Here is a 58862-nt window from a genome sequence, read left to right as displayed (position 1 = left end):
CAACTTCACTAAGTCTTAACCCTAAAAAAAGACTTGTAAAGTCGCAGGGACCATCCAAATTTGTCCTCACAGCCAACTACAGACATGCACACACAGAGAGACACAAGGGACCAACCAACCTGACCGAATGTGTCCAACATTCAGGAGAGCAGAGAACCCTGTTATCTGTGGGGAAATCCACGCAGACACATGCAAGCTCCACACAGAAAGGTCCCAGATTGGGAATCGAACCCAACACCTTCTTGGAACCCCACCGCACCTACCGCCTATATACATACATACATACAGACACTGTACTGACTCATGGATGCTCTCGCTGCTTACCCAGCTAACAGCTTTTGGTTGCCAGAACGTTCCCCACAGGTTCCCCTGTGGTTGCTATGGAAAGTTTACCTAACATTCCCCTAATGTTAGTTTTTGGTTGCACATTTGGTTCCTACTTTGTCACAACCTTCATACAACCTTCAGAGAACGTTCTTTTAAGGTTTCTAGAACATCCCAGTAACCACTTTTGTCACAACCTTTATCGAACGTTCTCTTTTGGTTCCCCTAATGTTACTTTTATACAACCTTTCTAACACCTTTAGAGAACGTTCCCCTAACGTTATTTTGTCACAACCTTCATACAACCTTTATAGAACTTTCTCTAAAGGTTCCCAGAAAATTACTTTGTCAGAACCTTCATATAACCTTTAGAGAACGTTTTGTAAAGACAGCATTAGTGCTAGACAATGAATGAATGACCTATTTGTCTATTTGTTTTCTATTACCACTTTTATAATTATCATCATAATTATTATTACTATCATTAGTAGTAGTAGTCATAGTATGGACAAAACAAGGACATATACTATATCATTTTGTCCTAAATTGTAGATGTTACCATGTACCTTTATATTCTGACATTTTAAATAACTAAAGTGATGGAAACATTTGCATGTCTAGCATTTTTATTCCCTTGTCCCTCTTTCCCAAGCCCAGTCTTCTAGTTTTTCAACCTGCCATAACACTGGCTGTGGCCTGAAGGCAGGCTTTGTTGGCCAGACATCGTGAGAGCATCGTGTCTTCCGTGTAATATAATCACTTTCAGTGAATGCAGTGCCTCATGCATTAGGACCTGGTGACACTCATTTAGTCCACTTAAGTGCCTGCATGTCTCAGACTTTAGAACTTGAACAGAAAGAGCCGAGAGAGAGAGAGAGAGAGAGTGACAGTCGTCTAAACAGCATCTCTTCCCGGTGTGACGGGGGAATTACATTTTTTTAAATTTTTCACACTGAAGGATTCATGAGCGCAAATCTATTTCTCCGAAGCTGTCAGAGCCTTTAAAGAAGACCTCTAATCCGGGCTCAAGGCTTCCTCCGAATCATTTGCTGTCTTTTTGACAAAATAGATTTAGCCTTGAATCATCACACTCTTGCGTTTAAAATGCAAGTAAACAGAAGAGTCAGTCGCTGTAATCATTTATTAATAACCAAATACAGACTTTTCTCTGATAATGACACATTGATTGCGCTCTCACAGCATGCGCGGCGCCCAGAGGCCTTTGAAGAATCTCGGCACGCTGTGATGATTCTGAAAATGAGCAGCACTCACACTCGACAGAGGAGAAGAGAGTTCTTCTTCAGATCTCACTTCTTCTGACGTAAAAGAAACTAAGAGTAAACGGTAAACTCGGTGCAGCAGGTGGTCAAAAATGATACACACACTGTCTATTATGGATGCTTAATGATCACGACCTTCCAGGTATTTTCTTTTTCAAATTATTATTATTATTATTATCAGGGGCTCTGTTGGCCCTGATCTTTCCAGACAGAGATGTCAGCACTTTAACTTGATAAATGAATTATGTGAAAAGTACATTAGTCAATTTAAACAATTAAATGTAGCGCATGTTCACCAGCAAAGTACATATAAACACATAATGTAATAATATGGTATGAAACATGTACAACAAAGTACATCATCACAAAATAACACGACTGAAAGTCGCCTCTAAAATGAACGTAAGACTCTAGGATTGTGTAGTAAACACAGGACGGGCGCAGATCAGCTCAGCCTTCAAAATAAAGCGTTGGAGAATAAACTGAATGGATATTCTGGTTTTAAATGAATACATGTTTCACTGTTCACGGTCTCAACCCCATTTGGATGCAGAGTAAGGAAACGCATTGGAACATGGGAAGAATGCAGAGGTGGAAAGTAATGAATTACATTTACTCACGTAACTGTAACTGAGTAGGTTTTTTGTGTACTTCTACTTCAATTTTTAAAATTTATAATTTTACTTTGACTTAAGTATGTTTTTTTACATCCACTACTGAGTAAAAAAAAGATGTTGGCTGGAATTTAAGGAAACCGGCAGTGAATGAAGAGGACAGGTGAATGATGACAACAGGTGAATGTTGAGGACAGGTGAATGATGAAGACAGGTGTGGAAATGCTACATGAAAGAAATGGGATGGTGAACTGGAGGACAGTGAATGATGCTTAACAGGGCAGAATTATACAGGGTGGAATTATGTTATTGTGAATCTTTTATATAAAGTGTTCATTGTACCAGTGAATGTTGAGGACAGGAATGATGAAGACAGGTGAATGTTAAGGACAGGTGAATGATGAGGACAGGTGAATGAAGAGGACAGGTGAATGATGAAGACAGGTGGAATGTTATGGACAGTTGAATGCGATGAGAACAGGTGAATGATGAAGACAGGTGAATGATGAGGACAGGTGAATGTTAAGGACAGATGACTGGTAAGGACAGGTGAATTGAAGTTTATTAAGGTCCCTGAGTGAGCGAGAAATTTAAAGCATTTGTGACCTTTGACCTATTTTGACTGATACATTATGTGTTTACATATTTTATTTTGTCAGCACTTTCCTTTGTAAAGGTTTGCCTTTATTTAAAAACAATTCATGTGAGATGTATGTCCCCTTGTCCTTTTGCGTGACACGAGAAAGAAGCCCCAGTCACTTTAGTACATGAGTACATATTTAAACCAGTACTTTTACATGTACTTAAGTAAAACGTTATTAAAATAGTGGTACTTTTACTTGAGTAGAATATTTACTGGAAGTATCTAGTAAGTGACTTGTGTTGTACTTGGATACTTCCCCAGTATTGACAGTAACTCTCCTCTTGCTCTTGCAGCAGCTGTTTACACATCACAAACACCCCGTCTGTGTCCGACACCAATGTGTCTCACACTCCCATCGCTTAAATCTCAGAGTGAGCTCACTGTCAGTTCAGAGATCTGCAGATCTGCCCCCGCCAAGACCCCCGACACACACCGCTTCATGCAGCACACCTCACTCACATCTCCATCCCTTATATGGTCCACCACGTCTCCATCCATGCTATTACACAGAGGTACTGACAAGACCATCCACGATTAAGGGCTTTTCACTTCACGGTGCATTTACACGAGAAGAATTCTGAAGGCAGGAGCTTTTAAAAGAGGAAATCATGACTTAAGATTTTGAGTCGTGCCCTTTGTGGCGAATAGTTTATGCTTCTCCCGGAACAGAAATAAAAACAGAGCAGCCACTCATTTTCGACTTCGTCACCCGGTTTAATCTCAGCGGCGCTTGACTGCACGCTTCTTCCTTCCTTTTTAATTTCCTGTGTGAAAGCAACGGGGTGTGACTCAGAGAGAAGTTTTCAGCAGTAAGATGTTGGGCGCGGTGACGCGTCGCGCTCCCAAACGTGTTATTACATACAGTATATTAGCTGGCGGGAAAGTGAGGCTTCGGTGAGACTGCACAGCAAAGGACGGTGAGGGAGGGCGTCAAGTGGGCTTTCAAGGAAGGATTCAAACAGGAAACCTGGCTGCAGATATCTCGTTTTTGTAGCCAAACTATTTTTTTATTGTTTTTTAACGGCTGTCGGGACCGTGTGACGACTGATAATGTCCACAAGCAGCAATTCATTGAAGTGGGAAGACTCAAAGCAGCAAATAAATCACTAGACGCGTGAAAACAAATGAAAGATGCCACCAAGGTTATAATAGTTTGGGATTTTTCATTAGTTTTAGGTTTTATTTAATTAGTTTTTTGGTTTTTTTCAAATGCTTCGTTTTAGTATTTGCCAGGTGCAAGATGAAAAAAGTTCATTACAAGTACTGTGTGTCCTAAAAACCCAACAAAAGACGCCGTTTTAAAAATGTATTATTAGGAAACATGAACAGCTATTCCTAATTTTAGTTTTCAATATTTCTTCGACTTTAATAACCTTGGCGCTATTGTCTTTTGGTGGCAATCCACTGAAGCGGGACAACTTAAAAGCAGCAAATAAATCAATAGACACGCGAAAACAAATGAGTCCAATCAGAAACAGAAGCGTTCCGCCACCGCTGGACGACACAGGGACTGTTAGAAGACAACGGTTTAATGGTTCATTTGATATGTATCAGTATCTGAGACACGCAGCATGTGTGATACTGGCCACGCCTGCGTGATCTTCACAAATGTTTAACATCTATCTGGAATTGTGATACATCCATTTGTTTTTGTTGGACCCAATCTGAATCCACTGTACAAATGTAATCACATCTACATCATGGAACACACAGGACCAGACCACTGTGGTCTCCTCTCTCTAAAATTCATTAATTTCTGTTTTGATGCCTTATTATTTCGCTGCTAAAATGTGTCACCCCTCGGCCTTGTCGCCTCTGTGATTGCCCGTTTTCTTCTCCCTTTCTTTTTTAATTAAAAATTAATTAAAAAATTAACTCTTCACATGACAGACATGAAATACACGCGAACCATTTGAGTCGTAGAGGAAATTAAAACTCCCTCCAGAAACATCTCAGAAGGTGGACGACGTATTTTACAGCCGCAGTAAAAATCGGAATGCCATGTGTTGCACACATCGGGCAAATCGAGAGTTCTACGTTTTCAAAGGCAAATGTTATTGTCGAGTACTTTTAGAGCAGGATTTGTGCAGGTGCAGGGCATTAAACTGGGCAGTCTTTTATAGGTCCTTCATGTGATGCACTTCATTTGTTATCTAATCAAGCACCACAGGGGATAGAAAACACAGTACCTTCCAAATCTAATGAAAGACAGTAAACGGTGATGGAAAAACAAACGGTCACAAAGGGACTCCAGAGTGAGTGTTATTGATCAGTGACACTGAGACGGATCAATCTGCATTTAAATAGTGGCCACTGGCTGCTATTACAGAGCCGACTTAATCAAAAAAAAACAAAACCCATTCAAAATGACATTATAAATGAAAACTGTTTAATTTAAAAGAAAAAAGACAATTGCAGGCACATGTGAAGTATTTCCCTTTACTTTTCTGCGTTTGGTTCGAAAAGCATGGCAGAAAAAGTGCTGGTGTCACAAAGAAAAACATCACATTTCTTCCATTTGGCTCAGAGCAGAAACGTGACTATTTTGCGTCCCGCTGCATTGTCGCCTAACTCTTAGTGCTCACGTGAGCGTCCATGGTCATTTGCCGTGGGAGTAATACATGATTCATTTTATACTGCATTTTTAGTTGCGATATAAAGTAGAAATAATTGTCCAGAAGTCACTAAATAGATCGTTTTTCTTTTCATATATGAGCCGCGTGAACTTTGAACTGTGACAAATTCCATCCGATATTAAACATTATTAGTACTTTTTGCTCATGTGTGTTTATAAAGTTGGTGAATATGATTTCTTTTTTTCATCACATTGTCTAGGTTGGGCTGGGAAAAAAAAAGGATATAAAACACAAGTCTTATATCCTCTGTATAAACTGTATGTCTTAACATAGTAACGGAAAAAAGCAGCCAGAGCGCTCTGTGTTCAAAGGGTTAAACATGTTTGACTCCGTTTAGAAATAAACCTTTGAGATCATTTTCAGAGATGCTGCTTTATTACTACCAGCCACGGCGATCGGGCTGCTTTTATTCATCGTGAGTGTGTTTACCCTAAAGGATTTATTTGTTCTAAACTACACATTTGCCTGATGGTTTGGATGATTTCTGTGCTAAAAATGGTTTGCAAATGATAACTTGTTTGAGGGTTGAGCCACATCGACCTCAGGTTTGATTTCCTTTGTGCCAAAGACACCGCAGAAAATCTTCTTGTGACCATGATGAGGCAACTCAACCTTCTCTCTTTCCCAGTATTCACACCTCGCAATCATCTCTCCCCTTCCATTACCTTCCTCTTCTTCACTGTCACCTCGAATCATTTTTCAGTTTTGAGCTCACAAAACTCCACTTTTGATTCCGCTTCGCTCAGTCTCCTTTGTCCTCGCCGCTGTTCTGCAGTCCCAAGACAGTCTGCAAGCGCTTTTCCCGGATGGCGGGCAACTGCTCGTACAAATCAAAGCCAAAGTCGGCCTGTTGCTGGGGAAGATGGAAGAGCAGCATGTGGTTCTTCAGCACCTGCAAATGAATCCCAGGGGACAGAGGGAAGCGGTGAGAAGAGTGAAGTAGCAGCACAAACAAGAACTGACCGCAACAGTTCCATTGTATTAAATGACTGTGTGTCTGTATTAAGCAAAAATGATATTACTTAAAGAAAATAATACAAACAATGACATAAATAACATAAAAACACAAAGCTACTTTGGAGAGGGGAAAGAAGTCAAGCAGGCCAACTGTGATCAATAAAAACAGCAACTGACAACAGTCGAATGCTGAAAAACGGAACACTGTCCGTCACCGCCATCCACACTCGTGTTTCTCCGCTGGATCCCATGGCATTCACACGGCCGCAACACGGCTGTGTCCCTCCGCTCCAATACACCTCACTGGTACTACTTTCGAGAACGACCGCTCTTTCTTGTTGTACTGCTACGAGTGAAACAGCGAGTGGAGACAACTTCTAGCTGTAGTATCGATTTAACAGCGCAATTGTTAGTGCCACTATGTAATACTATTGTTTGTGTGTGTGTGTGTGTGTAATTACTTAATTACATTACATGTTTATATAGGTTGGGATGCATAGATGGGTCACTGGAGATTTTTTATAGTGTAGCCAAATACATTTGCAGTTTTCCTTTTCTAGCCTTTAATGCGCATTTATTCAGGAACATGCACATAAGTTGTGATTATTTATCCATATCTCTTGGCATGTTCAAAATGTTCAAAAAGTATTTGTTGTTACACAAAATGGGAAACATTTCTAGAGTAACTTTAAATGTGAGCTAATCTCCCTTTTATGCTCACAATGATCACTGCAGCGGATTACTACAAATGTCAAGGATGTTTTTTAATATGCATTTTTTTTATTTTATAATGAAACGGAATATTGAAACCATTTACTGCAGGGAGTGGATGGGTGATACGTCCAAGTGACGACAACTGAGTTAAGTGCATTTTGGAAATGATCAGTGAGAAGAGGAAGTGAGTTCAAGGATGTAGGATGAAGTATGTACCAAAGGTAAATGAATTAATCATTTCATTCAGTATTTGTACCTCCTTTATCTTGCTCTGTTCTGTTCATATTTCATTCAGAATTGGAAATGCCCCTGACATGTTCTGTTTCTTTCGTTTTATTGTTTTCCACTGAGGCCTCCACATGGGCTGGAAAAGAGCACGAGTGAGAGAGAAATAGTGAGCAAGAGACCAAGGCATATGAACACTGAAGGAGAACAAGAGAAAGAAGGTGTGTGTGTGTGTGTGTGTGTGTGTGTGTGTGTGTTTTCAGTGGCTCTGCTGCATGACTCTGTGTGTGCACAAGTGTTTCTTGAGGACAGTATAGAGGTTTGTGTGAGGAGCATGTAGAAAGCAATCAGCCTGAAGCAACCTTCGGGGGGGGATACAAGAGAGGAGGAGGAGGGAACACAGAGAGTGGATGACAGAATAAGAGATTGTGGCGAAGAGGGGTGGAGAGAAAGAGAGAGAGAGAAAAAGAAAAGGGCAAAAATACTGAAGGAACACAGCCACAGTATAGAAACACAATAGATAAAAGAGGAAAGAGGTAACAAAAAAGAGGAAGAGGAATAATAAAAAAAACCCTATGGTGAGCAGAGGTTTGTCACAGTAGTGGAATAAGAAAATGAAACAAATGAAAGGAAAATCTGTGTGGCCACGATGAAGAAGTGAGACCAACGTATTTCTTGTCTCATTTACAACCACAGTGGATGTGAGAGAAAGCCAAGGAAAAAACCCTCTGTCTTAAAGAAAACACACATTAGCACCTATACAACACAGTATTTCCTGTTTGTCTAGTCTGTTAAACAAACAGAAATGTATGGTTGTTGTGGGGCTGCAACATTTTGGCTGTTCAGAGTGACCTGTCTGTGGAGAATACTCAGAGTATGGAAAAAAAGGGTCATGTTGTCATGCGTTTGTAAAACAATAAAGAGAAAGAGACAACATGACCTTTTTTCCATAAACAAATTATGAAGCTCCTCTCTTTCTGACATGCTAGCATTGAGTAAAACCCTCATTTTTTTTTATATCAATGTTTTTAAACATCTTCCCCTGTGTCCTCTTCTGTTACGCCAACTGTCCTCATGTCCTCCTTCACAACATCCATGAACCTTCTCTGTGGTCTTCCTCCTTTTCTCCTGCCCCCAGCTGCATCTTCAACATCCTTTGTCCAGTATAATCCCTATCCCTCCTCTGCACGTGACCAAACCACCTCAGCCGTGACTCTCTTACTCTTTCTCCAAACCATGTCAACCCGAGCTGTCGCTCAAATATGCTCAGTTCCAGTCCTGTGCATCCTGGTCACTCTGAATGAAAATCTCAGCATCTTCAGCCCTGCCTCCTCCATGGTAGCAGGTCTTTCTCCCGTTTTGTAGATCCTTTTCCTTTCACTTTTGCTGCTATCCTTCTGTCACACGTCACCCCTGACACTCGTCTCCACCCATTCTAACCTGCCTATACTCACGACTTCACCTCTCTTGTGCACTGTCCATTGCTTTGGATGTTTGAACCCAGATTTTAAACTCACCCACTTAACTCCTTGCATCACTCGCTGTCATTCACACACATGTATTCTGACTTGCTCTCAAAGGTATGCACATTAAGGTTTAATATTATGTTGTTTAATAGGTTGTCAGTGTCACATTGTATGTACATTAAGGGACATTAATATTTCTGTTTTGGAGCAATAATGATGTGTTTAATATAACGTGGTTTGAATGGCTGGTTATCAATACATGTGCACATATTTCAATCTGTTTCTGCAGCCGTGTGTGACATTATGGAGTATTGTGAGGTTAGCAGCGGAGCCCTCAGTGAATGCTCAGTATTTTCTGTTCAGCCACGATCCTCTGATGCCGTCCCAGACAAGCTGTGTGACCAGAGAGGCTCCAGTGGGAATCTACCTCACACCGCTGCACACCGCAACAGCCGCCTTCATGAATAACAAGTAGCTATGAATCCAATCCAATCCAACCACCCCTCCTGCACCTCCACACACACATGCACACACGCATGCACGCACACATGCTCATGCATCTATACACAAAACACGGTGACAAAACATGCATCTGCATGTGGACACAAACATCTCCACAGACACAAGCATAGCTGCACACGTATACGGGCTCAAAGCACACATTTGTGTGCTCAGATATGACTGTCTGCATACACAAAGAGACAGGCCTGTTAAAGCACACAGATGGGGTTTGTGTCTGCCAAGTGCTATGTATGGAAAAGTGTAATGAATATGATTACATTCTAAAGACTGGCGTGTTTTATGTCACGAGCAAGACGAAAGCAGCCGGCTACATTTGGGTTTCAGCCTGTGTTCTGCATACACTTCGCATGTTTTTGTGTGCGTGTGAGATGGAATCAAATTCATTGTTTAAAATATCACTAAAATTCACATCATAAGTGTTGACTCTATGAATGAATAAAACAGACAGACAGAAAGATAGACAGGCAGGCAGATAGATAGATAGATAGATAGATAGATAGATAGATAGATAGATAGATAGATGTATTGTTAGTATCACATTCCTTGTGCAAACTTTTTTAAGGACATTGTTTGCGGGGTGCAAAAATTAACATTGATTGGTTTTTTTTAAAATGTATTTATATTTATTTTAGCATAAATTTGGAATTTGGTAAAACTGCTTTCTCCTTCTATGTTTTACATAAACTTTTTGAGGGGTTCGGATTAAGGATCTTATTGGTATGACCTGTATACATCTGCACTTTATTATCTCTCTCACTCAAATCTTTTTTTTTTACCTTCTTTTATATTCTATTGTGAGTTTTATATCTGAAATTGTCTTGTCTCTGTAACTATTTGTACTATTTGTGCTACTATGTTGACCAGGACTCCCTGGAGGAAAAGATATTGTGTTTCAATGGGACCTCCCTGGCTAAATAAAGGCTAAATCAAATAAAAACTATGTGTGCATGTATTCCTTTCTCTAGATTCTCTGTGGATTGTGTAACCAAATTTAGTCTCAAGAATTAAGTGTGTCTCTGCTCCCCCCCCCTCCCACCCCCGTACAGACAGGTGCGCGCTTCCCCTGCTCAGTCCTATGTGATTTTATATATATATATATGTATATATGTGTATAAAAATCCTATTGTAATTAAAATAAAAATCCATGACAACATAATGTATGTATTTTTTATTTCTTACATCTCACCATGAAGATATACTTGTTGAAAAGTGAATCCGCCCTTGCTGCGTGCAGTGGAATTTAAGAAAAAAAAGGTCACCTTTCATCCTCACGGAGAGAAAACTGCTTCCCCGACAACATCCATCCACGAGTGTGTTTAGTCGCTTTTCTCACCCATTGGCTGGAAGTCGCCACGATTCCACATCTGACCAATCAGCGCGCAGGTCGATGAGTTTAAAATCCCACCGACTTCAACAAAGGCAAACGTCACGTGGGTTGACGTGTCCAGCCAATGACAGGCGGTGTTGGTTGTAAACAGCCTAAACTGTCCAATAAGCGCTTTCGGAGGGTTGTTCTCTTCCTGTTGACGTCAGTCTGAGCACCGTTCTGCTGCCAGAAACTGGAGAGCAGAGAAAAAAGGAGGAAACCTGGGGGATTAAGTGACTGCTTCACATCACCGAGGATAATTTTGGATATAATCCACTGACTTTAGCTGTGGCTACAGTAACAGAAAATTGAGAAACGATGTTCGGCTAATGTCCAGAGACATAACGAGCTCGCCTGGACTCGCTCTTTGAAGTTTTGGCTGAAGAAGTTCACAACGGCTACGGCTAGCTGTTAACCTTATCACTAGGGCTGTTCTTTTCGCTGCCACAGACCTACATCACATAAAAGCAGCAGCCATGGTGTCCTGGATGATTTCCAGAAGCGTTGTGTAAGTATTATTACAATAAACATGAGTGAAATGTAACTACAAACACCTCGGGGGTTTTTTTTACCCCGTGGAGAAATGTGGCTTTGTTAGCTTGCTTGGCTAACTGTTCCCGTCCTTTCACGTAGTTCTACTATCCTTCTTCAATTTGATTTACGTGACCGTGTGAAATCTATCAACAAGGTTATGCATAATTTCTGTTAAAAATGAAACTAGGCGCCGTAAACAAACTGTATTAGATTTATTATCATACACTGGTTTAAGTGGCTAGTAGTGGCTAGTTTGGCCTTGTTTGTCGAGTCCAAAGCTAACAGGCGTGTTTACATCATGATTCATGAGCGTGTACGTTTCTGTGAGTCACCTGTGACAATATGAAACTTTTGATAAGTTGACATTTCAAGCTCTTAAACGATCTGACTGTTAAGGAGTGCCAGGTACAGCTACCATCTTGAAGATATTATTAGTCAGCCCTACCCAAAATAACCTGACAAGGCATCCATTGTTGGGAGAAGAAAGACTTTAGAATTGATTTATGTGGCTCTGTGTGTGTGTGTTTGGTTCGTGGTTGCCTAGTTGTCAATGTGTTGACGCATATATCAATTATCGTAATGCGCAAGTGAGACATTCAGGTTTTAGTACAAGAAAGAAAAAGCTCTTTCTTGACTCATGGCAAACCTTTCTGTTTCCCCTCCTTCAGGTTGCTCATGTCTTTGTGTCTGTACATTTTCTGGAACAGTTGTTACTCAACTTGCTGGAGGGGAAATGGAGGATAGGAATGTAGTGGAATTGGCAGAAGGGAGTGGTGTAGAAAAAACAGAGTTACCCTCCCTCTCTAACGCATTTTTCAAATGCAAGCCATCTATTGTGGAATAGCAGGTGGGGTCTCTTTCACTACATCGTGTCCATCTGATGCCCCACACTAGAGGATTTTCAAATCTTACTTGAATGTGGGAGACCATGGTCACAAACTTTTGTAAACCATTTTCAACATTTTAATCCTGATAAAGCACAGACTACTAGACGACCCAGTCAACACACAGGACCACACACACATGGAGGAGATTCCAGGGCGTTGAGATCTCACAAAAACTTGTGTGATTTAATATGTCTTCAGAATATAAACAGACATGGAGACGGACTGTCTAACACTAATTATGTTTCCATGCATAGTTAGGTCAACTACGCTGTTCAATTGGAATACTGCCCTTTGTCCCAGTATGTAAGCACCAGTGGGAAATTGATTTATTGAATAAAGTATTGATTCCTCCACCACACTAGCTGAGGAAATGTTAGTGTTGGGGATGAAAACTGTTGGTTTGTGGACAAATCAAAACAAGACATTTTGAGGTCTGGGAAGCACCAATCATTTTTGATTTTCTGACATCTTATGGATCACACATATGATTAATCGAGAGAAAAAAAATTGGCGGATTTAAATAATTGTTAATTGAGGCTCTTATGTCGAGTGAATTCAGTCTCTTTGTCAGTCCATCAAAGGTACAGGCCTGGATTTTGCCATTTTTTTTGCCTCAGTGTCCTGATTCTTTCCATGTTTAAGTTGAGAGGTGGGAACTTTGGTGCATGTGCAGAGCCCCCATGCCAACTTGAGTCCAACTATGGTCCAGCTGAACTTACACATACAGTCGTAATTCGACTCTCAATCGCATTTGCTCAGTGTGTTAGTTGGACATTATTGTTACTGTTTACATTTATTTATAAGTCTGGTTTTAGTTGTACTATCACAAAAAAAAAGTTTTTTTCTATGTCACATAAACATACTGATTGTTTGCAGTATACAGAGCCAATCAAAGATCACTTAGATGATGCAGTTATTAGAAATTTACATAGTGCGGTGCTTTGTTTATGAAAATATTGTGGTTATTGTTTAGTAGGTGTTGTCATTTTTTCATCTTGGTAACAAGGATGCCGATAAATATACTTTGTCATTGCTAAGACATCCTTTGAAGTAATAGATATTTCATCGTACTTCAGTATCATCTGTTTAATAGTCTTACAAAGAAAAGAAGCATTGTCTGTTGTTATTGGCTACCTGTGGAATTCTTACTTCAAAAGGGCAGAATATTGCATTAAGTTGGGGTGTTCCTCACAACTGACACGCTAACTTGCCATACCCGCATGACATTGAAGTTTATTTTGCTGTCTGATTATTTAACTGTTTGGCACATTTCTTTTCCTTTTCACACCCAGTGTGTTCGGAGAAAGAAAGAAGGAAGATGTAGTGTTGGCAGGAGCAGAGGTTGAGGAATGAAAAGGCGGGGGGTAGGGCTCACTACTGAGCTCCAATACTTTCATGGCACCGACCAGTTTGCTTAGATACTGACAAGAATGGAAAACTGCTTTGTCATGTAGCAAACCTTCACCAGAACACGCAAAAGACCGTAGCAGTAAGTACCACTGGCGTCAGTTAGAAATCGAAAAACAGAAAGTTGCTTTTTGTTGAACTTCAAAATATGCTTAGATTTTGAAATGTAAAATTTTTTTCTGCTGTTATTGATGGCCTGTCACCCTTTGGCAGACTGGGTCTGTTGACAGTGTTTGTTTGGGGATGTGTCACTGTGAGAGAATGAGAGAACACAGAGGATCTGAGTGACAGAATGTGCTTTCGAGAGTGCCACAATAAAATAAGTTCCATTGAGATTTTGAAAAAGCAAAACATAACCTTGTCACAGAACTGTGTATTTTTGACCCACACAATCTCAGTATAGTGAATGAAAGGTAACTGGACATACAAAATAAGTTTGAGATCACTTTATTGATGGTTCTAAATGAACACAGGCCATGGATATTCACAGATGAGCCATAACATTAAAGCCAATGACTGGCTTTGGTGTTGAGGCTGATTAGTGTATCTGGCTGTCATTGTATCCATTGCAATTACTATAATGTAAGCAGTTCAGGTTTTAGTCAACATATCTTTTTAAATAGCTCAGTAGTTTTTGAGGAGGAGCTGTTGGTCTCTAGAAATAAATGTTAGGAAATAATGATCTAAAGTGTGAACTTGTGACTTAACAAGTCAGTTTTCAAATCTGGGGGGATTCAGAGAACTGTGAGAGCAGTCTAAATGTTCTATGCAATTCAATTCCCTCTGAGGAAACACTCAGAGGAGGGGTCGAGCTGGACTGTAACCAGTCCCATTTGCTGTTGCAGCAGTTCTCTCAACAATCCTCCTCCTGTGTTTTTAGGGGAAAAGTCTTGTAATCAAATTCTTATTCCTAAAGCTCAAACCAGATGGTGGGAGCTCAAATCTTGGAGATCTTTAGGTTATTTTCCCCTTCCTCCTTCGCTCTTGGTGAGTTTCTGTTTTCGTTTCTCTCCCTCTCTCTTTTCCTTTGCTCTTGCCCTTGTCTTCCTGTCCTCCCCCTCCCTCCATCTGGTTGTTGGTGGTTTATGGTGTCAGGAAACCAGGGAAATTGACCTGCAGCCCAGAGTCAAGGCCCATCTAAAAGCAAGGGGCTATTTTCTCAGCTGCATGCAGAGAGAGAAGGGGAGAAGGTGTTGAAATGGGAAGAAGGGAATGAGAAGGGAAATAGAGGGATGGTAGTTTTGGAATGAAGAAGGGGCCCTGCTTTTCAATAAATTGTTTCAAGAACATTTTTGTTCATGACCAACCTCTTTTGTGTGCCTTTGTTTTATGGAAGGAATGTCTTCATCTGCCCTTTGTGAGTTGGAAAGGAAAATATGTAACTTGAAGCCCCTGGAAAATATAAAGAAGTGTCATAGATGGAGTAATTAAAAGGTCAGAGTTTGGAAGCGTGATACTTTCCTGGCAACATAGTAATTGGGTGGCTGCAGTGACTTCAGACTCAAGTCAGGTATTAATGTGCCTTTTGCTTCTGTTTCTGTCTTGATGTTTTCTACTGAACTTAACTTAACATGCTGACCAGCTAGTCACATCTCTGCCAACCTGGGTCTACCATAACCAGATGTCAAGCAAATACAACAAAAGCCGAAACAATGACCAAGGGTTGATGGAACAGAACAGCTGTCAGCAATCGTGAACCAGTTCTGTTTTATTAAATCCCACTGGGAAACTTTTTTTTTTGTCAGTTACCATTTTTATGCAGCTGATACTCAATTGTACGTTTAATTTTCACCAAATGACCCAGTGCACTACATGCTATTATTATTGCTAATTCAACTATGTCAACAATACAAACAGACTACTAGGTTTATCTTCAGGACTCCTGCCAGAAGCTCGTAAAAATGCCACCAGTAAGATAGCGAGTACAGATAAGATAGCAAGATTTATATGTAACAATGTAGTCTCAAATGTCTGACACTGTATGGATTGTGTTTGAATTTGTTACTTCCAGCTTAATTTTAGAAAATGAAACAGCATTAGTCTGGCATACACACTATTTTCAATTGAATAGATGATCAATGCTCTCATCATTCATACAAACATGCCACCGAAATGGAGCAAATGGACTTATTTTCATTAACTTTAATGTTTTGTGCTTTTTGATCTGGAGTATTGTCCTGTATGTTAATGGAAATGAAGCACAGTGAGCCGAAATGACAATGTGACAAAGAGATGTAGACATGAAGAGAGAGTTTTGGAGCTGTGGCAGCTTTGCTGTTTCTATAGCAACAGCAGGAAAATAAACCTCTGTGTTTGCTGGCGACTTGCCTGCTGCTCAGGGAACTCGGGGAGGGAGTGCATCTGTATACAAGACTATATACACTGTGTGTCTGTGTGTTTGATTGCTGTTCGTCCTCCAGACCATATAGGATTGACTTAAACTGAAGGATTCTGTGCTCCTACACAAGCACATCCATTCAATTTCCAAACACGTTCCTTCATTTCTCCCATGCAGCTGTACCAGGTTTCTTCCAACAAGACGAGCAGATGAGTTGAGACTGCAGTATCACAGAATCCTTCTCTAGCTTCTAATATCTGTGGAAACATCAGACCATTTTGGAATAAGGCTACAACAAGAATGTGAATGTTATACCTTGAACAACATGTCATTTTATTTTAGTCCGTTTGAAATAGTCACTGTGTCAAATCATACTGTTTAATAACAAGATGATTGGTATTAAACCACAGACATAACGTTCTATAAATGGAAATGATCGTAGCATCATTCATGGTCACTGAATAGAGAACATGGGCTTTTGCCCTTTTGTCAGTGGAAGGAGGGTGTATGTGGTGTTAGAAGTAAAAAATATGTGCAAACACTGAACTGTGATTCATGTTTTATGAAGTACCACAGGCAATATTTGAGATTGTACCAGGTTTGCCGAAATGAAGTACATTTTTCTAGCACACTCCCGTGTTGAGATGCTACTCTTTTTAATTTGAGTGTCTCAGATGCTGCGAGTCATTATTGGGTGGATATTGTGTGATCTGGTCCTGGGCTTGTAAAGATACCCAGATTTACTGCCAGTACGGTTACAATTGAAGGGGAATTCCACCAGTTTACACATCAAACTCTGTTTCCAGCAGTGCACTGTTTGTGCATGAAGTCTGTTGTGGCTCCGGAGGGAGCAGTGAAGAGTCATTTTAAGTTTCTTTATTCAGGGGCATGTAGACTCATTGATATCGCTGATTTGTTGGTCACATAACAGGTCTGAACTCCCTGACATTTGAACAGGACTTATCATTGCTGTCCAAGCTGCTCCCGCCTGTCAGTGATGATTCCTGGCAAACTGACAGAAAGGCCAAACGTCTCAATACAAGATAAAAATGACTGAGAGTAATATTGACAGTTGCTAAATCTGCTGCTAGATGCATGTGTCCGTGAACGTTATTCTCCCATTCCCCTTCTGACCTGTTACAGTTTTCAAAATTCCAAATCACTATGGTAACTTAGAATAGCGACGAATGCACTGTAAATGACAGGTTTTGAACCATGCAAACAGTGATACTTTTGCAACACTTTTTCGTCTTTCTTGTCTTAGTTCTGTGCTGCTGCAGATCTGAGGCATATATGGCTTTATCCCTGGTGGGGACAACCTCATCCCGACCGAGTTTGGGATTAAAATGGGATGTCATTTGACTGTTCCTCTTCTAGGCGATATGGTCTCGGGGAGATTTAGATTCTCAGATAAAGAACAAGGTTTTGTATGTTGTATTTAATTAATAATGATAATGATGATGACACTGAAGGAAGCCTAGTAATAAAGCTGACAGCAGAGCGCAAATGTATGACATGACTAACCCTTAATGAATTCACAAAATCGTTTTCCCCTCAGGTGATATTGGAGGTGTTAAGATACTGACATTTATGCTGAATATATCATTCATTGAAGCACTGAAAGAATGATGAATGAGCAGAAAGAAGTGTAAAACACTAAAGCCTGGTAATTTTATGGTCTTGTTTTTTTGCAGCTTATTCTCCGTGTTAAATGTTTGAATACGATTCGTTTAGCCTTGATTTACCCCAAAACCTTAGATTTTCCTGGTATCCTTTATTGGTGATTGTAATGTTTGTTTAAAAGGTCCACAGTAGTCCCATTAATAAACACATGATTTAGTGATGAAATGAAGTACATTATGTAACTTGTGGATTTTTACACCACTGGCTGCATTGAACTTGATTCACAGCAAACCCCCTCTAAACCTTTTTGTCATGTGCATTGGGAGTAAATGAAAATGTAGCTGCAAAAGAATATAACAGTGGGTCAAATGCCTGCATGTCGTGTGACAGTATCTATGCAGTATTTTACTTCATAACAACTTGTTGTTATGGTTGTCCGAATCGACATTCCAGGGTCCTGTACTGTGAAGCCGAATTTGTTGTTATTGAGGTAGAGACATCGCAATACTCAGCGTCTTGCAATATTCTGATAATATTGTGTCATGACCTAAATATCATTATAATATTGTATCTGAGTTTTTCTATATTTATTTTCCATAAGCGTATCCTAACCATTATTTGTCTAACCTTAACTTTAGCGGCTTGTTTATGAATATCACTCTTTTTTTCAGAGGAGATGAATTAAACATAGTTGATGTGTTATTTCTTATTTTATTTACTAGCCAGCTGTGGAGAGGTCATGTAAACCCTCCCTCTGCCCTTGCAGTGTCTGTGGTCTTTGAAACACGTTTCTTTTGTTCACGATTTCAAAGGACAGAGTATGGTTATCGATAAGGACCTTTTTTTTTATCAAGCAAAGTAACAAACATTACACGAACAGAACAGTGCAATAAGACTCTGCAGCCAAAAGACACTCTTTAAATAAGGAATACTCTCTGTATGCAAGTCAAAATGAACAAAAGAAGAGTTCAGTACACTGAATTAGTGTTAAAACCTGCAGTGAAGCAGGCATGGAACCAAAGGCCACATTACCCCCAGCTGCTTCTGCTGCTGCAGAAGATTACAGAGGAAACATTGAGTCATCGTCTTGTGTTCCAGTGGTTTTCAGACTCTGGGTCAGAACCCAGCACCCCATCATTGCACGATATAAATAAGTCCCCAGGTTGTTCTGCAGGACCAGATGATGGTTTTTAATTTCACAATTTTGTCTATAAACATCAGTTTGCATTGATTAATTATACTGAACAACCATTTTGTTTTCAATGTAAAACCTCCTTCACATGTGCATGGGGAAACAGTTGTCTCTGAAAATCAGATCATGAATGTGGGGTCATACTATGGACTTTAAACTGTATGTTCAGTTGTATTTGTCAGTGTTCCAAATTCAGATTCAGCATACACAACTTCAGCATAGACTTTTTTAGGCCTATCTTTATATAAGATTATTTTATCTTGGTCAATGTGTATTTGCGTTTTTCAGATTATATACAGTCTATTTTCATGTGGAGTGACAAAGCAGTGGTCACATTCAATCAGAATCATTCATTTAGTGCTTTTGTGTATGTTTCCAAGTATGAATAAGACGGTGGTGCTTTGATTTCATATATTGGCAATATAAATCATGGTTTTGTGTGTTCTCTCCCTCTCTGCAGGCTGGTGTTTGGGACCCTATATCCTGCATATTACTCTTACAAAGCAGTCAAGACCAAAAATGTCAAGGAATATGTAAGTGGATGAGCTTTTATGTGCATGCTTTTTTTTTTTTATTGTATAAAAGACACTAATAAGGACATTTAAGGTGTTAAAACCAACATTATGGTTACCATTCAAGCCATTGTTGCTCCTGTGTTTCACATGTGTGTAGATTAAAAGTGTTGCCTCTAATGTTGGCAAATGTTTTATCTGTTTCTTGTGAAACATGAAAACAAATGCCTCAACGCGGGTCTCAAGATACACATTGAGTCTGACATCATCAGAAGGTCTATGGTTTCGATCCTTGGCTCCTTCAATCCTCATGAGGTGTCCTTGGGCAAGACACTGAACAACAAATACCTCTGACAGTAAAGTGTGTGGATGTATAAATCACAGGGAAGCTCAGAGTATTTGACTCATAGTACGCACAGCACTTTGAGTATTTGTAAAGACTAGTAATCTAAATGCATATAATGTAACACCACAGCAACCCTACTTCCAAATAACCCAGATTTTGAGTGGGTACTAAACACGCCTCTATAGGTTTTCTCTGTGAAGTTGGGTGATGTAACTAATGCCAGTGAGAGTGAAATCACAGAGCGCTGAGTTCGGTACATTCACATAGAGGCTTACCACACCAGCACTAGACTCCGTAAGCAGTAACTCTACGCTTTGTTTCTGTTTGCCGTCTCTATGTTCCGATGCTTCCTTTGGTGTGTGGTGCAGCTGGGTTGTTAGATTTGCAATACTGTGAAAAAGCCATGGTTAGATTTGTTGTTTCAGCAAACAACATCTTGCCAATATATAAGACCAACTTGCAGTCACATCATTCCAAACCAAATGCCATTGATCCTAGAATTTGAGACACACACATGCTAGAAAGATGGTATTGCCTAGAGCCTTTTGCACAGTACTGTACATGACAGAAAGAGTAAAGAAGGAAATGGAATGGATTAAGGATGAGGATCCGTTACACCTGAAAAAGTGTAACCAAGGTGTCCACTGTGAATGCTAATGAACTACTAAGATATCACTTGGTCATTTGTATTCTTCAGACTCGGTATGTCTGGGCAGCGAACACCAAGAAGAGCCCTGCTGCTTCCAAACTTATTCCATTACACAAATGTGAGTCCACTGTTCTCCAGGGGATGCTCAAAGCTGTGGAAATGGGTTTGTAGTTTTGCCATGATATATGCCTGGCTGACGTGTACAGCGAGTTCACCGGATTTCTTGGCGGTCCTGGCATGCAGTGTGAATTGTGTGACCTTCGTATACATGGATTTACGCCTTTTAAAACCAGAAAGCGTGTAAAGGGACATTTATAAAAACACTACCTTCAGAAAACACCCATCTGATTCAGACTGCTGAAGCCTCAGATTAACTTTGCAGCATATTTTTTATTATACTCGGACCCAGGACAGCACTGTTGTTGTTCACTGGAATGAGTATGAAAAGAGAATCTCCTGATGTACAGTTAAATATAAACAGGGGGAATGATGAAGGCTGTTTTCCAATAAGGGTTCTTGATGTCTTCTGAGATGAAAATAATTCTTTAACCCAGAATGTTTAACTCATTCTGTTTAATGATAATGTGCTTTGAATCTTTTGGATGACATCATTTTGTCAACATGATTATTTGATTTGGAGCCAATCTCAGTCATCAGGGTACACCCTGGACAGGTCACCAGTCCAATGTAGCGCAAACATGGAGAGACACATTGGATTCTCTCTCTTCTCTCACATGCAAAACAACCAGTGACCTTCTCACTGTGAGGCAACATTGCTAACTGTATGGTTCTGGCCCTAGTTTAGTTTTAATTCAAACATATTGGAGTCTGAACAGGCAGAAAACTTTAGAAACAATGGTGCTGACAACCCACATTTGCTTCCTGATTGGCTCTTATCTGTCGGTAACAGTTCCAAGAAAAGAAATCCCTGCTGTCACTTTTCACCTTCCCTGTTCTATGATTATGGCAACCAAGCAACCAGTTGCAAACATACAATCTGCTTCACTGTTTAGACTGCATGCCCGCTCTACAAGAAGCAGACCCCGTGTCATCAACACAGTTGTCTCTTTGAAGTCTTCATAGAGTCTTTCATTCATTTGCACTGTGACATTATTGGTCACCTAGAGGACATTTACTGCACATTCACATGCGCTGAGATTCCGCTCAAAACATATGACTTAACTTCTAACTTCAGCCAAGCTTTTTTTTTTTTTTTCAATCTTTGGAAGGAAACCAGAGTGAAAATTCATTTGCTGGGGAACATTAAGATGAGATTTAGTGAACAAAGGCTGGATCTCACACAAACATGATCCGGGAGCATCAAATACGTCTCAAACCTTTCACTTCACAAAGCACACCCTCTGGCATGTGTAAGGTTTTTTAAATACACAGAAAATTGATTAAACAGAGTACTTTTTTCAGCACTCTGGTACTTGAGCCGAAACTGGCCTGTGGCTGCTTTTATATGATTGAGTTGCAGTACACCCTGCGAGAGGTTACATCAGTTCATCACATAGTTGGCTCTGAAAATTCATTCCAGAGCCCAGCCCTCTCATTTTGTTTTTATTGCTTTAGTGTGTTTCTATGTGAACGAATGTCCAATGCGGCTTGTGTGAGTGCACGCTGACTGACGCGTCTCTCCGTCACTGTCTCCTCAAACATTCTCACCCCCACTAAAAGTGAAACCAGTGGACGAAACGATGTCCTCTCCCTTCTTTCACACATTTATCATATTCTTCTTTCATTCCACCCCATTAACAGGAGTGGACATCACTCAGTTAGAAACAACATTGCCATGTTCTGTGCCTCCCTGCCTCTCTGCTACCTCTTCACTGCTGACACGGGAATAATGAAGTGCTGAATGAAAGCAGTCAAAACTTCTGACCCTGAGGCTACACTGTTTCAGATAAATGGGCTCCTGTGTCGAACAGTCTGGATCCCAGTCTAACTGGGAGCAGACCTGTCTGATGACCGGTGTTTTATACTGAACGTAGCTCTCAGACACTTGGGCTTAGGTAAATTGAATATATTGACTAGGATTATGATGGATAGTAATGTCATTTATACACCAAATGGTTAATTGCGTCACTTGTCAAATGATTGATCTGGAAAGGGATCTGTCAGTAGATTATTAATGATATATTATGGCTGTTTTTGTGTGACGCATTAGCATAATATTATACAATCCAACTATATAGAGGTTGTATTCATTTAAAATGAGCGTATGTATTGGCCAGTCTCCCGCTGCCACTTCCATCTGCATGTTCTGCCTAGTTGAGCTTTAACCAGTTGTCGGCCCATTGGCTGCGGAGAGCTGAGGTCAGGTGTTTTTTGTCTTTCTCTTAATGGAAGGCAGTTATTCATAGACCGGGATAGTAAATGTCTGCAATTGCCTCAGGAAGTTAAAATGGCTGCGGTATATTTCACTGAGGTCACATCTTAATGTCCTCCCTACTGATGAGATGAAGGAGGGAGGCCAAGAGAGAAAGCGCAGGGAAGGGGGGTGGTGGTGCAGAGAGCAGGGTATGAAGGGGAAGATGAAAGGGAGAGGTAGAAGAGAGACAGAGGCAGGAGGAGATTGAAACATATAAATTAGATGTCCCCTCCATCTCTCTCTCTTTTACATTTATCATTCCCCCAAGCCTGTGTTTGTGAGTGAGTGTGGAGGAAGTTCACGATGAGGTCGCCAATTAACCAGTCAAGCAGTAATGTTGTAGGCAGTGTAGTGTGTGAGTGAGTGTGTGTGAGAGCCCCTTAGTGTGTGATGGACAAACATCTAGACATCAAGTCCTTTTTTTCTGTAAACATAAGCCCACGTTGAGATCCTGCTTTATTGCTGTTAGAAAATATCACATATCACATATCACTCTCCCAGTGTGCGATTTCTAAACAGAAATCTTGTTGTTCTGTGGCGTGACGCGTTACACAACAGTGTCGATGCCTGTCCCACCATGCCCGCTCTTCCTTCTCACATCAATACCATTCTGTGACACGCTCTGCTGTCGGCGCGTAGGTGAAACCGCAGTGACTCATACCCGCCGTTTAATAGTTCTACCTTTTATATAGACCCGTGAGGTACAGCATTCCCGCCTTGAAGAGTCTGTGTATCTGGGACTGCATGCTCTTAATTCTCCACACACGCAGGCACACCAGCGTTTCACAAGGTAGAGTTGGTGTGAGTTCAGTCATGCGGCTGCAGCTGTGTCTGGCTAATACCTCAGCCTGCCATGTGACTGTCTGCCTGCCTACCACTGTGTGCTGCTGGCTTTGATATGGAAATCCAGCGAGAAGAGCCAGGAAAGCCTGTAAAGAGAGAGACGGCAGGAACGTGAGAGCAGGGAGGGCAGCAGTAAGCATGAAAGCAAACTGATATAAAATCCTAAACCTCTACTACTACTACTGGCCTGAGACAGGACAGGGGTAGATTATAAAATGGTAAAAGAAGAGAGCATGTACTGGTGGAACTCTTAGTCCACACAAGAAGCCTTTAACTCAGTTATTATTGTCCATAACCATGTTCACTTGTTGCATTCATGTGTGCTGTAGGAAAGTAATGGCTGTTTTCTGTAGCACGTCCTACCTGGTGTGATATTTCAATACCTCTAGTAATAATTAGTATACCAGTAATTAGTAGTATTAGTTATTAATGTCCAAATGTCAGTCAGTGGAGCTTTATTTTCCTCTGTTTTCTCTGTTCAGGTGCGTTGGATGATGTACTGGATTGTTTTTGCCCTCTACACTGTGGTGGAGACCATCTCTGACCTTACGTTAGCATGGTGAGTTTTCTCAAAGATACCACATAACACACAGTCTAATATGAGTCAACACACACACACACACATAAGACCAAATGTTTGTCTCATCAGAGTAGAGAGTCTTTATCCTCATGTTTTCCAGCCTTTTTAACACCGCTCCGAGTCCACTGGCTCTGTCATATGTGTTTCACTCGCAGTGGCCTCTACTGAGCCACTCGACCCTACGAGCGATTGATGTAGTGCTGCCCTGATGGTTCTAGGAAGAGTCCCGCTGGTTCCAAGCCTCTTCTGTTTCACTGTTGTTGAGGCCACTGTTCTCCGGGGAACACTCAACACTTTAGAAATGATAAAATACCTTTGTGCTGATCCGTGTCTCGCCGCAAAACTTTACAGTGCAGGTGTCCAGAGACTTTGTTGAACCATACACACATACACGTGTGTGTGTGTAATTCGCAACTCGTGTGTGAATTATTTGTAGTAGTAGTTCATTTTTCCTGGACTCCAAGTGGATTCTAGACTTGAGCGTAACTGAAGCAAACAGGAAGCACATAATCTCAACACAGCTCTGAATATACGATTAGAGATTTGTGTGGGGCAAACATGAGTAGGTTTCATGTGTTATAATGTATGCACACTTGGAATTTGTAAAAAATAAAACATGTTGGTGCCATTGTTATATTGTCAAATGACCTCATTGCATTGTAATGTATTTTTAATACATGAAATCTGTGTTTTAAATGCTGACTCTGTGTGTTCCAAACGGCCTCTTCTCCACAAATATTAACGGCTGAGACTTAACAAGTTAATCAACCCTCATTAATGTTGGGGACACTTCCTCTCTCTCTGTGCGTGTGTCCAGGTTTCCTTTGTACTATGAGCTGAAGATTGCCTTTGTGATCTGGCTACTGTCGCCCTACACCAGAGGAGCGAGTCTCATTTACAGGAAGTGCCTGCACCCACTGCTGTCCTCCAGAGAGAGGGTATGATCGACCACCAATTCCTCCACACTTATCTCCATACACAAGGAGTAATTGTGTTGCAGTCACGCTGCTTTCTATTCCAATTAAACTATCCACTAACAGATTGTTAATTGATTGTTTCCCCTCCAGGAAATAGATGAATATATTGTGCAGGCCAAAGAGAAAAGCTATGAAACCATGGTGAACTTTGGCAAGCAGGGACTGAGCATCGCAGCCACGGCTGCTGTCACCGCAGCTGTCAAGGCAAGTTTCCCTGGCAAACTTCTCCTCTGTATTCTAGTAAATATTCTTTCAAATGTGCTGTTTACTTTCATCCCTGAATTACATATCATGTCTTTTTTGTGTATTAACAACAAGTAGGAGCAGTATTATGGGTGGATCGGCGTTTACACCGTAGCTCACTTCTGTGGTATTCATCAAATTTAGACATGCCCTATAAATGCCATCGCTTCCTTTTGCCTCAGCCTCTCCCCATCATCACTTCACATGATCTGGGTTGATGAGACAAAGTGGAAGCTTGAGTTACCTTTTTTGCTTCAGATACAACAGCACCCTCCACCTGCTTCAGACAGTAGAGCAATTCAGCCCTGTGGCACAGAATGTCCTGATTCGACTTGCTAAATCACACTCGACATAACGCGGGACAGAAATAGAGCTTACAGTGTGTAAATAAATGCGTCAGTCACACCTGAATGAAATTCTGAACTCACCGAATTTAATAGATCTGTTTCGCAGCTCGTGTCAATGTATTCTTTGTGTGCCGCTGAAGTGCCATGTTGTCCTTCAGCTATCACTTACTCCTGAGTCGGTGCTAATGAGGTGTGTTTGGCTGGTTTCATCAGCATCGCGTGAATACCTGAGTGTATCAGATAATCCCCGTTGAGCTCCTGTCTCAGGCTCCACTGCTCTGAGGTAATCCCAGGCAGTGGGAATCCACCACTAAACAGAATTAATCATGTCAGCTTGTTAGATCCACATTAACAGCCCAGGCCATCGGAGAATAGAATGTTTGTAGAAGGCAGGTTTTTATTTACAGTCTACATGTGGTGAGTTAGACTAGCCGTATGAGGCACCTTCTCTCTACTGACCTTTTTTTTTTTACCAAGATGTGAGTGTCTCTGTTTCTTTTCTCAGCCTCAAAACTCATCGTCTCTTTATATCTCTATCTTTTTCTTTGTATCGTGTCTGCGCACTGTGTTCCATCACAGCAGTTGGAGGTCACAGTGCAATTACTAATCCTTTCAATTCTTTTCATGTTTTAGTTTGAAGGTGATGAGCCTTCACTTACTTCGATAGATATTTGTGAAAGCTGACACCTCAGAGAGCAGGTGATACCGGACCTGTGGGTTTGTTTTTAAAACGTGAATTATCAGCCTATTTAATGTGCGGCATCATTAAATAACCACTGATAACCAGCCGGCTTCAGTGCTGTCAATCCAATGGCAAATTCATTGTGCATGCTGCCTGCAGCTGATTGAAAGTGCATCTGTAAATCCTCCCCATCTGTGAAGAAAAATATCACAGAATCAGTTTTTTTGTATTGCTGTCTTCAGTTGTTGTTGCTGCTGCTGCTGCTGCTCTCTTGAGTGTTTACTGTAGAGACTCTCATATTGTTTGAGGACACGCCAAAAGAGTGCATGTCGATTCAGACCGGTCTGTGCCCCAGTATAAATCATCAAGTTTAAATCTAGATCAAAATATGGTTTGCCAAATTGGACTGGCGCTTTAAATCCCCAAAGTATCCTGAAATAAATGCTGTGTTTAGCAGTATCATGCAAGAAAGGACTACTCTGAAAAGTCCGTTTTGTATTTGACATGATGCAAAGTTTGTGAGTAGGCTGCCTGCCTGTGAAAAAAGTATAATTATTTGTTTTCTAATAAACCCTGAGTTATTTTCCACCCGTCTTTGAAAGGACAGTTGCTGCACAACGCTGTCAACAAAACAGGCACATACACACACACAAGGCCGTACCTTTCTCTTGAATGGTGTTGTCATTGGGGTTGTATTCGAGTTCACCGCTCATAGTTCACATCATGATTAAAACCTTATTTTAGTCTTTGGATTCTGCTGCCCGAGACTATCCTGCTTTGCCCCCTTTGGGTTTCACCGTGTATTTACCTCCGATTCTTTCATTATAGTGGGTACATAATCATTCAAACAATAACATAGCAGCTGTGTGGAGGTGTACTCTCTCTCACACACACACACACTCTCTCCTGCAGCTACACACCACCTGCCTTTCTGTAAATATGAGTAAATGGCGTTTGTTCTCGAGCGTTACGCTTTTGCTTTTTCTGGTTTCTTGGTGGAAATACCAGCTCACGTACAGTCGCATGCTCCAGCCTGCGCTTATAACAATTCCTAGTGGTGGATGACATCAGAGCCACAGGTTCTGCTGGACTTCATGTGCTCTAAGTATCTGATTTAAGAAGCCAAAACTGAACTGATAATTGTCCAGCTTTCTTTCACCTAACCTTTCTGTGACTCTGTTTCTCTCTCTCTCTCCCTCTCTTTCTCTCCCTCCCTCTGCACTGACATTCATCTTTCTTCAGGGTGTCTGTGTGTGAGCAGGCTGCTGTGGGAGGTAAAGACCAGTCAGTGTTGCAGCATGGACAGAATGTTTCCCCTGTCATTTTCATACCAACATTATTCCACCGTGTACCACATCCTCTTCTGTTCTTTTAGCAGATCTGATAGCCCAGCATACATTTCACTGAGCATTTAAGCTCAATATTTAACCCCCCGACCTTTCGTTTCATTTTTTTATTTCTCATTGGAACGTGTGGAATGTTTTCACCCCATGTTTTACCTTTTCATTTCAGTATAACACAAAATAAACCTTTGTGTTTAATTTGTATCCTGCTGTTGTTGTTGTTGTTGATGCTCATTTTGTGAACTGTGTTCATCATGGCGTCTTTATCATTGTACAGTTTTTGCCCCCGACACTACAAACACCATCAGTCCACAGACATAAACATCTACTATGACAGAACTTATAGCTTGAATTTATAACACCCTGTGGAAACTTAACCAAGAAGACTGGAACCTGTAGCTGCTGCTAAAAGAGGCTCCTACCAAGTACTTATCATTTTGTTGGCTCAGGGTTGAGTTGTATTCTGGTCAGGATTTATAGTTTATATAGTTTATATGATATTCCTTACTCAAAAAAAGAAAGCCTCCAGCCACCAGAGGGAAACAGTGAACTCCACACACTCATGTTGTTTTCCCACAGTCGTTACACACTCAATCATTCATCACTGTTGTTCACTCGCACGTCTTAAGAGCAGCCGGATAGTGACGGAATATCTTTGTCTTTTTGTGTGTGTGTGTGTGTGTGTGTGTGTGTCTGTGACAGGGTCAGGGCGCCATCACGGAGAAGCTGCGAAGCCTGAGCATGCACGACCTCACGCAGATAAGCCAGCAGGACGACAGGGGGAACCAGCTGTACCAATACAGCTCCCACGCGTCCAACCCTGCCATGAGGAGATCTCAGAGTGCTGATGTTGCAGATGGAGAAGGTAAATATACACACACACGCTTCTGTATTCAGACTGGGAACCAAATGTGGGAAATGTGGCATCTACTAAAATGAGAAACAACAGAACTAAGACCATGACAATGCATGAGGAAGTACATAGATAGTACAGTCCTACTACAACACATCTACTTTACATGTAGATTTTTGGTCTTGTGCCCTTATTTCCTTCCTTCAATCCACCCTTTCTTACTTGATGGTACCTGTAGACTGCCTGTGTATGTGTTTGAGAGAGAGAGACAGACAGACAGACAGACAGGGGGGACTTTTCAGCAGACAGAGGAGATGAGATGAGGTTTAGTAAGATGCTGGTAGAATGTCAAACACTTTCTCTCACACACACACACACACAGAGTGAGTCAGTGAGGCATGGGGGGGTGAGAGAGTAGGGGGTGGGATCGGAGCAGGAGGAGGAGAGGACAGGGATGAATGTTTAGGGGGAGAGTGGAGATGTAAGGGATGAAAAGAGGAGTGAATTAGAAGGAGAGGTGGAGGGATTGAGGGAAGGAAGGCTGCTAGACGGCATTAGCATGCTGAGAGAGGACAGAGTGTAATATGTATTCAGCTCAGCCAGCCAGCAGGGAGACTCAGAGACATGGAGGGAAAGAGAGAGAGATTTTTTTTTTCTCTTTCAAATGTTTTCTCACTGCTGTAAAAATGCTTCACAAGACACCACACTCCCTTTGGGGGCCATGTTGGAGGTTCTCTGTTCTTGGACAGATGATTGTTTTTTTTAGACATAGTGTACTCGAAAAAGACGAGGCTCATGATATTCTATATAGCGTCAAAAAAAAAATCCCACGTGTGGAGTCAAACTAGCACTGAACGTATCCTCTGAATCCCTCCGAGCCACAGAGCTCCATTGTTTCCCCAAAGCTATTAAAAACACATCTGTGAGCCCAAGTGTTGCACGAGGTGACATCGTCCCTTCATTACCATGAGAAGACACACACACACACACACTCACAGAGGTTTGCACCAGTAACCACAATTTTAAACCTCATGCCCTAATCTTAACCAGTTCTGTCTCAATAGGACCAGGTTTTGGTCTCCATGAGGACTACTAAAGATGTAACTAATACATCACACACACACATACACACTCTGCATTGTGTATTCATTCTGTCACACATGCCATCCTGCTGCCACTAATACAGAGCAGCCCCAAATGTGGATTAATCTACAGCTAAAAATAGTGTTTTACAACGGCCATGTGCTTTAGTGAGAACTTTTTATTTCTCTTTCTTTTACTGTTTCTTTTTCTTCTTCTTTGTTCTCATGTCGTACAGTCCTCTCAGGCTAAGTGAACACCCCTCTTTGATGGAGCTCTGTAATAATAACCTGCATTGTTTGAAACAATGCTTAAACCCATTTAAGCATTTAAGGTCATTCATCATTTTTATTCTCGGGTCTACTGCTTTAAAAACAAAACATGGAAAATCGACAGACGCCAAATAAACAGCAATGCTCTGTGGTCTGTAAATCAAACTGTTTGCAGATGTATCTTGTCTGTGTTTTCAAATAAAATTAGTAGCTGTTCTTAAATGACTAGATTTTTGTAGGACTTGAAAGTTTACCTTCTTCTGTGGAGAACTGTGAAAATATTAGTGTTGTGGCCACACTGAGGCTCAGGTAGTAGAACAGGTTGTCCACAAATCCCAGGGTTCGTGGTTTGATCTTTGGGGAAACTAAATGGATGTTATCAGCACCAACTTTTTTTTCATAAATTGCCTTTCCTGCCATGTTAATGTTTTTGTTCACTTCCTGTGTTAAATCTCTCCTTTTATTGTGTCTCTATGACAAGGAACACTACACTACAAATGATTCTCTGCTGCCCTCTGCTGGTTCCAGCATGTCACAAAGAGTATTACGACCACACAAAGGCGTTTTTGTTATCTGCAGAGCACAAATCATAGTCTGTGTTTCAGTGTTCCTGTTTTTTTTTCTTCCCCAGATTACTTTTATGACCAGGAGGACCGGTCAGATGAGGAGGGGGAGCCAATATTCTCCGAAGACGAGGCCGTTACTCAGAAAGGACTGAGGCGGTCGCAGAGTGTCAAGATAACACGGTCTAGGATCCGCAAAGACGTGAGGGTCTTGTTCTGTTTTGTCAGATATCAGAAATAATGCAGGTAAAACACACTTTTGTAACACATAACGTGTCTGACGTGTTATTATTTTCCCTCATGTCCTCATCAGGCTCGGTATGGATCCCTGAAGATTAAAGGCAAGAAGAGACCAGCACTGAACTCGGTGAATTATGGGGTGTGAAGAAACTACTGCTGATATATATCTATATATATATATACACACACACACACACACACTGATTGATCGGTCGATGGTATTTACAGTTCTTCTCGGTCTGAACTCTTTTTGCGTGTCTCCGATCTCGAGTCTTCTGCTGACATATTTATTCCCTCGGTGAAGGTCGATGAAGACGCTGTTTGACCTTTTGTCTTTGGGACGATTTTGCATGGACTTTTGTTTGTTTGTTTGTCATAGTGTTAAGTCATAGTGTTAAGGTGTGATGTTGTGTTTTGTTTTTTTTCTTTTAGAGTTTGAGGTCTGTCCAATTGACACTTTTTTTCACTTGTGGTACCACTTTTTAAAAAAGGCGTCGTCTGTGTACAGTTCATAAATACTAATGTTTTATCAATGAAACTAATGCTTTATTAAACTGTTAAGAAGAGCAGCGTTTGGGTTGCCAGGTTTCGGAAGATCCCATTGGCCACTAATCTAATAGAAAGGGCATTTTATTAAAAACGTTTTAACGCACAGTCCAAAAACATGCAGATTTGGGGATTAGGTAAACTGGACACTCTAAATTGACTGTAGGTGTGAGTGTGAATGGTTGTTTGTCTCTATGTGGCCTTGTGATGGACAGCTGGGATTGGCACCAGCGCCTCCCGCAACCCTCATGCGGAGGATAAAGTGGTAGAAGGTGGATGAATGGATGGAACTACAAACCCTATATCTTCATAGGAGACAGACCCATGATCTTAGTAAATAAAAAATATTGCCCAATTCAACTCAATTTTACTACAGGACAAACGTATAAAATGCTCCCTTGTTACAAATAAAGAGTTACTTACCAGAAGTAAAGCTTCATTTAGGTTTTGTACATTTATTCCTACTTTTTATGCTTTTATGACCACATCAATCATGAAAAGAAAACATTTTTAATTATTTTTACTAGATTCAGATTAAATGAAGGTGGATTTATACTAAAAAAATACATTTAAGTAACGGTATCAATAATAACCTGGCAACCCAAAGTTGTTGTTTTAATCGTTGGTTTATAAATGCTTGCAAATCATTATTCAAAGATTTGTCCTAATACAAAAAGCAACCTTTAAAACATGGCAGCGCGTCAGTGTCTGCTGCTGCTGCCTTTCAGGTATTGTTTTTCAGCGAGTAACTTGATCTGACGAAGCTCTGACACTGTTCTTCACTTGGAGTCAGTTACCTTCTCTGTGGCTCAGCGTTTGTTTTGTTTTTCTTACCTTGGACACACGCACACGTGCAACATTCCCTGTCGCAATGGTGACAGCACCAGAGCCTGCGTCCCAGCGGCGGACACCAGCCGTTCTGACTTGAACTCTAGAGGAGGAGGAGGAGGAGGAGGATTGGAGCCTGTCAAAGTGAACAAACTTGTGACCACCAGCAGATCAACACTACTCCTCACTGCTGTCACAGGAAGAAGGCAACGACCAACAAAGAGGAACCAAAAAAATGAACCAAGTGTTTCCCCCGGAGTTTTTTTTTTCCGGGAGAGAACTTGACACCTCTTGCTCACTTTTCATGCTGATTTCTTATATTTGTATTTTAATGTGACTTGTGTGTCCTCGTCACATTCATAGTTGTACATTTTTCTCGTGTTTTGTTGTGTCAGTGAAGATTACCTTTGTGTTACCTTTTGTGCTTTGTATCGTAACCACCGGTCTTTATTTTGCACATATACCTCCCTCCCAGTTGGATTTGACTGTTTTAATCGTCGCTGTTGCTTTATCATCTCATTTTATTATACACTTTTGCTGTGGGGAGACTGTAGTAGCACGTGTTTGCTGAAAGCTAGTGCTTATAACACAAGTTTGACTTGTTTTTGTCCGCTCGTGCTGAACTCGGTGGTACACGGCAGAGGAAAGGTTCTCTCGGCAGCTGCGGTTTTGTCAGGAAGAGGTGGAGAGGAGTCCGTTTATTGTTGTTTCTCTGGCAGAAACTCTCGTCAGTACGTCTGTCCTAAAGTGGAACGATGTGTTTGTGGAAGTGGACATGGATGAGGATGCGTGACACAGACAGTGAGGACTGGACTGGGTCCTCTTCTCACTTGTATTGAAGTCACTGTATGAAGGGAAGTCTTCATGGCCAGTCAGGAGAAGATTTAGAGAAGTAAACCTAGACATGTTTCCATCAGGGCTGTCACTCAATGCGAGGGTCTGTACAATCTATCACTTCAAATCATACATATTTTAATTATTCACCATTTATTATGGTAAAATAAACAACAAATATGGGGCTGTTTTTTGTTAACTCCCTCCATCTTGACCCTTTTTTTTGCAGAAGTGACAGCCCTAGATTTACAGTCGGGAAGCCAAAGCTGTAGCTAGTTAGTCTTAATTGCAGTGCAACAACAAGCCAAACTTGCCCAAGTCGTAACGTTCACTCAATGCTAACACCTGACTAACGGAAAACCAAAGCTTCATGAAGTCACGCAGAGCTGTTCGGGCTCGCGTGATCGGTGTAGGTAAAAACGTTTTAATGTGTGGATTTGCTGGATTGAAAATGCAATAAAAATAAAAGATGGGCTCATAAAACTGACTCTGTGGGCCTGTTGCAGCTGATTCTTCATGTTTGCTCTGTGGGGACTTTTATGCAATAAACAAACAAGTTCAAACTTCTTTTTAAGCTTTAACTCAACTCACGGTCCACTTAAGCAATTTCAACTTCATTCACAAAGACTTCTTTTCTTTCTTTTTTTTTTACGAAAGCCCTACTGGCAATTACACACTACACCAAACAATAGAAAAACAGTAGAAAAAAAAGTTTATAAAATTAAATGCATTTGTCAAATTTCCCAACATCTGGTCAATTAGATGCTCATTTGTGACGTACAGCAAGGTGTGGTGCATTCTGGGAGTCTCCTCGATAACTGAGCACCAACAGTGGTCAGTGTTCTGAAACCAAAAAAGTCTAATCATAATTTCCCCAGATTCCCATTAAACATCATAATATAACGACACACTAGCTGTCAGACAATTCTAAATAAAAGGCAAAAAATAGGCACATTTTTCACTGTGAATTTTTCTCCTTTCTTTCCAGTAGAAGCAAAAAAACAATAGAACTTCCAGCTTCTATTACAAACATAAAAACAAATCAAAAATCACACAGGCTTTTAAACACAAACATGTCCAACAATCCAAGACAAGTAATTACCTTATTCAATATTTATTAAATTCATTGAGTAGTATTAATTGAATTGTTGGCTGACTATAGCCTGCAGTGACACTGAAGCTTCAGATAACACACACACACACACACAAAATGATGAACTTCTGTCCTGACATTGACACAAAGTGCAAATTATTATGGAAATATATGACCTATATGAATAAAATCACTTTTTAGCTTCAGAACACTTATGGCTTCTCCCAGACACCGTGTGGAACAAATCCACACATTTCACAATAAAACACACACTGGGAGTATTTAACCACATGAACCACATCACACGGTCTCTGCTCAGTTGTCATCACAGGATAGAACCACAGCTGAGATTGTGTGTGCTTAAATGCTCTGGAAAACAAGTCGAGCTGTAGATTGCTGAATTAGGATTTATTTTGTCAAACTACAATTTTTTTTTTATTCAAAGCCAAGAATTAGCTTTCACATGCAATTTGAAACTGACAACCTCAGTTCATACACAGCTCAGGCGATGCCGTACTGACTTATAACCTCACGGATGCTCCAACTCATAATGTTGCTGGGTGAGCGACTCCTTCACCGTGGACTTGGACTGTGTTGTAATAGTGGTACAGGTGTTATCAGTTCATGAACCTGATCAGGCTTCTCTAACACCATATGATGGGATCACACAGAGCCTGTGAAGTTTTTTTTTTTAATGTCAGACATATGGCAACCTGGACTCAAAAAGCCATACTGAGTGAACCCTGGTAACTATGTGTGAGTGTGTGTGGCATCTATCCTATCAGAGTTTAATCCCTGTCCAGAATCTCCTGCAGTTCGTTCTGGATGTCCTCTGGCAGCTGCAGAGGAGGCAGGTCATCCAGACACAGGTCTTCCTGAGCAGGCATCTCCAGCACGGGCAGCTGCGGGATTGCGATCTCCTTCCCCTTCCCTGTGCTTTTCCTCTCCTGTCCACCCCCCGTCCCCATAGCGCCGCCCGCATGCGGCAGCACCCAGAGCTCGGAGCGCTCCACGAAGTCTGCTGCCTCGGAGCACAGCCGGGTGTTCTCCGAGCGCAGCCGCTCGTTCTCGGCGTGCAAGCGCTGGTTTTCATCCATCACGTGATCGACCAGGCGCCTCAGGTCCTCGATGGTGGTCTGTTGTTCCTCCAGGCGGGTTTTGTCATCTTTAGTGGTCTTAGATCCAGCGGAAGGTTGAGTCAAAGGCTGACTGGCTCCAGTTTGTCGAGTCTGAAGCTGGTAGAGTAGAGTGTCGTACTCTCTCTCCCTGCCTCCTCCACACTCTGCACCTGAGAGAACCTGGGAGCCGTGGGGCCGGAGCTGGCCTGCAGCCTGGGTTTGGGAGAGGAGGTCCGTGCTGCTGCTGGATGGCTGCGGCGCACCGGACCGCGCCTTTGTCGCCTCGCGGCGAGCTTCTCTCTTCCAGCGCTCTTGGATCAGTCGCTGCTGTTTGATATGACTGTCTCTCTGCAGCTCCATGGACAGACGAGCCTACAAGTATCAACACCACACACAAATATCAATCACATCAAATCTGCTTTATTGTTTCCATAGTTAACATTTTATTGGGTGCCACAAGGGAATATTGCAACTGCCCTTAAATGCACATAAAAGGTAGAGAAAATTAACCCCCCACCCCCAACGTAACCTCCCTATCTTGTTCTGCAAAGATTTCCAGCATCAGAAATCCCTTTCAGCCTCATTAGGACCAGGTTGGGCTCTCCATGAGGACTACTGGTCCTGACATGGTCAGCGTTTATTCCAGAAAAGGTCCTAAAGAGGGAACAAATACAAACAAGTACTCACCTGCTCACACTCTGTTGTCTTCATTGCATCTGTCAGAAGATCTAGGGGAGAAACACAGACAAAGAACCAAGTAACTATATTAATTTCACAGGGCTGATGACTTGCTTTTATCCTCCTTCACGCCACAGAGTTTCATACCAATACTTTATTACGAAAACAGCACTACAACCTCACACAGTAGCATGGCGGTAATGTGCATTACTGCTATGAAATAATACACAATGTAATCATTAAATATTTAAAACATAACTCCAGCACAAGCAGTAAGAAACAGATTGTGAAGTAAAGGCTGTGTTCTTTAGTTTTCATCACATCAGACATTGTAGCTTAAGTTCTTTTTATGTGTAACATGATTATAATGAACCATTTACAATTTTAAAATGTGATGTACAAATGTTATAAATACATGCATCGAATAAAACATGAGCAGTGCTGTGAAGAAGAAAGTGAAGTATATGAAAGTGGCAAGTGTAAATGTTTGACATTACACAGTGCAACCAATAGTTCAGTGCACCACAGTGTAAAGTACTGTTTGATAACAGGCATTCAGCTGTTCAGTGTTTGCTGGTGGATCATTTTATGGATGTCAAATTCTTGTCCTGAGGTCAGACGTTCAACCTTGTAGATGATTGTAGATGATTTTTGCTCACATGCCACTTTGCTGTAAATAAGCGAGAATTTCCTGATGATTAAATTAACAGTGGTGGTACCTGCTGCCTTTACATGACAGGAAATGGCTTCTTCATACTTTCCAGACGCGACCAGGCGGTCTGCCTTTCTGCACTGCTGATGGGCCTAAAGAGAGGCACACACATCGAGGGAATACGGGGGAAGGGTCAAGCATGAATAAGAGATGTCAAAAGCAAAATGAGATCATTATACTTGAGGTAAAAATGTTACAATGGGAGCAGAAAGCTCTAGAAACTAGGAATTTGAGCTGGATTACTTGGTTTGTGAGACATAAGTTACAATGGACCCGTTTAATCTGGGCACACACACGTTTAACTTTCTGTATGTTTGCAGAGTTGGTGTAGCAGCTGATTTTATTGACAATATAATTAAATTCTCAATTGTACAGGTTTCTCAATTGGAAAAAAGTGTACCTGGGATGTTTAAAAACACTTTACAGCATTGCAAAATACAGGTCAGTGATTTTAAGTATTCAGGGATTATTTCAGACCAACAATTTAAATTTGCCAAACTAATTTCAATTGTTTTAAACTAATAATAATACTACTCAGGTAGCGTTTTTCATAATGGTTTGGGCTCAAGCGTCGCCATCTACAACCAGACACATCTTATCTCATTTCAGAAGATAATGGATAAAAAGCCCATTACTTGGCATCACTGTCAAATACTAAAAACATGCACTTAATTTTGATCGCTATACTTTGTTTTCTCAAACAAATGGTCTATATCTACATAGTCTAACCCTAGAGCCTCTTCACAGGTACATCCAATGACATGGTGATTAATGGTAATTGATGGTAACATCAGAGATCTACATTAGTACAGTCCGCCTTCTCCATTAAGGGCTGTCAACTGAAATCAAATTAATTCCAGATATAAAACTGTTTATAACAAATGTTAAGTGTTGACTAAAAGAAAACAAAGTTGAGGTTTTATTTTGAAGGCGTTATATTTAATAATGCACAGTTTTGAGGTATACAGCGTATTGTAGATTTAGCATGTTTTATTACATATCGTGCTGATTATGTACATGTAGTTTATGGTGCTGTGTATTTTTTAGTATGGTGATCGTGTTGTACATGTAAAAGCCCAACTAGGGTCAAGAGTTGACAATTAGCAATAGCTATGAACTCTATCTACAGCACATCAGTCTCATTCTTTTTATTGGGACTATGTTAAACTGAATTGTCCCTGTTTAAGTAAAATTCTATTCTATTCTACTGAAGTAACATTTGGTTTCGTTGCCATTGTGTGTGGTGGAACAGTAAAATAAACATTTGACTATACATACATATAATAAAAACTGACACTGTCAACTCATTATTCACACATTTAACAGCTGATTCTGTTAAAGACAAAAACACAGATGTGTATCACGTCCATTCTGTCTGCAAACAACAACAACACGGCTAGCCGCTAACTTACTCCGGCAGAAGGCTAACGTAGCTTCCCTATACAATCCCGGGCTACAGTAACGTTAGCCTGTTATTGCAACATCGAAACTTACGAGGTTGAGCGGGCTGTCCACGACTTCCATGGAGTCTGTTCGTCGACGGCTTACACTACATGAAAGGTGCCTCTGTCCCGCACGGACTGTCATTCGCACTACGCTGAAAAATCACGAGAAATTACTTAGACGGGGGAAAAACAATTTACAATCAGGGAAGCACAGTCGCCTTCACAGCTCCAAAGCTCTGTCGTCAACAACGTCGTGACGTCTCGGCGGGGTCACGTGACACTGCGTAAAACTACCAGAAACAGGAAATGATTTGCCTTAAAAATAAAAGTCTCCAGCATGTTCAGCTTTGCGACAGTGACAGCAGAAACACAATTAACACCATATATATGTTTTCAAAAATATTCAAATGTACGTACAAGTTGAATTTGAACACATAAACTGGACATTTTGAACATTAACGAGGATGTGTTCGCATTTGTCTTGTAGTTTCGCTTTTATTGTGGTATTGTAGACGGAAATACTGTTGTTTTCATGTAAGGCTGAAGAGGAAGTGGTTTGAACGTTTCGTTTCGTTTAGCAGGTTTCGAAACATACATCATTTTAGGACTTTAACTCGATTTTTATCTTTTATCAGATTACATTTAGCGTCTGCCATTCCCGGCGTCATCTCCTCAGCGGTGGTACTCCCACATACCGAGTGTAGCAACAGTAGTGATATCAAAGCACAGATGTTGAAGAAAAAGCGAGGTCACGCGTGTTTGGTGGCCACCAGTATGGGCTCGTTTGTGTTGTTAATGATGGTGCTGTACGGTACCTTTGGCACGCAGCCCGGCAGCAGCAACTCCTCCAGCCCGAGACGCGAGTACCAGCTGCTGGGCAGACCTCTGTACAAACTGGAGCTGAGCTGGCCAAAGAACCCGGAACTCTTCACGGGGGACGTGTTTGCTGTGGCCGTGGACCAGTATGCTGGGGTCGTGTATGTGGCCCAGAGAGGTAAACACACTAACAACACTAACGTTATCCACTCAGAGCAGACATGTCAATTTTTTCCATATTTCTACACACACACAGAAATATAACTACACAGTGGCATGCAAAGACATTTCAGGAAGCAGGGGCACAAGGAAAAAGGGGGCACCTAGACTCTGGGGGGCCCCAGGCAAATAACAGGCTAATGGCGCTTTTCCACTATACAATTGTAGCCCGACTCTACACGATTTGGTTAATTTTCTATTACTAAAGTGCCACCTCAATGTGGGCGGGGTTCATACCATGGCTGCACGAAAAAAACAGTGACCTAATTTTATAGGCGGCACAAACACATTAAAGTAATGACGAACAAAGCAGTAGTTTGAAGTAATTGAATCATTAGAATCAGTTAATTAAAAAGATTAGTTCAGTACTTCCTGCATGACTGGAACACAGACTGTCAAAGTCTGACGCAGTTGCTAAATTAAATTACGATGGGGGGGTTGTGATGCGTCTCGTGATCGCTGGCTTTAAAAAATACATCAGACTCCTCTGTCATATATTTAGATTTTAGTAATGTCCTTGCTTAATGTTGGAGTTTAACGCATGTTTTTGGGATTTTACGTCTTTTTAATTGATCTACACATCAGCAAAACAAGAAAAAGGCAAATACTGTATGTATATGCAACATGGCTTCAAGAAGCCAGAACATACATGGACAGTTTTGATAGTAGTTTTCGGGTAGGTTTTTTGAATTTATCGCTTCAGTGTTTATTTGATGCTCCTGCAAGACATACGTTTTGTGTATCATTGTGGTGAAAGGAGTTTTGAGAGGAAAAAACATGGTTTTGAGAAACAGAGTTGGAGAAGTTGGTGGCTCATTTCATAGCCTTTGCTAAAGTGAAGTATTAAAAGGATATTTAGGGTAACAGATTTGTTTTTGAGTCATCTGAGCCATGTTGGCACGTATCACAGCATATAAACCAAATTAATCTGAAAATGTCAGATGATGGAAATTTGACCACATTTATTGTTATTTAAAAAAATAAAACAAAAAACAATTTCCAAAATAGTGTTCTTTGTTTTCTTCTGGTATTGTCTTGATTATTCTTGGCTCTGAGCAAGTACATCTTAAACAAACATTAGATATTTGCTTTATGCTTCACCCAGTGTTTGCCTTTGATTTGTCCCAGGCGACATTATTCCCAAGGTGCTGGTGTTCACCACTGATGGAGATTTCCTAATGCCCTGGAACACAACCACCCTGGAGATGCCTCATGGGATGTTTATAGCTGATGCAGCCTCATCAAACCCCACTGTGTGGATCACAGATGTGGGGAATGGCCAATATGGCCACTGCATTAAACAGTACTCACCATCTGGGAACCTCCTTCAGGTTAGTTTTATTTATAGTAAGATTTCAGTTAGTGGCAGTAAGTTGTGGTTGTGGTCTTGTTGATCGTTTTCTTGTATGTGTCAGGTGCTTGGTACACCAGGGAAGGCAGGCTCTGGGTTAAACCCTCTGCAGTTTGACCAGCCAGCTGAGATTTTCATTCACAGCTCCGGGGAAATGTATATCGTGGATGGTGACGGTGGAATGAACAACCGCCTCATCAAGCTTTCTAAAGAGCAGGAGGTGTTGTGGATGCATGGGGAGAAAGGCCAAGGCATGGCTCAGTTCTACATCCCCCACAGTGTGACTGTGGACAACTCCCAGAGGGTGTGGGTGGCCGACCGAGGCAATAAAAGGATCCAGGTCTTTAACTCCGTCACTGGGGAGTGGCTTGGAACTTGGGGGAGCTGCTTCACCGAGGACGCGCCCTACTCTGTTCGCCTGACTCCAGACAAGAAGTATTTTGTCGTTGTCCAGCTCAACACCAATCAGATATCACTGTTGGATGCACCTCCAGTGGGTTTAATTGGCCAGTGTAGAGTGGTCAGTGTGATCCAGCTGGCTGAGGAAGTGAAGCCCCACCTGGTGGACCTGGACGTAAAGACTGGGGCTCTGTATGTGGCTGAGATCGGAGCCCAGCAGGCTCAGAAATTCATCCCTTTCAGTCTGGATGGAAGTTTCCTTTAGAGCCATACATGGCTTTAAGTGAACAGTTGGAATGGTTTAGTAATGTAGGAAACTGTGCCGGTCATAAGACTGTTCAATTAATTTAAACATGGACTGAAAATGCTCCCCTGTATTATTTTGTGATCTGCAGTCCATGTGACCCAGAAAAAGAAAATACAAACACAATTTATCAACCCTGCTTAAAATATACAGTATCCTTCAACAGTTGACAGTAAGTACATGGCACTAGTTTACAACCTTGTGTATACTGTATGAATGCTGTCTGAATAATTTACATTTAAATCAACATTATTCATCTATCTGTATATCTCATCCTTTGAGAGTTGCGAGATCCTGAACATGTCCTCAAAACTTCACAACAAGTGACGACATTTATCTTTAAGTGTCTTACAATATCTGTTTATCGCCAAGACAGCTTGATTTATCTTTTTATGGATGTGTTAGGTTAGTAGTTTGGGGATTTGCTAGTTGTCTAAGAACCAATCTTAACCTCACATGGGACCCTGCAAACCCTCAGGTGTCCGAGTCCTGCCTTTTAAAAACACAGCACTTCACAGACTGGACTAAATTAACACATTTTAACACTGTGGAGCTATGTTACTTTATAAGGAAACAGCAAAAATGTCCTATGATTAAGCTTTTGCTGTCTTAAAAATGAATGAATGAATGTAAAGTCATAAAAGTAAGTTTTATGAAAAGAAAATTGGTATTAATATACAGGAAATGTATTTACCTGTCACTTAAAGACATGATACTTTTAATTTAAAATACTAGTATATTTGGAACAAAACCACTTCTATGTAGAGATTTGATATTTGTCATCAGTTTCAGTCTGATAATGGTCACAATCACTGGATCGGAGATCAGTAAAAGAAAAAGTACCCTAAATATCAAATAGTTCCTTAAGGTCAGGATTTAAATGTGGCATGTGGTGCTCAGGTGAGCTACGTGGAATTATTTTTAAGATAATATAGGGAAAATATTGAGTAGGTGGGTCTAATGTTGTGATAAATAAATACATAAAAAAGTGGACTTACACTATATTGGTATCGGAAACACAAAAGTGGTATGGAGCCATCCCTACGTTTCTATTTTTTAAAGATAATCACGTGGGCAATTAATTCTTCAGTGTTTTGTGGAGTTGTGTGTTCTTTCTTATGACTTTTCTTGACATTGCACTCCTGGAAAGGACCAGAGCTTTAAGCCCTATTGTGCTTTTTTTTTAGTATTTCAGCCTTTTAAATGAACCCTGGTGAGGTGTCACATAAACAAACAAAAGTGAGGCTGTTTTTCCATGTTTGACAATTCATTATATTATTTGCATCCATGTGTAGAAGTTTACAGATTGTTGATTAGGTACAATATGACATGATGTTGTTGTTGTTGACATAGGGACATACAGAAGTATCCAAGGCCGTTTTTTAAGACATTCTGCACGTGAAACGTGTGTAAAAGGCTGGAACAGAACTGTTTTTCCACATTGTTTGATTTTCCTTGACTGTGTGTTGTTTTCTGTACATGTATGTGATGGTTACAGTATGAGAAGTATTGGGGTAACTGAACTGTTTTGTAATGTACCTGGAGGCACAGTATCATACCGTGGAAACTCAAAATACTTGCACTACTCAAAATTTTATCAAGATTACACGTCAGTTTAGTTCTGGAGCTTTGTCAGTTCAAGAAAAACGTTCAAGATTCCATAAATTATATGTAATATGTATATATATACACACACACACATAAGTATGTGTATAAACCAGTGGAGAACAGAAAGACACAATTTTAAGGCCTTTTCTAGGAGTCATATTGTGTTTGTTACTACTTGTGGGAGTGTTCTTTTATTTTTTTAATTTATTTTATATTTTAAATCACATCCGTTGTTAATTATTCCATTAAAACTGTACATGAAGGATTTTATGCTGTAACCTTATTAATATTCCCAATACTTACAGTAGCCAGATCAGACTGACTTATGATGAATGAATTATTATACTGTTATTTATGTTTTGTGGTGACTTGATTATTAACATGTGATTTATTCCCATGATGCACTTTTATGTCTTGTTATCCTTAAAAAAAGGTGATATGTTAAGCTCCTTTTTGTTTGTGTGTTCAGTGTTCAAATCCTAAATCAGATCAATTGAAATTGCATGCATTTCTTTGCACAACATGATGATATTGACATTATGATATGATATTACTGATAATCGGTTTGAGTGTTTCTGTTTTTTTCTTTCAATAATTAAAACAAGCGCTCTGAATTTTCAGCTTCTTGAATGTGAATGTTTTCCATATAACAAAGAAGTCATTAAAACTGAAACATTTTGGTTTGTGGACAAATCACTGATCGAGCAAAGTATTGCGCTAAGCGACAGATTGGTCGATTTCTAAATGAATCATTAGTTGCAGCCCTAGTTTGTTTTATTTCTTAATTATTTACATTGTTGGAAAATGCATTTCCAGTCATCCGCCAATAAAAGGTATCCTCGTGTTTGTGTGTAACTGCAGTACTTGACTCCTGCTACACCAGTGCAGTCCACTTGGTGGCACTGGTTTGCCACTGATTGGATCTCTGGATTTGGATCTTTCTCATCAACTGTCAGTGGATGAATCTCTGGAGATTCAGACAGAACAGTTGTGTCTGTTTGACCTTTGACAGTAGCTGCTTCATGTCATGTTTGTCACCACTGGCTTGTGCTTTAAATACACTTTATTGATGACTTTTATATAAATTAAAGGTGACGTCTCCACTAGATGGAGCTCAGTTCACACTAGTTTATCTTCTCTGCTCACAGAGCATCACCCCAACATTGTCTCTATGTGTCCTGTAGGCAGGGTTGAGGTTAAGGTAAAGGAAAGAGAGAAAAGGAGGCAAAGTAAATGTCAGTAAAATACCAAGCGAAACAACACTTTGGTCTCAGCACTTTCTGAGAAGAACCCTGGTAATGGGACACAATCAGGGTCTGAATATTTCCCTTATCACCGCTCCAGCTGTCAAAAAGACAGAGAGGACTTGATTACTGCTACACCGGTGTTGTCCACAAGTTGGCACTATAGTTTGTATAGATTGCACTTAGTTTCACTGAGTATTTGCTTCTCAATCAGTGCCCCAAGCTGTCAGTGGAGAAATCCCTGGAGGTTCAAGCAACCGTGCAAATGTTCCTCTGTATGTTTCATGTCTCGTGTTCCACTCAGTTGTGGTTGGAGACACCACTGACTTTGTTACTTTTTTTAAATCTTCTTTTTAAAATAGATACTTTATTCAAATTCAAAATATTAGGGAGCATTGTGTCCCCTCCCATTCCTCCCCAGCCTTTCATGGGTTGCCAGGTAGTTTGATGGTCCACAAACGGCAAGATTTTGATTTACAAGGAGTCTTCCACAATATAAACATCATTTTCTGGCTGTAAATTAAAATGTCATGTGTGGATATATTGACCGTACAATAGCTGTCATTGAGGACAGTATTTGGTCAAATATTATAGTCATTTTATGACTTAACCTGTAGTGCTCAGGCACACCCTTTGTATTTTGCAGTGGGAATAATACACAGCTCTTTTTATGGACATCATTGGTGTGTGTGGCTTTTTGTCTTCTAATGTATTGTTGAGTCAAAGTTATGATTAATTTTATGCAGAAGTCACCAAATAGACAGTTTTTGTTTTGAACTTTGAACTGTAACGTGTTGCCAAATTTCACAAATTTTTAGAAATGTACAGGATATTTCACATTCTTATAGCCTCTGTATATAGTGTATGTTTCAACATAGTCATGTAAAAAAGCAGCCTGAAGGCTGTGTGTTCTAAGGGTTAATGTAGTTCCTCCAGGAACAGGGATTCCCTGGAAACCAATTCTAATCCATTTCCCTTTTTCCAAGAAATTTAAAATAGGAAACTGGGGGCAAAGTGTAAACCTACTATCAACTACAACAGGAAATAGGGCCTCACACAGCAGGACAGCAAGCTTCAAAATGTGCATCTCGTTCTCTGACTGGTGCCAATGAAATGCTGTGTGAAATGTGGTTTTCCTCATCCACAACAGAATTTATGTCTAAATAAGGGGCTTTCATTTGCCTTAATGGTGATGATTTTGATTGACACAGCACAGATGATAGAGGAACAGTCTTTTTGAGGTCTCCTGTCCTCAGAGCCTTCAGAGTCGGGGTAAAGAGCGTCACCTCCTACACGCTCACCCTCCTGCTGCAGGTACTTGTGTGTGTGTGTGTGTTTCCTGCTCACAGTGCAGCTGTCCAGGATGTGCACGTCCATACTGTCAATCCCCGTCGACTTCCATATAATACAGAGGAATGTGAGCGTAGGAGTGGCCCCATTCTATGCACCAGGACGATCTCACACCGACTCACACTTTCTGCATCTCCATCCACTTTCGCACTTTCACTATCACGCACACATTTTCTTTCTTCCTCCGTGCTCTGGCTTTTGTTCTCCAGCAGTCTCCTTGTTGTCCTCCTCCTCTATGCTTTCTGCCTCGCTGGCTGTTTTGCTGACAGACTGCAGCTGGGATGGCATGGCCCGGGATAGAGGCGGGATCCTGAGTGTGTGGGCTGGCCTATAGAGTCCCTCTGCATGGGGAAAGCCCACACAACACTCCCACACGCCTTACGCCACACACCCAGGAGGGATTCCAGGCCTCACAAAGGGCACTTCCTTGTTAGATGCATTCATTTGTTAAATGCATCGCATTAAGGTTTGCTTTTAAATGGCAGAGGAGTGCTGATGTCTGGTATCTACAGATTCTATATCTGTTTTTAAATGCCAGAATCAACAATTTTACACACAAAAGTGCTCCAAATCACTTCATCTTGTATTTTTCACCAGGACACTTAAATTCAAAGATGCCTAAAACAACATACTGTCTATAGTCCATCAAATAAATAGATTGAATGAAAGATTAGTGGGAGTTTTGGAGACAGACCTCAGAAATATGTTATGACTAGAGCTGTGGTTCTTCTTAAAGGTCAAACAGGTGACACATACATCGCGTTTTTTTTTTCTTTTAAAAAAAGGCCCAGTAAACAGTTTTAACAGATCTTGTTCAGACAGAAGGGAAATGTACTTTCTGTTTATTTATTCTGCTTCGCACCACATGAGATTGGGCACAGATAGCTGTGATATAACCTATAGCAGTCATTGGCAGAGCGGTTTAGCGTCCACAGATTATTTTGTCACCAACAAAACAAAATGTGCTCAAGTTTTTTACAGCCTTCATCCCAAGAAACTTTAAATAACACAAGTATGGAAAGAAGTTGGAGTGTATTTAGCAGTTATAGCTTTTGGAAATTGATTTAAAATAATATTAAACTGATGTTCAGTAAAAATAGTCAGAAACATTTATTTATTTTGTGAATTGTGTCACAGTATTTCTCAAAATCCGCTTTTAAAGACCCACGTCTTCTCATTCGTACACTTCTATGTTTTTACCATGTTACTATTTTATTATGTCACTTTTTTAAAATTTATTTGATGTTTTATACCTTTTATGTTGCTGTGCCTACATCTGTAAAGCACTTTGTTCTTAAATGAAACTTGACTTTATTGATGCAGAATATCAGCGGTCTTGTTATTAAGAGGACAAGTGCTTGCTTTTATAGTTTGGTACATTATTAATAACATTATTCCAGACTTGATCAAGACATTTTCCTCCTCTGTGTTCACTGTCGGCCGCTCACTGACTTCCTGCTGCGCCACAAAACTACAGGCATTACAGGATTACTGCTGCCGCTGCTGTGTCGTCATTCCTGTCTTGTCCTGTCAAAGAGACAAAGACGCCCAGGGATGGACGATATGATGATGCGTCTGTGTGACGACACACCGACAACCCCTTATCTCTTCAGAGATCAGACAGCTCAGAGCAGAAAAAGTCAGTTTAGTCACTCTTACAACATCCAAAAACATCAATAGGCGTGTCATTTGGAGTAAAGTGTGACCGGGAGAACCGTGGTAACCGTTCCGCTCTGCCGTGTCGGCTAAACCAAAGAAAGGAGTGGAAATATTTGTGCACATGCACATGCACATTCAGGTTTCTGAGACATTTGTGGACCAACTCAAAAACCATAAACTCCCAGAAACACAGAGGGATGAGATGTAGCGACTGTGTAAAGAGCTGGTGAACAAAGGATTCTCGGGGGGAGAAGGAGAAAAGAAACAGCAGGGGTCTAACAGAGTACAAGGGCCCATTAAAGGTCCAGTGTGTAACATTTAGGAGAGGTAGGAAGGTTTATGGCAGACAATGAATATACTACCCATAATCAAGTGTGCGATTTCTTTAAAATAATACAAATAAAAGTACAGCAGGAGAACAGCAGCCTAAGACCATCGTAATTCTAACAAAGTCTCAGAATTAGGTTTCACACATTCTGACACACTGAACCCTTCAAATCTATTGTAAATGACAATATTAGAAACAGGTTTCACCACAAATCAACTGCATAATAAGAAAGAACAGCAATGAACTGTTAAGTAAACTACAGTTATGAGCATAAAGTGCAAGTTTGCCTCTTCCCTCTACTTTGGGCAGGCGTCTCATACACCTAAAGTGGTAACCATAGCAACTACAACAACAAAATTACCACAATTCTAAAATGCTTTGGAATTATGGGTAATACTTTCATCATTCTGTTCTGCGGAAAAGTGAATTACAACATTATTTAGAATTTAATGGCGACAGGTGAGCACAACATTGGTTGATTCATTCTCTGATAACCATGACAATCCCACTCCCCGTCCGTCCAGTAGTTGTGAAAGTATATTATACTGTGGAGCAGTGTGTGTGTGTGTGTGTGTGTGTCAGCAGGGTGGATTGATGGGCCAACTCTGAGAAAACAGAGGAAGCAGCGGGGGGCAACAGGACACGAGGAGCTGCTAACTGTGAGGAGGCCTGGTTTGTAGTCCTGAGTGTCACAGCAGAGACAGATGACTTTACACTGGGATGTCATTGGGACAGTGTAGTGCTGGAAGTGTATTTATTTTAAAATTCTATATTTATTTTTTTACTAGGAAGTCACATTGAGATCTATTTTATAGCTTTGACTTGGGTCAGTTAGCGGCGTCTCACGTGCTGAGCAACATTCATGATAACATGTAAACGAATTGGTATAGAAACAAACCAGAAGGCATGTAATTGGGCATTTGTTTATCAGTTAATGAGGTAGCTGCATCATTTAAAGGTACAGTGTGTGCAATTTTGCATCGTTTATTGTCTTCTTCCTCAAGTGTTGGCCTTCAGTTTGCATCAAAACTTAAAAGATGGTTTGTTTGTCCTTTGTGGGCTACTGTAAAAACATGACGGTCCAAAATGGTGGGTTCTATGGAGCGGACCGTCTCCTGGTGTCATTTATATAAAAGGTTGTTGTTAATTTTATAGCAACAACAAATGAAGTGCCAATATTTTATTTTCAATTTCACACACTGGACTTTTTTTTTTTTTTTGTAGAGGATTTTGAGTTTGGACTGAAGATCATTCCAGGACCAGGACTTTCACACTGAAGTCCACTATAATCTATAGGAAAATTAGTCAATTTCTCACTTAAATAGTCAGTTAACATGTTTCTAGTCTCTTACTTTCAATACAACATGCTGTCACTTTTATAAACAATGTTTACGAGTTTATATGAGAGGACGCCAGTGTGAATGACGTGATCTTGGTTGCACATGATGGCTGTGAACTCTGGGAGATTACAAGCCGGCGCCACTCGGTTTCCACGAGTCTCCGTTTACCAGATCTCACTTCCCTTTCTCTATGTAAATAAACACGTTTCCGTTTGCAGCCAAATGATATTGTTTTCCACGCTTACTGCATGAGAGGACATGCTGCTGATGTGCTCAGTCTGCCGGAAATTAAAAGAAGTGAAAATCCATGCGGGTCCATGCAGTCCCTCCTCTACGCATACTGTACATAGTGACCTGACATGCTTTCAGACGAGTGTCACCCTGTTTTTTAAAGAATAAAAAATTGATAACTTGGGAGATTTGCTCATATATTCTTCTATTTGTCATGCTAAGAGAGTGATTCACTCGCTCAGAAAGATTAAGGGACATGACATTGTCATGATGATAATGGTTTCGCTGTGTCAAGATGTCCACTCTGGTTTCTGCCAGAAATGGACTGCCGTCTGTCCTTCCACTCATCTTCTACCGCTTTATCCTCCACATGAGGGTCGCGGGGGACACTGGTGCCAATCGCAGCTGCAAACAACCATCCACTCTCATGGTAGTGTCCAATTTGCATAATCCCCAAATCTGCATGTGTTTGGACTGTGGGAGGAAACCGGAGAACCTGGAGAAAACCCACGCCCACATGGAGAGAACATGCAAACTCCATGCAGAAAGGCCCTTCTTCCGACCAGGTCCCGAGTCTTCTTGCTGCTAACCACTACACTGCTGTATGTAAAGAGAATCAAACATCCATTTTCTACTACTTTATCCTCCACATGAGGGTCATGGCGGGGGCTGGTGCCAGTCTCAGTGGACATAGGATGAAAGGCAGGGTACACCCTCGCCAGTCCATCACAAGTCCACATGGAGACAAGCAACCATCCACTCTCACACTCACACTCACCTACGGTCAATTTACAGTGTCCAATTTACCTAATCCACAAATCGGCATATTTTTGGACTGTGGGAGGAAACCCATGCACACACGGTTAGACCAGAAAGACCCTTGTTCCGACCCGGTCGTGAACCCTAGTTCTTCTTGCTGCAAAGGCTTCTTGCTGCTAACCACTACACTGCTGTGAGTAAAGAGAACCATCCCTTCCATTTCAGTTATTTTGCTTTCGAATACAAATGTGTCTTGTATATTTTTAGCCGAGCGTAATTATAGATTTCACAGTTTTCCACACGCCCACTTTCAGCTGCAGAAGGACATCCTGGGGGCCACTGCGCTGCTCTCTGTGTGATTATTAATTATGCGGATTCACAATAGTGTGTTTTTCATGACACATGCAGGCTATTGGTAGATTGGTATTGCTATTGGTAGAAATATTCAAACTGTATTTTCGCCAATCGAGAGAAACATGTTGTAGTTTCATGGGTGTGTGTGTGTGTGTGTGTGTGTGCTGCTGCTTGGCAGAAGTACTGTATCAGTCAGTTCCTGTCTGTGGTTGAACATTAACAGACTCTCCATCACATGCCGCCACTGTGAATGGGACTGAATGTAGCAGTGGCTCTCTGCCGCATCCTGAGTCCCTGCTGAGGCAGACAGGGGACTGCCAGTGTCTCATCAACGGGGCCCTCTGTCTTTGTTTGTCTGGACGGGACAAGACGGGGCTGACGACACGTCAGCCATAACGACCTCGTCTGTGGTTTTCTGCTGCAGCAGGTCAGCAGAGAGGAAGTGCAGAGGAAGTACGGAGGTGGAGCAGAAGCGTTACACTTCACTATTAAACACTTGTCATCAAACAACAAGTGTTGCCCACATGTTAAGCTTCAGTGGCACCAAGCTCAGTCCTTATAACAAATCATATATCACTTATATGAGCCTGTTTTTGGATAATGTTGTGTTGCGATTATTGCCTATTATTATATATATTAAATAACTATTTTAAGCACATATTTTCAGTATTTGTTGATTTGTGTTGTATTATTTAGGCTATATGAATACATTTGACTTGACCTGTCCTTAAAAATACAAACAAAGTGTGATTTTTACTCTTTTTCTGGTCACATTTCCATGATAATACATAATTATACAATATTTGCTTTCAATTAGTAATGACATGAGACAAATAATTACTCACATTTAAGGAAGCTTATGTCAGAGTACTTGGCCCAGTTTGTTTAAACCAACACAAGTAGCCAAGTCAGATTTATTTTTAAATAATTTTATTTTTAAATAATACCTTTTTCGATGGGCATGTAACGCATGGATTTTGAATGAAACGCAAACAGTCCCAGCGCTGAGAGTGGTGTTGTGTTCTGTGTCGTCACAGACACACTGAGGTGATCAGTCTCTGGGCGCCTTTGTTCTCTGGACGGGACAAGACAGCGGTGACAACACTTCAGCCATAATGGCCCAGTCTGTAGTTTTTTTAGACAGCTGAGGAAGGAAGGAAGGAGCGCAGATGAAAGGAATCGAGGAGGTGCAACGCGCATGAAAAGTCATATGACAACAAAGTATGTGCTGAGCTGCTGTTTTTTGACAACCTTTGGTTTGTGGTTCACTTCTGTGCGACAGGCGTGTTAGCCTATAGCTTAACATAAACCTGGAAAGGGAAACTGCAACTTAGTTTTTTCTGATTGTTCCCAGGCCTCATCATTCAGTGTGTTTACATGCATGTTAAAACGTCCGATTTTAGTCGGACTAAGACAATCATTTGGTTTTCTTAATGTCACGTTAACATGTTAGTCTGACTAAAATCGAGCTAGTCTTAGTCGGACTAACATACCTGGATAATGCGATTCAATGCGAGTCTGATTACTCCTGCATGTATACGTTTGGACTTGGTGTTCTGTGCATGCACCAGAAGATACGGACGTACGCGGCCAATAAATTGATTTTCTCCTCCTTGTCTGATTACCTGTCTTAGTTGAACTAAGGTCTTAGCTGGAATAAACTCTCGTGTCATTTCAGATCCAGCCCTCCTATGTAATCAGCTCACCTTCTCCTCACCTGCAGCTCATTAGTTCCACCTTACTGCTGCCAGATTGTTTTGTGTTTTGTGTCACATTCTTAGTTCAATAGTCTACCTGATCTGTCCTGTTTCATGTTTTGACCCCTTGGATTACTGCCTGCAGTTTATTGGATTTGTTTGCCTTGTTTGGACTGACTTTCTGCTATTTTTGACAACCTTTGGAACTGATTCCGGACTCTCTGTCTTGCTTTTTGGCTCTTCTCCGTCAGTACACACAACAGAAACTGTGAGTCAACTTTATCAGAAAGGCTCCTTCACATGTTATCGTCTGTCTGTGGAAAGTATTTCATTGTTTGTGGTCTTATTTTTTTCTTATGAATGGGACACTGTTCATGGTTCAAGTTCTGAGTTAGTCCAGAGAAGGCTATTAATATCCTACCAGAGAATGGCTGAGAGATTAACATTTCACATTTCTCTCACCAGTGTCATGAAGAGATGCAGCCAGTTTTTGGTACTGATTTAGAATACCTAGTGTTTAGGTTTAAAAATGAGTGGTTTCATGATGGCATTATTTGTTGGTTAACAATAGCATGGTGGTTTCGGACTGTGACAGTGCCACACACAGAAGTTCTGAATGAAAGATTGAGCGATTATAGATCAGGCCAAGGGTGAAAAGAGAGGCTCGTATCTCTGCTATAAATCCCTGAGTTATTGATTGTTGTGACCTGCTGTGCATTGATCCAGCAGCTCATAATGTCCACAGCAGTAAGACAAAGTATGACAGAGACACACCTCAGACCTGACTATGAATACTTCAGGACAGAACAAAGAAATCATGGAGCTACTTCATTTCTATCTTGAACTTACACACCATCAAAACAAATCCTCTATATCCTGATATTTCTTTAAATAAAAAAAACAAAGAAGCATTTCTTTATATTTATAACTTCTTAACCATTACAACCCACCATTTGCATGATACCTATAGCAATAACTTGCCGTGCCGTAAGTATTGATCTGGCCCATTTGGTCAGGCCAACGAGCAAAGACACGAGTTGCATTCAAGGACCTTGTTTAAATGTTGGAATCGGAGCCGATCAATTCAGCTTCACATGACCAGATGTTCATAGATGTACAAGATCTTTTTACTTGAAGAATCAACATACAGATGCAGGATCTTCTTTTAAATGTTGTACATTAAAAATGTTGGCATTTTTTAAGTAAACTGGGCGGCTGAGGACGCATAGTCTTCCACTTTCAATCTTTTCCCCACCATTTAACGTCTTTCCATCATTTCACTTTCTTCATCACCGCAGTTGAGAGTTTCAATTTCATTCCCTCAGTGAAATTACAGCACTATTGTTTCTTTGGATGCAGATGACAGAACGTTATTTGTGGGGGGAAAAAAATAGAGATGGATATTGAATGACGACAAAACTAATAAGGGAAATGGTTCCAGGATTTTTCGTACATTTCTTTATTCTGAAGAGAGGATGAGATGTTTTTTTTTTCCCTTCTTCTATTTTTGGAGACCATCATCCTCAGATCGCATCATCTGCACAATTCAATATAAGAGTAAACACATCAGCATCAGCTCCGAGGCCTCTCTACAGCAGAAACACAACACACACAGAGACGCTCTGCAGTGACAGAGGGATTCTTGATGATTTTCTAATAGGGTTTATTTCTCTTCCCTGTCATTAGTCAAACAGTGACAAATCCATTTGATCTCCGCTGTGATGTTATATGAACTTCACTGAGGGGAAACTCTCCTCTCCTGCGCAGATGAGCCTGAAACCTGAACCCTCATATTCCCTTTTTTACTTAATTGAGACATTGAGAGGCAAATTGAACAATAGCCTGGTGTAATTAAATCTTAGCAATACCCTGTTGTGGTAGTTTAAGCCTGTAATGATGTTTTTGCCGCGTGTCTCTCTCCTGTTCCCCGCCAATTAAAACCCGCTAAAGAGTGCAAAGACAGCCGGCTCAAGTTCTGCTTAATGCCAGTGTTGTGGTTTTTCAGCCGTCCTCCAGTGGCACTGGAATCCAATAAATGGTATAATCACGGTTCCTTAATGACAAGACGCAGGTGCAGGGTGATTTGTTTTCCTTGATTTGGCATTTCGGATAAGATTTGCACAAGACGGAAAAAAAAGTTCATGTTGCTTAATTGCCGCTTTGGAAAGAGCCAATAACATGTGCAGGTGAGCTGCAGGTTCAAGTTTCAAGAACAAGACTTAATTGAAGTCAAAAGTGAGTTTAGTGCTAGACAACGGGCGAAACCACATCTCATTCACCTTTACCCAAAAATGACAAACCTGTGGTTTTATATTGTAGTTTTCAGTAATGGTGTTTTCTTCTCTGTTGATGCAAGAACCTTAGTAGCTCAGTGGTAGACCTCATGCCTGGCTGTGATCCATGATCTCTCGCCTTCTATTATGCATTTCCTTGTCTGGGACTAATAAAGAACTATCTTACCTGATTATTTGACTGTTATCTGTTTGGAGAGTCATATGCTTCATCCATGGGGGATGTACCTGCCCAAAATTGTTTGTGGAGCTACAGTCCCCATAGATGGGAGGTTCAACAGTACAGCGTGTTGTGCTGTAGATAGTGACTGATTCATAATAAATTGAATCCTGTGATGATTTATTTAGCATTTCTGATTTTGCTGGCCTCCAACACACAGACAGACACAGTCTCTCCATGTCAGCACCGGTGGATCCTGAGGCTAAACCACATGGCAGGACAAAGAAGCATGAAGAGTAAATGTTAAAAATCTTCACTTTAAATACAGCTGTTAATTATGATTCTATTATATATTAAAACAGGCTCCTCACAGATGTTGGTAGAACATCGTGCATCTTCTCTTCTCTTCTCTCCTCTCCTCTCCTCTCCTCTCTTCTCTTCTCTTCTCTTCTCTTCTCTTCTCTTCTCTCTCTCTCTCTCTTCTCTTCTCTCTCTCTGCTCTCCTCTCCTCTCCTCTCCTCTCCTCTCCTCTTCTTCTCCTCTGACCACGTTTGTTGTTTAACCATGTGTCTGTACAACTGAATGGCATTCAATTACGCGAGCTATTATCAGCCCGGAGGTTAGGGCCTTGTCTAATTCACTCCTACTCCGTTGTCACAACATTAAGACCCCCCCCCACCCCCCACCCCGCTCCCCCTCCTCCGTTATCTGAACCACCACACATTGGCTATCTGATTATAATACCTGATAATGATGTCTACCCTCCCCAGCAAATGCCCCACCCCACAGCTCATTCCCAGCTAAATGAAAGCAGGGAAGTGGATGAGCGTCTCCTACGCTGCTTTAACAGCATTAAAGTGTTGGGGCAGGTATGGTTTCCTATCAGTTTTTTTTCCGGGAGGAAACACGAGACTCACCAGTGTCATTAGTGAGCAGACGTAATGTAATCACTCACATAGATGAGTGTGTGTGTGTGTGTGTGCTGGGGGGGTTGGTCGGCCTATATTACGCTCATCCGCAGCAATGGTTATTAAAAGTGAACTTTTTGGACTTTGTCTGTCCGTGATTATCAACGTCTCACACATTAACTTTTGGAGGTCAGACATCAGCGCAACTGGGTGTCCAAAAACTGGAGTGGGTGGGATGTAGAAGAAAGAAAAGAAAAGTAGAAAGGAGACTGTGAGTGATGGCGATGTGTAAACTGTAACGTTGAAGTACAATTCACGCAAATACAAAAAAAAAAGACTGAGGAAGAAGAAAGACGGGAAGGAGAAAAAGGAAAGTTGGGGAAAAGAATAGCTTTGGTAGCAAAGAGTAGAAAAAAAAGAGAGACAGAAGGACATGGGACAAACACTGAAACAAGGCAACAGCAAAGGGACGGTCAGGCTGAGATTAAAGGTGAAAAAGGAGGAAGGGAGAAGATGCAAAGTGAAAAAGGTGAAGAGAGAAAGCAAAAAGGAGTGGAGGAGAACGGTGACATGAGAGGGGAAATATAAAGATGGAGAGGGGAAGTGGGATGAGAAGTGGAGAGCCTCTTTATCTATGACGCATTAGGTCATAATACATAAAACCCTTCCTGTGCACCATTATACTCCACAATACTCCACATTCTGTGTGTGTGTGTGTGTGTGTTCTGAAGAGGCCTGTTCACATGGTACAATTTTGTACTTTTCTGTCCCTGTCCATTATCTCATCATTGAATTGTGGTTTCACATGTTCAGAGCTGTTGATCCATGACAAGGTAGCGTTCTACATGGTGTGTGTGTGTGTGTTTGCCCTGCGATGGACTGGTGACCTGTTCAGGGTGTACCCCCCCACCTTACGGTCTATGCCGCTTTGGGATTGGCACCAGCAACCCCCTGCATGTGGAGGATAGAGTGGTAGAAAATGGATGGATGGATGTAAATTTACGGGTAGATTCCAAAAATATTCACATGCATGCATAATGGATAGTGGGTACTTATGCTACACGGAGGACACACAACACGCATCCTTTGAAATTCTCTGTGCGACTTGGTCTTTTGTAGTATCCTGCACATTGGAACAGTCCTTTTTAGTCCTCTTGGAGATGAATGCATGTTTTCAGGATTTTTAATTCTTTTTTGAACTCATCTACAGTTCGGCATTGTTCGGTTTGATTCTAGCGTCGGACGTCGTGCTCATGACTCTTCCAGTGACGACACTCTCTGATCAATCAGTGGTCGACAGTCTGTCGACGTCACATTTTAGTATCGGCTCAGCTCGCTTGGAACCTCACCAGAGCAGGTACTAAAAAAAGCACCAGGTACTATCGCTAATGAAAAAGCAAAAGAAGCTGAGTAGAGTCTTAGAACTGTGGAGTGGAAGAAAATAAGATAGAATACCTTTTAAAAAAACGTGAAGGACAAACTGTTTTTCCCTGGTGACAGAAACGGAGACGTTTTAATGTCAAGACAGAATCAATATGGGTAAAATGATGGGCGACAAAGAACAACAGAGGCCATAAATGTTGCTCATGTGTCATGGTCTTAGTTAATGGAGGATCAATGCAGTGACTGATCCTGGATCTGTCTATGTCCAGCTTTAAACACACAACAGAAGGAAGCGGCTCAGACTCCACCAGCAGCTTCATGTTCTGTTGTAATTATTTTATTTTCATTACACACTTTTTTATTTTCAGGCTGACATTTATTTTACTTAATCAAAGTGTATTTTTTTATTATTATTTCAAGTCTTTTCTTCTTATATTCTTCTTATACATCCAGAGATGCCAAAGTGATATGCACCACTAAGAATACACTTAAAATCACTAAACACCAAAAATAAATAAAAAGACTAAAAGGTGAGATTTAAAAGTTTCCAGGGTGGGTAGTTTATTTTAGTTTGTTTTAGAACTCAGTGCCCTAGAGGTTGTAAAATGTTATCATCCACATTTCATATGATACAGTTACAGTTAAAGTGAAACAATGTGATATTAGAAGCCAGTTGTTTGTATCAAGGTTCATTAAATGTCAGGATCCTGGCAGCTCCGCCCTCTCTTCTCTTTGTCTCCCCCCTATGTGTGTGTGTGGGTGTGTGTCACACGGTTGTGTCGTGGTTAGCACTCTTGCCTCTCTGTGTGCATGGTGTTTCTCCGGTTTCCTTCAACAGTGTGTGTGGCAGGTTCCTATGTGGGCGTGGTCTCTAACACCTGAAACAAGTTAATAATCAAGCCTCACTATTAAAAAAGCCCAGTCAATTCACCTCAGTGATTAACCTGCTATGGCTGAAACGCTTGTTTTTATAGTGTGGATTCCACTCCACTCCACTCCACTCTGCCGTCCCATGTCACTGTCTCCTGCGTTTCCAGGTTTTATTCTTTGGTGTTTCCTCTCCTGTCGTCGGTTTTATGCTCTTCAACTCAGCCTGCTCACCAGCCTGCCTTTAACTGTTTTTGTGTGTTTTTGTCGTCTGTGTTCTGTATCTTCGTCCCTTTTTGGAACCGTTATGACTCACTTTTAATAAATGACGTCCTTATTTAAGTCCAGTCATGTTAATGAAGACGTGTCTAGATGCTGTTTCAATAGGTTATTTAGTGTCAGACACACACTCATCGCTGGAGTTCAAGAATACACAGAAGGGGATTTTATTTCCCACCCACCTTTCTCTCTGTGTGTGTGTGTGTGTGTGTGTGTGTGTGTGTACAGTTGTTTGTGTGGTTGCATAGGTGCACTTTAAGCCTCCACATGTTCCTGTGTGTCTTGAAATTGACATTTAGTTTGTGTTGTAATGTAAGTACAAATACTTTGTTTCTGTACTTCAGTAAAAAAAAAAACACATATCTGTTTACTTTACTTTATTTGTATTTCTAGTAACCTTTAGACTAGCAGAGCCAGGAATTGAACCCACAGCCTTCCAGTTGTAAGGCAACTTGGCCTACCACTGGCTCAATCCTAAATCCTCACTTTTTGAATGCTTTTCCTTCTAAAATGTAAGTACATTTGATATCATTTACTTTTGATACTTAAGTACAGTAAATGTCATAGACTTTAAGACTAATAAGATGACTTCAACTTCTACCAAAATCATTTTCTGGTAAGATACTAGAAGATTATAGGTCACAACATTAACGGTTTTACTCCGGGTTAGGATTTTATACTCTCACATACTCATTTTCACATAGTAAATAACATGACGTTCTTACAGTGACTCGAATTAGTATGTGTTATTCCTGGGAATTCAAGTTTCCCGAAGGAACAACCAGAGATAATACGTTTTGGATTTAAGCCCCAGGACTAAGAGACACGACAGCGAATGAATCTTAGCTAATAAATCTTAAATCCACAACCCTAAGTAGACAGTTGTTGCACACAGATCAATAACAGATCAATAATGATCCTTTTCACGTGGATCATTGTCATTAATATTCTGCTTCCGCGTGGTTTTGTGAGTGTCCGGCAGCAGACTTCCGATAACTTAACATGAAGACACACTGAACTAACTCCCCGCCCACCGGCTGATTCCATGACAGATGTGTTACTATCCGTGTTTTTAATTGAATCCTATTTTTTAAACGCATATTCTACACATTCATCCTCATTGCGTTGAACCGGAGAACGTGGAGATATGGATTCAATATTTTCTCTGTCAGAGTAATGATGTCCTCATCTCCCTGTCGCTCACTCACGCCGCGGAGCTGCTTCTCACGAAATGTGATTTATACCAATATTAGCACACAATCAACTCTTCATAACATTATCTTTATTTCTTTCATTCATATCTTTTAACTGCACAATGAGGGCCCGCGTGAATTTGATTTGTCTTTTTTATCAACTGGTTCTAATTGATTTATGTGGAGCCGCCGAGCTTCCTGCACCGCGGCGATGCTGACGGATGATTCACTCGGCG

General features: G+C 40.9%; 3 protein-coding genes across 3 annotated transcripts; 2 read left to right on the top strand and 1 right to left on the bottom strand.

Moving 5' to 3' along the window:
• Positions 1–10919: 10919 nt before the first annotated feature.
• reep3b (receptor accessory protein 3b) lies at positions 10920–33327 on the top strand. The gene is made up of 8 exons (XM_044015137.1): positions 10920–11255; positions 19189–19261; positions 23935–24011; positions 24850–24970; positions 25100–25213; positions 28327–28489; positions 30461–30594; positions 30706–33327. The coding sequence occupies exons 1-8, from the start codon at positions 11224–11226 to the stop codon at positions 30775–30777; spliced, it is 786 nt and encodes a 261-aa protein (XP_043871072.1). The 5' UTR covers positions 10920–11223; the 3' UTR covers positions 30778–33327.
• Positions 33328–33404: 77 nt separating this feature from the next.
• On the bottom strand, positions 33405–38172 carry nrbf2b (nuclear receptor binding factor 2b). The gene is made up of 4 exons (XM_044015136.1): positions 37936–38172; positions 36449–36533; positions 35739–35779; positions 33405–35423 (listed from the first exon to the last, which is right to left on the bottom strand). The coding sequence occupies exons 1-4, from the start codon at positions 38026–38028 to the stop codon at positions 34722–34724; spliced, it is 921 nt and encodes a 306-aa protein (XP_043871071.1). The 5' UTR covers positions 38029–38172; the 3' UTR covers positions 33405–34721.
• Positions 38173–38415: 243 nt separating this feature from the next.
• On the top strand, positions 38416–43170 carry LOC122760052 (NHL repeat-containing protein 3-like). The gene is made up of 3 exons (XM_044015135.1): positions 38416–38880; positions 40050–40252; positions 40337–43170. Exons 1-3 carry the CDS (start codon positions 38616–38618, stop codon positions 40934–40936), a joined length of 1068 nt encoding a protein of 355 aa, XP_043871070.1. The 5' UTR covers positions 38416–38615; the 3' UTR covers positions 40937–43170.
• Positions 43171–58862: the final 15692 nt, after the last annotated feature.

Source organism: Solea senegalensis, unplaced genomic scaffold (genome assembly GCF_019176455.1).
Source record: "Solea senegalensis isolate Sse05_10M unplaced genomic scaffold, IFAPA_SoseM_1 scf7180000012903, whole genome shotgun sequence".
Lineage (NCBI taxonomy): Eukaryota > Metazoa > Chordata > Actinopteri > Pleuronectiformes > Soleidae > Solea > Solea senegalensis.
Note: the sequence above shows the minus strand (reverse complement) of the source record. Positions and strands in the feature narration are given on the sequence as shown.

Excerpts from the sequence above, each read along its gene's own strand:
- reep3b (XM_044015137.1), top strand. The coding sequence starts at position 11,224 with ATGGTGTCCTGGATGATTTCCAGAAGCGTTGT. Across the intron at positions 11,256-19,188 it reads ATGATTTCCAGAAGCGTTGT|GCTGGTGTTTGGGACCCTAT; the intron begins GTAAGTATTATT and ends CCCTCTCTGCAG. Across the intron at positions 19,262-23,934 it reads CCAAAAATGTCAAGGAATAT|GTGCGTTGGATGATGTACTG; the intron begins GTAAGTGGATGA and ends TTCTCTGTTCAG.
- LOC122760052 (XM_044015135.1), top strand. The coding sequence starts at position 38,616 with ATGTTGAAGAAAAAGCGAGGTCACGCGTGTTTGGTGGCCACCAGTATG. Across the intron at positions 38,881-40,049 it reads CGTGTATGTGGCCCAGAGAG|GCGACATTATTCCCAAGGTG; the intron begins GTAAACACACTA and ends GATTTGTCCCAG. Across the intron at positions 40,253-40,336 it reads CATCTGGGAACCTCCTTCAG|GTGCTTGGTACACCAGGGAA; the intron begins GTTAGTTTTATT and ends TGTATGTGTCAG.
- nrbf2b (XM_044015136.1), bottom strand. The coding sequence starts at position 38,028 with ATGACAGTCCGTGCGGGACAGAGGCACCTTTCATGTAGTGTAAGCCGT. Across the intron at positions 36,534-37,935 it reads TGGACAGCCCGCTCAACCTC|GCCCATCAGCAGTGCAGAAA; the intron begins GTAAGTTTCGAT and ends GCCTCTCTTTAG. Across the intron at positions 35,424-35,738 it reads AGACAACAGAGTGTGAGCAG|GCTCGTCTGTCCATGGAGCT; the intron begins GTGAGTACTTGT and ends TGATACTTGTAG.